General features: G+C 35.4%; 6 protein-coding genes, 1 long non-coding RNA gene and 3 pseudogenes across 8 annotated transcripts; 9 read left to right on the forward strand and 1 right to left on the reverse strand.

Moving 5' to 3' along the window:
* The first annotated feature begins 2,802 nt into the window (after nt 1-2,802).
* Nucleotides 2,803-3,883, forward strand: LOC147948859 (uncharacterized). Its single transcript, XR_015573753.1, has 2 exons — nt 2,803-3,450; nt 3,612-3,883. It is a non-coding gene; the product is annotated as an uncharacterized LOC147948859 (long non-coding RNA).
* Nucleotides 3,884-9,968: 6,085 nt separating this feature from the next.
* Nucleotides 9,969-12,135, forward strand: LOC104752469 (putative polyol transporter 1). The gene is made up of 3 exons (XM_010474617.2): nt 9,969-10,195; nt 10,303-10,649; nt 10,831-12,135. The coding sequence occupies exons 2-3, from the start codon at nt 10,503-10,505 to the stop codon at nt 11,890-11,892; spliced, it is 1,209 nt and encodes a 402-aa protein (XP_010472919.2). The 5' UTR covers nt 9,969-10,195; nt 10,303-10,502; the 3' UTR covers nt 11,893-12,135.
* A 431-nt stretch (nt 12,136-12,566) lies between these two features.
* Nucleotides 12,567-15,820, forward strand: LOC104725509 (disease resistance protein RPS6-like; annotated as a pseudogene).
* Nucleotides 15,821-16,709: 889 nt separating this feature from the next.
* Nucleotides 16,710-17,285, forward strand: LOC104752476 (putative F-box protein At1g70390). Its single transcript, XM_010474628.1, has one exon. It carries the CDS (start codon nt 16,710-16,712, stop codon nt 17,283-17,285), a length of 576 nt encoding a protein of 191 aa, XP_010472930.1.
* A 3,684-nt stretch (nt 17,286-20,969) lies between these two features.
* Nucleotides 20,970-21,616, forward strand: LOC104725523 (ubiquitin domain-containing protein 7SL RNA1-like; annotated as a pseudogene).
* A 15,530-nt stretch (nt 21,617-37,146) lies between these two features.
* Nucleotides 37,147-38,879, forward strand: LOC104752483 (putative polyol transporter 2). Its single transcript, XM_010474640.2, has 3 exons — nt 37,147-37,273; nt 37,382-37,728; nt 37,818-38,879. The coding sequence occupies exons 1-3, from the start codon at nt 37,147-37,149 to the stop codon at nt 38,877-38,879; spliced, it is 1,536 nt and encodes a 511-aa protein (XP_010472942.2).
* A 1,754-nt stretch (nt 38,880-40,633) lies between these two features.
* On the forward strand, nt 40,634-47,756 carry LOC104725534 (disease resistance protein RPS6-like; annotated as a pseudogene). Its single transcript, XR_015580617.1, has 7 exons — nt 40,634-41,204; nt 41,292-41,790; nt 42,069-42,072; nt 44,838-45,447; nt 45,546-45,851; nt 45,939-46,346; nt 46,490-47,756. The product of XR_015580617.1 is annotated as a disease resistance protein RPS6-like (transcript).
* A 447-nt stretch (nt 47,757-48,203) lies between these two features.
* Nucleotides 48,204-50,458, forward strand: LOC104725544 (GDSL esterase/lipase At4g10955-like). Its single transcript, XM_010444215.3, has 2 exons — nt 48,204-48,703; nt 49,219-50,458. The coding sequence occupies exons 1-2, from the start codon at nt 48,510-48,512 to the stop codon at nt 50,246-50,248; spliced, it is 1,224 nt and encodes a 407-aa protein (XP_010442517.2). The 5' UTR covers nt 48,204-48,509; the 3' UTR covers nt 50,249-50,458.
* A 440-nt stretch (nt 50,459-50,898) lies between these two features.
* On the reverse strand, nt 50,899-52,925 carry LOC104725556 (uncharacterized). The gene has a single exon (XM_087485815.1). The coding sequence runs from the start codon at nt 52,812-52,814 to the stop codon at nt 51,138-51,140; it is 1,677 nt and encodes a 558-aa protein (XP_087341941.1). The 5' UTR covers nt 52,815-52,925; the 3' UTR covers nt 50,899-51,137.
* A 5,615-nt stretch (nt 52,926-58,540) lies between these two features.
* LOC147948860 (uncharacterized) lies at nt 58,541-58,960 on the forward strand. Its single transcript, XM_087468929.1, has one exon. The coding sequence runs from the start codon at nt 58,541-58,543 to the stop codon at nt 58,958-58,960; it is 420 nt and encodes a 139-aa protein (XP_087325055.1).
* Nucleotides 58,961-72,089: the final 13,129 nt, after the last annotated feature.

Raw genomic sequence — 72,089 nt, forward strand, 5'->3', positions numbered from 1 at the left:
TAACTCCTATCCAATAATTGTACATTAATTCATTCCTCCTACTAACTTATTATCTTTCAAGAGAAATTATTTTTGGTTAAATTTTAATATTTTTTATTTATTATGGTTGGCTAAACTTATATTCATATTTTGGTTGGCTAAATTAATATATTTCTCATGTAAAATTATTGTTTATAATATATTTCTCATTTCAAAGTTTAAAGCAATATATCATATATATAAAAGTAAGGTTTTGGTCTTTCCTTATTGGTTGATTTTCATTTAATGTTTTCTAATTTTTATTTTTATTTTTTTATTTGCTTTCTAATTGCTTTAAAAAATATTTAAGATCCAATAAACACAATACATTTAACTCACACATTAAAATAAAATTATAACTGAAAATAAAATAAATTATGCATTAATCATATTCTACCACTCAATTTTATTCAAACGCAGTAAATTACTATTGTAACTCCATAGTTCTAAATGTAACTTCCATCATTTGTTATCATATAAATAAGCATTCTCTCAATCTATCATTCTCTCATATTGACATTCTTTTACTATCTCACTTTCACATTCTCTCATTCTCTTCTACAATACCTCAAATCATTTTCGTTTTTTTTTGTTATTTTTGATTTCTTATTTTTGTTGTATGGGTTGTAAAAAAAAAATGAAATATCATTGTTAATGCTAAATTTTAATTTTAGAGACTACATGATATATATTTTACATTGTTCTTATTTTAAAAGATTTATCTCCTTTATCTAATTTGGATTATTATCTTATAAGTAATCATTATCTCTTCCTCTCCCACCAATATCAAATGTTGTTATATCTCATATGTGTTGTAAGAGTTTGATTATATATTTTAATTTAGAAAGTATTATATATATATAGATATTACATTGTTCTATTTTTTAAAGATTCATCTCCATTATCTAATTTGGATTACCATCTTATAGTAAACATTCTCTCCTCCTCTCCTACCAATATCAAATGTTGTTATATCTCATATGTGTTGTAACTTGTAAGAGTTTGATTCTATATTTTAATGTAGAAAGTATTATATATATTTAACATTGTTTTCAAATTTTCTTTTATTTATATAAAAAAATATTTCTTTTATATTTCTTGCCTTTCTAATCTATTCATATTTATTTTTTAAATTTGCATAGTTAAATTTAAATTCACATATGTTGGTTTTAACAAAACAATCAACTTTATTTGAGAATTAGATGTTCCTATTCATTTTTAAACGATCAATGTGTAACATATAAGCATTTTGTCTTGCAATCATAAGTTCCATTTCCATTGCTTAACTTCATGGTTAAACTATAATATATGTTGTCCTATTTGTAGGAATAACAACATACTTATTTAATTTATTTAAAAGAGCAGATGATTAAACGAAATAAACATTTCTCCAAATTTTATAATTCAATAAGTGAGTGTACTTATTACTTTGAAAAACTTTTACATTGAAGTTCATAAAATCATATAAGAAAACTAAAATACTATATCACTTCAAATTTGGAAGGAAACACTTAGTATTCCTTTTTAAAAAAGTCAAGACACATATAAAAATTTATTAATATTTAACTCACTTTAAAGACATTAAAGGTCATTTAACTCAAAAATAACTTCTATCCAATAATTTCATACATTCCTCCCACAAATAAAAATATATATATATATATATATATATATATATATATATATATATATGTTCAAGATTGTATTTAAATATTACATAATTTTTTAGTTAGCTAAATTTATAGTCACATATATACAATATATATACATAAGAATTTATATTACTTATTAACACCATAATTCGACCCATTATTTGCTTAACTCAATATTGGTTTCAAGCCAACTAAAGAAAAACAGAAACGATCTTATTGATATTAGACCAAAACATGGGCATACAAACATAATCACTTACACGGAAGATATTTTAAAAAAATAACTTATTATTGCAACATCAACGTATGAAGAGTTTACATAAGCAGTTAATTAGAAAAACTATAATACAAAAAATGTATTGGAAACAATATCTGTCAATGATAAGATTGGATCCTCAAAAGCAAGAAACAACATCTTCATAATTCATAAAAAATAAATGCCACAATTATACACATTTGAACGAAATGGTATAAACATATAGTGTATAAATAAAAGTGACGGCAAAGCCCGTATATGCCTAATTAAAACAAAATAATACAAAAGAGAATACGATAAAGACCAAAAAAAACAAGAAAGTGCCAAAAATAACACCACAACCCACGCGTTGCGTGGGGAAGCACCTAGTTTCTATAAATATTACTGTACATATGTTTAAATTACTTTGTTTGGACTATTTTCCGTTATTTGCAAGTTTATAACTCAAAGTGTGTTTGTCCCAAAAAGACAATGTTTATGTCTGTTTTTCTAAATTTTTACAATTATAATTTCTTATAATTATTTTTTTTACATTGTATAAACAAAAAGAATACTTAACATATGATAAAATATCTAATCATAAAATTTATATATGTCGCAATGAAATGAGTTATTTAAAACCCAAATTTTATATAATAAGATATTAATAAATTTCTGACGTTTGCGTATAAGTATAATAAAAGATATAAAACTTATGGCCTACGTTGTTTTAAATGTGGAATAATGGTGACCATAGCAAAATCGAAATTTTATTAGATTATTTATAGACCTCTCTGATTCATAGCGGGAACGTTTGGTTGGTAAGGCTCCGTTAGACTTGGTCAAGGAGACTTGACCTATGTGTGTTTATAGTTTTTGGTTGTTGTAAAGTAAAGCACGTAATTGACTTCAACTAAAAAATATATCCAACAAGTTTGTTCATCTTAAAACTGGTTGAGTATCAGGGATCTGTAGGTCAATTGGTGGCAACTTGTCATGTGGGAAGGTTGTTAAAGGGTGAGGATTGGGACCAGAGTTCGAAGAACGTTTGGCATACCAATAATCTACTGGTGGATTGGGATATCCACATTGATGGATTAGGATCGATGCGCTTACTATCCCTTTCGTTCTAATGATGTGTTGGTGGAATTCAAGGACAAACTAGCAATTGCCCATGATGAAAATCGAGAGGGTGCTCTTACTGTCTGGACTCTGGAGGACGCAACAACTTGGTCTAAACAATCTTTTCATATTCCCCCATTTAGAGAAGGCTTTGGCTATGAGGAGGAGTTCAGGTTCATTGGTACAGCTAGAAAGGGGGAGCTCATATTCGCACCTCAATATGGCGCGTTCCTACATGACGATGTCTGGACCGTCAAGCAGTATGTCGTGTACTATGATCCCATCACAAATACGGTGGAAAAGTGTCGAATCAACAGAGAGTACTTTAGGGATTTTCCAGGGCAAATTGAACCCTTCCTTGACCACATCGAAAATCCAGCACTTAGCAAAATTGGTCTGCTTCAGTTCTGAATTACTTCTCAGGTATTGTGGAGATTTACTGTTAGCTTTCAATGTTTATCAATTATTATTATTATCCAATTAGTAGAATATGCAATTTGTTTTCAGATAATCTGGTCTAACTATGTTTCTCTTGGTCTGTTACCGGTGCATTTAACCTCTTGGCTACTGGGTCCGTTTTGAAGATGGCTAAGGAGAGAGGCGGTCCTCTTTTCTCGTAGACAATCCTCTTCTCTCGTAGTGGTTATGAAGGTGCAGAAGACGAAGACATATGATTCTTTTTTTACTTTCTTTTAAGAAACTCAGGACTTTAGGGATTGTAAGGACATTGTTAGGGGTTGGTTTGTATGTTGATCCCGGATTAGAACTGTCAAAAAGAAGAACCAAAGTTAATAGTAGTAAACAATCCAAATGTAACAAGGAGAAAAGTCGTAAATAATAGATGAGCTTACTCTTATCAGTTCTAGTCCTTTAGTCTGTAGCAAATTGCTCATCATGTTCAGCTTGTATGGCTGACAATGCTTTAGACTAAAACTATTAAAAAATTAATTGGTGATGACACGGAACAGTGCAGACATGGAAAGACATTACAAAAAGAGTAAGCATCACATTCTCTCGTATTCGACCTGAAACATATCATAACCATTCACGACCCACAGGTCCATACAACGACGGTGTAATGACAATGTGGCAACCCTACCAAATGACACCAACTCCATTCCTCAATGGCTATGATCACTCAGTTGACATGGTGCAAAAACTTGAGTCCTACGTCCTCCAATGGTCATGATGGCACCACCACCGGTTCAACCTGTTGAACTTTTGCTCTTATTTTACACTAGGAGCCATTGCTCTTGAGTCTCTTTTGTTCCTGTTTCTTTTTTTTTTTTTTCCTTTTCTAAATTCAATTTAGGTTAACTCAGGGTTTATAGATAGAAGAATTAAGTTTGTTACATCCCCAGAGGCATGTGTTTTCTATTTTTTGTACGATTTTTATTATCAGTATATTCTTGAAATCTTACATTCCATTGCCATTTAAAAGAAAAAAGATATTATAGTAAAAATTGTAAGTTCATATAATCATATTTGTAATACTGAACCAGAACCCAAATTTTGTATTGTTTATTTTGCAAAACTGAAAAATATTAAAGATTGTATAAATCTCTTTCAAAAATAGTAAATCGAGAAAAAGAGAGCAAAATATAATAACAATCAAGAAGAATCCATGGAAATAGCTCATTAGTTAACGCATTATGTGGAAAATTTCGCTGCATGATTGTAACTTTGACATTGCTTTGACATATAGTAACTTTGACATTGCTTTTTTACAAGTTTGCTACATGATTGTTTTAAAAAAATTTGGTCACTATTAATATCTCACCTTCAGAAAATATTCTGAAACACTTTTTATCTTTTGTTACAATAATAATTAGTAGCAAACTAAAAAAATATATATTATAAAATATTTTTTCGTTATACTTTGTGAGAATAGTTAGTAACTAAATACTACAAATTTTGTTACGATACATAATACTGAGTATATTTGTTACACATATATGGTTACTTATTCGTAGCTAATTACCCCAAAAATAATTACTAACTAATTTAGTTACAATCAACAATAGTGGATATATTTGCTATAAAAATGTTGTTACTTATTTGTAGCTACCACAAGAATAGTTAGTAACTAATAATTACAAATTTAGTTACGATAAAAAATAGTAAGTATATTTTTCACAAAAATATGGTTACTAATTAATAGCAAATTACCACAAACTTTATTAGGATCTAAAGTTGTCACTATTTCTCACAAATGGCTACTTTTTTGCTACAAGTTTTTTTAATTTAAATTTTGTCACTAATGCGTAACTAATCATCACAAATATTTGCTACAAATTATGTTTGTCACATATATTGAAGCTATATCATCCATATTTTGTAATCATCCATATTTTGTAGTGGATATATTTTAGTTGAAGTCAATTACGTGCTTAACTTTACAACAACCAAAAACTATAAACACACACAAGGTATAAATAGATTTAGAGAAAATTATTATAAGTAAAATTATTATCTTAGAACCAATATCTGTTTGTATCAAACATAATATATAACTAAAATTTTTTATTTATTTATTTAAAGCTGCATTTTTTGTATAAAAATATGTTTTACCCGTGAAATCTTTGAATGTGTAAGAGGTTTTATGGTAGAGAAAGTATTGATAAAATATTACTTTTTATTGTAATGTCTTTGTGTGGTTTAAAAATCAAATTCATATCTTCCTTTGTTTTCTCTTGCAATCACAACAATTTTACATGTTTCTTATGTAACCATAACAACATATATTAAATTACTCTGTAGTTTAATTATTTAATTTTATTATATGTTAGTAACAATCGGATTCTAAACTAAATTTTCTGAAGATAATCTAATTTATTGATTTAATATTTTTGATTAGGCTATTTAAATTATTTGAGTTAGTCGGTTTGTTAATATTTTCTATAAATGACGGATTATTACCAAAAAAAATATTATGAAAAATTAATGAAATTCCAAAATCAATGTATTCGTGTAAGAATACATTTTACTCGTGAAATATGTGAACATGGTAAAAAAAATATTTATAAAATGTTAAAATTTATGGCAATATATATTTTTGTGTGTTTTAAAAATCAAATTAATATTTATGATTTATCGAGTAACTATAACAATTTTGCATAATCTACTAATCATTTATTTTAAATATATTATATATTTTTTTTTGTTACTAAGTTTATTTATAATGATAAGGGTTATTGTCTCATTCCTTTTTAATAGCACATAGATTAATATACAATTAGAACGTATATTCCTATTCGGTTATCAATATTTCCATTTTTAATGAATAATCACACTAAATGTTGAGATTAATTAGTTTACATACTTAGATATATAAATAATCACACATCATGATATCCCCTAATTTGTTTTCATTTTTATATTTATTTATGAATATATATAAATCTATATTTATTGGGAATTAAGTTTCTTTTAATGAGTTGGAGATAGTTCAGAGGTAATATACTTCTTTTTATAATCAATTATAATAACTTTTAAAAGCTTTTTATGAAATCAGTGGAGTTCTTTGGTTTTGGGAATTGTGAAATCAGTGGAAAGGTTATAGCTCGAGAATTCTATAAATGGAAAGTTTCCATAATTAGAAGGTTGCTATAAATGGAAAGTTTCCATAAATGGAATGTTGCTATAAATGGAAAGTTTCCATAAATAGAATGTCATTTTAAAAGGAAAGTTTCTAAAAATGGGAATTTTATGAATAGTTAAAGCTTGCATATTAATGGAAAGAGTTGAGGTAGATCTAGTCGGGAGATACTCGATGACATCGGACTTGTTTGCTCAGGATTGTGTGGGCCCAACTCATGTGATACTGATAGCTCGATGGACTTTGTGGCCAGAGAGTGGGAGTGGTATGTTTGCTTCGGATGACGATCCGAGAGCGCGCTTTAGGGTGACGACCCAAGAGCGGGATTTTGAGACTCCCTGGATACCGTAGCTGTGAGCCGCGGCTCGGCAGTGAGCCGGTATGTCTCGAGGGTTGCGACCCGAGAGCGGGGGGAGTGGGCGTGTGAGACTCCCTCGATACCGTAGCTGTAGGCTATGGCCTGGCAGTGAGCCGGTATGACTCGAAGGTTGCGACCTGAGAGCGGGGGGAGTGTGAGTGACTTCCTGGATGCCGTAGCTTAAGGTGGTTAGCCTGATAGCGAGCCGGCATTATTCGTTGGTTGCGACCACGGACGGGGGAAGCACTGATTTGTGAGCAAATAGTGTCTTTGATGTGATTATATTGGCTAGAGGGAGACTTCATGGTTCAGTCGGAGGTGTGTGGGCTGTTGCGACAGTTGCACGGGAAACCTTGGCTGACGGTGTTTAGTCTGGTCGGAGGATGTGCGGGCCGTGTTGACGGTGGCACGGAGGTCCTTGACGGATGGATGGTGTTGCGGGATTCGAGGACGAATCCTTATTGGTGGGGGAGAATTGTAACATCCGCGAACCAAATATTGTAGTTTTGGTGTGGGTGTCGATCGACACCCTTGGTGTATCGATCGACACCATGATTTTCGGTTTGGTCGGGTTTGTTTTAATTGCTATTTGGTTCGGTTTGGTTCAATTAGAATCCCTAAACCGTATTTATAAGTGACTAAACGACGAATTAAGGGTTTTGGAAGTTTCAATTGTCGCCGTTAAGTGAGAAAAGGAGAGCAAACGTTTATGTGAGTTTCTAGGCTTTTTCTTGGTGTTTTGGAGAGATCTATGGCTGTAGAAGGGATAGTTGTAGCTGGGAACGAAGGAGAAGCTCCTGGGGGTGTTGTTTCCATCGATTTCTCAACCCCAATCTTCTGTATTTGAGGTGAGTGCTTGACCATGGTTGATCTAAGCATGAGATCTCTTTTGTTTTGGCTGTTTTTTGTCTATTTGTGGTGTTTTGCTTGCTTGGGTGTGTTGGTTTCGAGTTCCCATAGGTTTGTGTGTCATTTGGGTGAGTTTGGGGACGAAATCGGGATGATTGGAATCGGGATTCGACGTTCGTGTTCGTGCAGTTCGCGTCTGCAGGTATGGCATCGATCGACACCGTTCGAGCATCGGTCGACACTGTTGGTGTCAGCATCGGTCGACACCGTTCAAGCATTGGTCGACACCATGGCTCCTAGCATCAATCGACACCGGCTTAGCATCGGTCGACACCAGTCTCATCCGAGACTTGTTTTCCTGGTTTGATGTATTGCTTGTGTTTTGTTTGCTTGCTTAAACATGAGGGTCTCATATGCTTTTGTGTATAACCTAGTAGATGGAAGGATGGCCTCACTAAGTATTTATGATAATACTTACGCATCTCAACTGTTGTTTGTGGTGTGCAGGTATGTGACGTGGAATCGCGATGAGGAGGAGGATGATCTAGGGTCTCGTTTGTGTTTTATTGGATATGTTGTTGGAACCTTGGTTAGTGTCATGTTAAGTTGCTGGATAGAATGGTTAGAAATGTTATTGTATTGATTTTGTATTATTGATATGTTTCCGCTGTGCATGTTATTGGATGTTGGTTTATTATTGGTTGGTTTGTGTGTGTGGGTTGGTTTGTTTAATTAAGTAGTATGAGATGCTTACTTATATATTGTATTTAATTATTAAAAAAAAAAGTCGGGTTGTTTCAACTTCAAAAGGATTTCTCTATATAAAAAATATAATATTCTATTTTCTATCTAGCTTCTACTACAAAGATGAAACAATTATAACTAAATCAAGCAATATAAATTAAAATAAGGGTAATATAAAAAAGAGACTTAAAAGTAAAATTAATCTTTGGAAATTGTACTTTAAAGTATTGCTTGCAATCTAGATGATTTTAAAGAGAATAATTTTGTTTTTCTCATTAAATGCTTAAGGTTATGTGTTAGCTTATATGAACAACTTAAATTAATATTTGAATATCATATTTAATTTTTGTTTTATTATTATGATTTCTTTACCTCAAATCTTCAAAGAAACTAATGAAAATTATTATCAAAGTTAAATAATAAAAAAACAAAGAAAATCAAGTGATATGTATGTGTGATTATATTTAAATTAGTTATATATTATGAATTTGTATGATGTTTTTAAATGTAAATTTACTAACGACATTTAAATTTAGATTTTTTGTTTATTAATTAACATAATTTAATATATATATATATATACATATATAACAATCCGCGCATGCGTGAGATATAACCTAGTATAATATATAATATGGATGATTGGCCGTTAGTACACTTTCATAGAATGTTAAAGTACATTTACATTTCATTGAACTGTGAGTTTGAATAAGAAAAAAATGGTTTTGCGTTGATATGTTTTTTGAATTAATAAGGGAAATTATATGGATAGTTGTGTTTTTTCTGCTATTCTTGTTGTTTGGATCTTTGAAGTCCAACCAGTATCACCAAACACTCCACTTCTTGCAAATAAATACACGCTTAACTGACTAATTATGAGTTTTTGCATTCATCATAGTTAAAACCTCCACTGCTTGCATTCTAGTACTATAACTATTAATCATTTTACTTAAACAAATTTTGAGTTGTTCTATGCAGTAGGCCCATGGAGAGAACAAAATTTTTTTTTTACGGTGAACCATATGTTTTTTTTTCTTGCCTTTAAAATTAGAATTATAACAATTTGTGAATGTATATTTACTTAGGTTTCTAAATTTAGATAAGGTAATAACCAAAAAACAAAAAGAAAAAGTGAGACGACAAATCTTAAAATCTTGAATGATTTGTTCCAACTATAAATTGCAAATTTTGGGACAAATCTAGTAGATGAGAGTACAACCATGTGTATCTTGATATCTGATTTCTATCATTGGAATTTCAAGTAAATAGTTTCTGTAACTGATTAAATTAACTGGATGCTTGTTTGTTATTTATTAAAACATGTGATCTTAGTTGGCTTCAACTGTGAGCATCCCACATCTATTTAAATTCTCATCTTCCAACAGATTTCGTAACTCACAATAAACTTAGTTTGTTTTTTTCCTGCTAAAAACACTCTCTTCTCCTTACCAATTTCTTTTTCACTGTAAGTTTTACAATCACGGTGGACACAATGAGTTCCTCAGGAGAAGAACGAGGTGTCATTGTTGCGGAGCCCGAGCCGCCAAGAGGGAATAGAAGCCGATTTGCTTTTGCTTGTGCAATCTTAGCATCAATGACGTCTATCATCCTTGGTTACGGTTCGTATACGTTACGAATTATTATCATTCACTAACGGCCATATCAAGGTTGGTTGGTTTGATTTTACGGTTAAGATAATTATCCTTACATTGTATGGATGTTACAGATATAGGAGTGATGAGTGGAGCTGCAATTTTCATAAAAGACGATTTGAAACTCTCGGACGTACAACTTGAGATTCTTATGGGGATTCTAAATATCTACTCTCTAATCGGTTCAGGCGCGGCTGGTAGAACTTCAGATTGGATTGGAAGACGATATACCATAGTGTTGGCATGATCTTTCTTCTTTTGTGGTGCTCTTCTCATGGGTTTTGCCACAAACTATCCTTTCATTATGGTTGGTCGTTTCATAGCTGGTATCGGTGTCGGTTATGCTATGATGATTGCACCTGTTTACACCGCTGAAGTCGCTCCTGCCTCCTCACGTGGTTTCCTTAGCTCTTTCCCTGAGGTACAATAGATTCGACCTTTCTTATTATCTGAAATATACATTTAAAAGAATTGTGCATGGAAGTTGATAGTAACTTTTTTTTATGCACTGAAATATATATATATATATATATATATATATATATATATATTATATAAATGAATTGTGCATGGAGGTTGATAATAACGTTTTTTTAATGCAGATATTTATCAACATTGGTATACTTTTAGGGTATGTGTCCAACTACTTCTTCTCTAAGCTTCCCGAGCATCTCGGCTGGAGGTTCATGTTAGGGGTTGGAGCGGTTCCCTCGGTATTCCTAGCAATTGGAGTGTTGGCAATGCCGGAGTCTCCACGGTGGCTAGTCCTCCAAGGTCGCATTGGAGATGCTTTTAAAGTTCTTGACAAAACCTCAAACACTAAAGAAGAAGCCATCTCTAGGCTCAATGACATCAAACGTGCGGCTGGAATCCCTGATGATATGACAGACGATGTTATAGTCGTGCCGAACAACAAGACTGCCGGTAAAGGCGTGTGGAAAGACCTTCTTGTCCGACCAACCCCGTCCGTTCGACACATCCTCATAGCATGCCTTGGCATCCACTTCGCCCAGCAAGCCTCTGGAATCGATGCGGTCGTACTTTACTCTCCAACCATTTTCTCAAAGGCTGGACTGAGATCCAAGAATGATCAGCTCTTGGCTACGGTGGCTGTCGGAGTTGTCAAGACCCTCTTCATTGTGGTAGGGACTTGTGTGGTTGATCGGTTTGGACGTCGTGCCTTGTTGCTTACGAGTATGGGCGGAATGTTTATTTCCTTGACAGCACTTGGAACTAGTCTCACAGTAATCGGCAGGAACCCCGGACAAACTATCAAGTGGGCTATAGGGCTTAGTGTTTCGACGGTGATGTCTTTTGTAGCAACATTCTCAATAGGTGCAGGCCCCGTGACGTGGGTTTACTGCTCAGAGATATTCCCTGTGAGGTTAAGAGCTCAAGGTGCAAGTTTGGGAGTGATGTTGAATAGACTTATGAGTGGTATTATCGGAATGACATTCTTGTCTCTTGCTAAGGGTCTCACCATCGGTGGTGCGTTCCTTCTCTTCGCGGGAGTTGCAGCCGCTGCATGGGTCTTCTTCTTCACTTTCCTTCCGGAGACACGAGGTGTGGCTTTAGAAGAAATGGAGAGTCTCTTCGGGAGCTACAGCGCAAACAAAAAGAACAATGTTATGAGGACGGGTAAAGAAGTTGTTGATGAACAATGAAATGAGACAAAATTTGTTTCCATTTCATTGTTTGTCAATGGAACCTCAAAAGATTCTCGTAACCGAGTCTTCATGGGGTAAGTGCAACCACTAAGAAGATTAATAGACAATTTGACTTGCCATGTTTAATCGATCATTTTGTATATAGCTTTAATAAGTTTTTTTTTTTTTTTTTTTGCGAAAGAAGAGTAAGAAACTCTTCATCTGTAATTTCTATAAATATTACTGTACATATGTTTAAATTACTTTGTTTGGACTAAAAGTGTGTTTCCGTTATTTGCAAGTTTATAACTCAAAGTGTGTTTGTCTTTTTATAATAATCTTTTAAAAATTTTAAAATAGTTAATACAAAATTAATGTTTACGTCTGTTTTTCTAAATTTTTCCAATTATAATTTCTTATAATTATCTTTTCTACATTGTATAAACAAAAAGAATACTTAACATATGGCAAAATTATAATCATAAAAGTGTCGCAATGAAATGAATTATTTAAAACCCAAGTTTAATATAATAAGATATTAATAAATCTCTGACGTTTGTGCATAAGTCACCTAGTGTACAATAAGATATAAAACTTATGGCCTACGTTGTTTTAAATTTGCTACGGTGACCATAGCAAAATCAAAATTTTATAGACCTCTCTGATTCATAGCGGGAAGGTTTGGTTGGTAAGGCTCCGTTAGACTTGGTCAAGGAGACTTGACCTATCTCCTCGTGTGTTTATAGTTTTTGGTTGTTGTAAAGTAAAGCACGTAATTGACTTCAACTAAAAAATATATCCAACAAGTTTCTTCATCCTAAAACTGGTTGAGTACCATAGTTAGCTATTGTATGAGTTAAATCTTTTTCTTTGCACAAATGGCTTCCTCATCCTCTCGTAATTGGGTATACGATGTCTTCCCAAGCTTTAGCGGGGAAGATCCGCATAACTTTCCTCAGCCATTTTCTCACGGAACTAGATCAGAAGTTGATCAAGACTTTCAAAGACAATAAGATAGAGAGAAGCCACTCGATTGCCCCTGAGCTTGTAAGGGCGATAAGGACTTCCAAGATTGTCTTCTCGGAAAACTACACCTCTTCTAGTTGGTGTCTCAACGAATTGGTGGAGATCGTGAAATGCAAGGAAGAGTCTGGTCAACTAGTTATACCAATTTTCTACGGTTTAGATCCATCTCATGTCAGGAAACAAACTGGAAAATTTGGAGAGGCTTTTGCAAAGACTTGTCAAATCAAAACAAAAGGAGTGCAAAAACAATGGCAGCAAGCGTTGGTCCTTGTTGCGAATCTACTCAGATATCATTCTCATAACTTGTAAGACTTTTATATTAGTGCTATATAATATATATTTTGAATACATGTGAAAATTGACTAGTTTATTCTTTCATGTTAGCAATAATGAAGTAACAATGATTGAAGTAATCGCTAATGATCTTTTGGGAAAACTGAAACTGACTCCATCGAAGGATTTTAAGGACTTTGATGGTATCGAATATCATATAGCGGAGATGAGTTTATTGTTACAATTGGAAGCCGATAAAGCGAGGATGGTTGGGATATGGGGTCCAACGGGAATTGGCAAGACTACAATTGCAAGAGTTCTATTTAGTCGACTTTCTCGTCACTTCCAAGGTAGGATTTTCATAGACAGAGGTTTCATATCTAAGAGTATGAAAAATTTTAGTGGAGCTAACCCTGATGACTATAATATGAAGTTGAGTTTGCAAAGAAGGTTTTTGTCTGAAATTTTAGGCACTAGACACATAAAAATAGATCATTTAGGTGCTATTGAAGATAGACTAAAAGAGCAAAAAGTTATCTTTATTGATGATGTGGATGATCAAGTGGTTCTAGATACATTAGTTGGTGAAATTAAGTGGTTTGGATGTGGAAAAAGAATTGTTGTAATTACAAAAGATAAGTATCTTCTAAGGGCTCATAAATTCTTTCATATTTATGAGGTATGTCTCCCATCTCAAGAACTCTCTCTTGAAATGTTTTGTTGATCTGCTTTTAAGCAAAAATATCCACCAGATGGTTTCATGGAGGTTGCTTCTAAAATTTTGCTATGCATGCCGGTAACCTTCCTTTGGGTCTTAATGTTTTGGGTTTGTATTTACGGGGTATAGACAAAGAGGAGTGGGTGGAAATGTTGCCCAACCTTTCGTAGTAGGCTGAACGGGAAAATTGAGAAAACACTAAGAGTTAGCTACGACGGCTTAAATAACGAAAAAGATGAAAAGATATTTTGTCATATTGTATGCCTCTTTGATGGTGCAAAACTTAATGATATCAAGAAGATGTTAGCAGATAGTGACTTGGATGTTACTGTAAGGGCATTACGGCTAAAAACCCTTGTTGATAAGTCCCTCGTACATGTAAACCATGATACTGTGAAGATGCACACTTTACTACAAGAAATGGGAAAAGAAATTGTTCGTGCACAGTCCAATGAGCCTGGAGAACGAGAATTCCTTGTTGATCCGAAGGATATATACAAAGTACTTCAAAATAAAACTGGAAGTTTTTTTTAAGCATGTTATCTGATCATAAAGATGAATTGTATGTATTTATTAAACTAATTTTTTTAAATGGGGTGATATAACAATTTCAGGGTACTGAAAAGGTTTTGGGTATATCATTGGATATTGATGAGACTGATGAATTGCATATACATGAGAGTGCGTTCAAAGGGATGCATAATCTATGTTTCATAACAATTTACATTAAAAAATGGGACTATAAGAACGAAGTAAGATGGCACTTATCGGAAGGCTTCGACTATTCCCCCCTCCCCGCCCCCCCTAAACTTAGACTATTGAGGTTGGACGGATACCCAATGAGATGTTTGCCTTCTAACTTCCGTCCTGAACACCTCATTAAGCTTACAATGCGAATGAGCAAGCTCGAGAAGCTTTGGGAAGGAGTTCATGTAAGTTTTTTAAGAGCAATCAATATTAAATCACTGTTTGGCCTTATAAATGATAATCTTTTCAATTAATGTGAAAGTTTTTTTTATATTTCAGTCTCAAAGATATGAATTTGAAAGAACTGCCAGATCAGATCTTTCTATGGCCACTAATCTCGAGGCACTTTATCTTGGGTATTGCTCGAGTTTGGTAGAACTTCCTTCCTCTATTCAGTATCTAAGAAAACTGAAGACTCTAGACATTTTGTGCAAATCTAAAGACTTTACCCACCGGAATGAACCTTGAATCTCTCGATCGGCTTAATCTCATGGGATACTCTTCGGTTGAGGAGTTTTCACTGTAAGGGCATCTCAAAGCTCTATATGTGGAAAACAACAACAGAAGACTTACCCTCAAACTTACATCTAAAAAGTCTCACTGAACTTAATATGTGTGGGTTGAAGAGTCAACAATTATGGAAAAGACTGCAGGTATGTAAATGACCTAATGTTTTCATACTAACTTTTTGAAGAAGTTGGTCGTGTTAAATTTCTTAAAAAGAATTCTAATATAGCTTGGATCTCTAAATGTTTCTTTTTTTGTTTGGTTCAGCCGCTTACACCCCTCATGACGATGCGCACCTCTACTTCTTTGACGAGGCTATGGCTCTCCGATATCTCAAGTTTGATGAAACTTCCTTCATCTATTCAAAATCTTAGTAATCTCAAAGAGTTGAGTATTACAAAGTGCATAAATCTTGAGACTCTTCCAAATGGAATCAACCTTGAATCACTCGATATCCTCAAGTTTAGCGAATGCTTAAGACTGACAAGTTTTCCCAATATCTCAACCAACATCTCAATGCTTGATCTAGAAGGAACATCAATAGAAGAGGTTCCATGGTGGATCGAGAACTTCTATAAACTCAAATATCTTATATTGGCATACTGCAACAAGCTAAAATATGTTTCCCTAAGGATTTTTAACTTGACACTTCTTGACACAGCATGGTGGTATTAATGGAAAATATGAGTATAATTAAGGTATGAAAAACCTTTTTCCCCTGAAAAAAGAGTACTAAAAGAAGTACAAAATGAGAAATTACAAAAATTAGTTTAATCACTTTAATTGCGATTCAGTTATTGTTTGAAAAAAAAAGAATTTTAGAAATCAATAAGAGTAATTTGGTATTGATGAAAAATCGAACTAAATTACAATTAGAGGATCCAAGATCCTATTTATTTTCACTTGTATATTAGATTTATAACAACTAAATAATAAATACAGTATATTGTTTTAGATACATGTTTAGTAAGTTAAGATACACATGAATGATGATTATGTTTATAGATTGTAATTGTACAGTAAAATACTTTAAATTAGATAGTGTCGTACGCGATTATTTTAAAAAGCTTGATTTTTTTTTCTTAAATTATTTTTCGTTCTTTTGAATTATTTAAAAAGTTTGATTTTTATTTCTCATTATTTACCAAATGATTAATTATCTCGCCGTGTATATTAAAAGGGAAATAAGAAGTGGTGGACACATGGAGGGTGAAGATTATAAACTGGTTCAACGGTTGAGATCATATGGAAGAGCGTACTAGGAAAATTGTTTTGTTTGATTCTCTCTCTTCTTCTTCTTCTTTGTTCATCCAATAAGAAGAATCTTTCTCTATCTCTGGATCTCTTTGGAAACTATACTGAAATCTTATTGAATCACATCGCTACCCCTCAACATCTCACATGTACGAAATGAGCACACATGGTCTAATAGAAAATCTATTAAAAAGAGATTTTATATATATATATAATAGCTAAGTATAACTGCATCAAAGAAGCTCAAGTTCTAACACTCATTCCTGAAAGTATTAGAGCTTGGTGAACACTGAATGGTCTGGTTCCCCATATGGCTTCACCCAATGGACTCAGTCTTGGAGGAAATATCTACTATGTAGCACACCACAAATACTACATAACAGCCTTCCTAATTTGCTTCAATCTGCTAACTGAGCAATTCAACATCATCAGCTTACCTGAAGAAATCGCTGAGGACAACTGTTTTCACTATCCCTTTCGTTCTAATGATGTATTGGTGGCATTCAAGGACAAACTAGCAATTGCCCGTGATGAAAATCGAGAGGGTGCTATTACTGTCTGGACACTGGAGGACGCAACAACTTGGTCTAAACAAGGTTTTCATATTCCCCCGTTTAGAGAAGGCTTTGGCTATGAGGAGGAGTTCAGGTTCATTGGTACAGCTAGAAAGGGGGAGCTCATATTCGCACCTCAATATGGCGCGTTCCTACATGACGATGTGTGGACCATCAAGCAGTATGTTGTGTACTACGATCCCATCACAAATACGACGGAAATGGGTCGAATCAACGAAGAGTACTTTAGGGATTTTCCAGGGCAAATTAAACCCTTTCTTGACCACATAGAAAATCCAGCACTTAGTAAAATTGGTCTGCTTCAGTTCTAAATTACTTCTCAGGTATTGTAGTGATCCTCGGCATGGGGTGAAATTTGAAATGAAAACCCATGACCCAAGGACCTAGCAAAGTCTTGGAATGGAGCCAAGGAAGGAGAGAAGAAGAATTGCCGAAGAAGTGTCCGAGGAATTTCCGATGGACCGAGGAATTCCGGACGTTAGCCGAGAGTACTGAGGCGTATCGCATATTGCCGAGGCATCGTCGAGACGTATCGCAGAGTGTCAAAACGTACCGCATTTTGCCGAAGCGTGCCGCAGAGTGCCGAGACTTACCGCAGAGTAGTCCGAGGCTTGCTGCAGAAATCCAACGGAGACCAAGCCGCGACGCGTACCGTCGACAGACCACGGTAGCGCCAACCGAGCCGACAAGATTCTGGATTTTAAGGAGCTTTTTCTCTTCCATTTGGCCCAATCAAAATTCATGCAAGAAAGTGGGAGACAAGAATCTCTAGCACTTTATGTGTTGGGCCAATCGCATCTCATGCAAGGTAAAAGAGGAAACATCATCATTTGGTCCTTTCTAAAAATAGCCAATGATGATTCATGCAAGGAGATGGAGGGGGACAAAGAAGATTCTTGGGTGTGATGTTAGCTTTGTCACCAAGTTTTCTCAAGGGAAGAAAGAGGAAGTCGACCAAGTGCACTACATGCATTGGTTGTTCCAGCCGCCCAAAACTCTCTATATAAGGAGCTCTCTCCCCTTTCTCATTTCACACAATCAAAGAAGAAAAGAGAGAAAGAAAGAAAAGAGAGAAAGGGTGAGGAAGAGAGAAGAGAGAAGGGAGAGGAAGAGAGGAAGAAGAAGGGATTACAAGTCAAGACTATCGACCATCACCGAGTGTTGCATCGAGAAGGAACTCGATCGCAACAAGAGAAAGCATCCGAGTTGCTGCCGCGAGAGGAACGTGATCAAGAAAACCCGCCACTCCTTACAAGAGATTGCCGGTTATCTGTGAGTTCAAACGCATTATACCGAGCTAGATGGATCCCGATGACCTCCATCTAGTAGACGGTTTTGCTTGGAGTTTTATTTGCATTTTTACTTGATTATCTTTGTGATATTTCTTGTTAAATGCATGTGGTGTGAGGTTACACTCGTTGCTAGTTCGAAATGATCTAGTAATGGAGTCGGTAACATGGTGAGCGCTTCTCTCGGTACTAGATCGAAAGGATCTAGTATTGGAGATGGAAGCTAGTTGAGATACTTTTAAAGAAAATTATGAGCTTTAAAACCATAAAAACGCAAGTATATAATTGTTGAAGTGTTAATAAGGGTAGTCCGCAAGAAATTCTGGCTAGCGTAGTTAAGACTTGGGTATGGCTATCCTCAGACTATTTCCGTACAGCATGCAGACGCGACATGTAACCCATGTTCGTGGGCTGTAGGGTCTGGGACGAAGAGCTCGGAAGTTACTGGGTTCGCTACCCTGGCCGACGCTGTCTACAAGACGATGTAGCTAAGTGAAGTCCGGTTGCATGCCTTTGTGGCTGCAATGCGGTTGTTCAAGAGTTGTTGAGGAGGGGAAGCATACCGGGCCCTAAGGAATTAAAACTTGTTTAAAACACTTTTGTTTTTATTCAAGTTTATTGTTTGTTGCATGTTGCATTTGAGTGTTGCATGTGCATGTTGTGTGTTGATTGATTGATTTGCTTAGCTCATTAGCTTCAGCATGCTATCTCTGATAGATGATTGTTGATTGTTGCTTGCATGTTTGATTGCTTAATTGCTTGTTGCTTGCATGCATGCTTGATTGTTGTTTGGTGTTGGGAGTTGGGATTTATTATGATTTTGCAGGAATCCTGAGCTCACTAAGTAATCTTTATGATTACTTACGGAACTGTGTTTGCCTTGCAGGAAACCTTAGAGGGAACTAGAGGGCGTGGTAAACGAGTAGGACCCCGGAGTAGTTTGTGTGTCTATTGTAAAATAAAGTATGTATTTTGTAATCGACCTTTGGCTCTAAGCTTTGAACTTTTAAACCTTATGGTTTTATTTAGTAATAACTTTTAAGTATTTAATATATTCGGATTTCTTATTCGTATGAGACATAACTGATATAGACCTTGTCCGGATCGGTTCAACGCTTGGGGTGTCTCAAGGGTTGCAAAGTCTAACAGACGTCCCATGCGGTACGGAAACGCCACCGATGGACTGGCTAAAAGTCCTTATCTGTTCTTGAACTTTGGCCGGATCGTTGGTGAACGTCTCCCAAGTAGCGCACGGGGCCGTTCCGTGGCCTGTCCGCCCATAGAATGGTTCGGAGCGTTACAGGTATTGTGGAGATTTACTGTTAGCTTTCAATGTATATCAATTATTATTATTATCCACTTAGTCGAATATGCAATTTGCTTTCAGAAAATCTGGTCTAACTATGTTTCTCTTGGTCTGTTATTGGTGCATTTAACCTCTTGGCTACTGGGTCCGTTTTGAAGATGGCTAAGGAGAGAGACGGTCCTCTTTTCTCGTAGACAATCCTCTTCTCTCGTAGTGGTTATGAAGGTGCAGAAGACGAAGACATATGATTCTTTTTTTACTTTCTTTTAAGAAACTCAGGACTTTAGGGATTGTAAGGACATTGTTAGGGGTTGGTTTGTATGTTGATCCCGGATTAGAACTGTCAAAAAGAAGAACCAAAGTTAATAATAGTAAACAATCCAAATGTAACAAGGAGAAAAGTTGTAAATAATAGATGATCTTACTCTTATCAGTTCTAGTCCTTTAGTCTGTAGCAAATTGCTCATCATGTTCAGCTTGTATGGCTGACAATGCTTTAGACTAAAACTATTAAAAAATTAATTGGTGATGACACGGAACAGTGCAGACATGGAAAGACATTACAAAAAGAGTAAGCATCACATTCTCTCATATTCGACCTGAAACATATCATAACCATTCACGACCCACAAGTCCTTACAACGACGGTGTAATGAAAATGTGGCAACCCTACCAACTGACACCAACTCCATTCCTCAATGGCTATGATCACTCAGTTGACATGGTGCAAAAACTTGGAGTCCTACGTCCTCCAATGGTCATGATGGCACCACCACCGGTTCAACCTGTTGAACTTTTGCTCTTATATTACACTAGGAGCCATTGCTCTTGAGTCTCTTTTGTTCCTGTTTCTTTTTTTTTTCCTTTTCCAAATTCAATTTAGGTTAACTCAGGTTTTATAGATAGAAGAATTAAGTTTGTTACATCCCAGAGGCATGTGTTTTCTATTTTTTTGTACGATTTTTATTATCAGTATATTCTTGAAATCTTACATTCCATTGCCATTTAAAAGAAAAAAGAGATTTAACATGGTTTCCTCCTGCCCCAGGAGATTAATCTTTTGGCCTAAGAAACCTTTAGGATCACTCCTGAGTTATCAAAAAAAAAAAAAGATTATAGTAAAAATTGTAAGTTCATATAATCATATTTGTAATACTGAACCAGAACCCAAATTTTGTAGTGTTTATTTTGCAAAACTGAAAAACATTAAAGATTGTATAAATCTCTTCCAAAAATAGTAAATCGAGAAAAAGAGAGCAAAATATAATAACAATCAAGAAGAATCCATGGAAATAGCTCATTAGTTAACGCATTATGTGGAAAATTTCGCTGCAAAAAGTCCCAAGTTGACATCTCTATTCACTCTTTCTCTATCCACTCTTCATCAGTCTCGATTGATTCACATATATATGGATGTGTACGTCGAGACTCAAAGAGGCTCACCATTCTCCATTGAAGTCGATTCAGTGTTAGAGATCAAAGAGAAGATCGAGAAGTATCAACTTAACCCTGTCTCGAAACAGACCCTTTTCTTCCAAGGCAAGGTTCTTCAAGATGATCTCGATATCGAACAATGCCAGATCCTCAACAACTCACGTCTCCAACTCTTCCTCTTTTCTCCTGGCAACAACGACCAAATAAGAAATCAGAACCGCAACAATCAAGTGTTTCAAACCGAGCAAGAGATCTCCACCATCAAAGTCAACAGAACAGATCATTAACGGTCATCATCAAGATTCGACAATGCTAATGTAATGTCGGGGGAGTAACAACAACAACAATCCCCTGAAGAAGCTGAGAGTAATGGTGCTGCCTAAATGCGGGACTAGGAAGATTTCGGTGGAGGTGAACGCTGGTGATAACGTTGGAGAGCTGAGGAAAGAGCTGGCTAAGATTTAACAAGGTTTCAGTTACATCTGCCTCAAGATGACTATTCTTTATATACCAACAGAATGTAATGGATGATGACCGGTCTTTCCGGTGGCACCATGTTGATCACGGAGATACAATTGAGGTTTTCAACGGAAGTGTTTCCGGTGGCTCTTAATACCTTTAATTTTTTGGATTAAGATTTTTTTTTTTTGGCTAAAAGTATGCCTAATTTTCCCATACACTTTAGAAAAAAAAAAAAAAAAAACCTATGGTACATAATTGTTCAAAGCTAATAAACAAACTTGTTCAAGACCAATCTCCAAGTAAGCTAAATCTTAATCCAGGGGACACAAAAGCATCATAACTTCTTTTAACTGATCATGATACCAACTTAACTCTCCCCAATGTCTTTATTGAAATTTCTTGCTTAACACAAATTATACACTTCAAAAGATCTGAGCTAATCAAAATATATAATCAATCAACCAATAGGCAAGGGGGCTTCCACACGTTTAGTTATGTTTTAGATAATTCTTTTTATATATATTTAAATGTTGTTATTAAGAATGATCAGGGACTCAGGGTCTTCAAATGGAGCAACAAACGGGCCGGAACTAATAATTTAATTCTGTTCTCTTCTTTTTGTTGTCAGCAGATCTAATATTTGTATTCAAAACTCTGCGTTGTCAACCCATATCAACAATGCTTAATCTAACCGTTGGATCAAATCAGTAAGGATAGAAATCAACGTTCAAGATTCTTCGACTAGAGGCTTTTTACGAATAAACACTTAGGCCATCTTTATAGGCATAACTATGGGGGTGTTCTTAGCCCAAAAAAATAGAAAAATAATGAATAGTGGCTTAGAACACTTTTTTAGTTCTTGATGTAGAACTGATCTTGGCTCAGTTCTAAGTTGACGTGGCAAGCTGTGAATGGATATAATTTTTTGCAAACAATTTTTCACAAATTAAAAGAGGATCTGATTAAGAATATATGTAATAAATTTGGAAATGAAACTATATATTAATTAAATAAGATGTTTTTGTGCTTTAATTAAATAATATTTTTTTTATCTTTAATGTTTTTGTTGTTTCATAAAAATTTAGTATTGTATTTTGAATTTTAGTAAAAGTTTTATAAGTTTGCAATTTAAATGTTATTTTATAAGTTTTTATAATTGTAATATGTTTAAGAATATTATATTATTAAATCTTATGATCTTAAACATGTTCTCCCAATAACTAACTTTTTAACAAAATATCTTAACTACTGATCTTACATTATTTTCATAATATTTTTACTCTAAGAACACCTAAAATAGTTCCCCCTATAAAGATGCCCTCAGGTCATAAATTAATCATCACTTACTGATCTCTCAGTACCTTCTCTTCTTCACCAGTCTCCACTGATCTTGAAACACCAATGATACGATTATGAAGTTTTTTTTTTTTTGGTATCACGGGATACAGTGTTAAGGATAAAAGAGAAGTTAGAGGAGTCTCAAGGAGGTTAACGCAAATGATAAAGTTAAAAACTGAGGAAAGAGCTGGTTAGGATGCAAAAGAGGGGTGGGTTAGAACTGCCCCACCAAGGGTATTTCTTTGTTTACAAACAGAAACAATTGAACGAAGCTAGGTCATTCTTCTGGTACGGTGTTGCTGCGGGCGATATAAATTATAGATGGTATCGACAACATCCGAGATTTGTTTGGACACAAGGTAACCACAAGCTTCTAATTTTTTCAAGTTACTAGTGTTTCCTTTTCTTATTAGTACTTGGTTTTGATATTTTAGTTCATCTCTTTAATTATCAGTTGTATATATCAAGTAATTTTTATCCTCAACCTTTTCAATATTTTATTTATGAAATATGTACAGTATAACTTGATTAGTGGCAGTGTTTAACTTGACTTTTTCTGAAATATATATATACTAGAATTTGTACCCGCGCATGCGCGGGATTTTAATTAAAAATATTTCTTATCAATATAAATTGTTGAGCTCAAATATAATTATTCTAACTTTTGAATATAATTTTATATAAATACTAAACGTACTTTACTCAGTGATATACAACACATATATTTTTGAAGATAATATTTCTTTGTTATATCTATTTGCGATTTTACGTGAGATTTTAGTTAAAATTTTTATCAATAAGAATCATTGAATATGAATATAATTTGAAGATTAAAAGATAAATCTGTATAAATGTTGTATTTATTTTACTAATCTATATATAACATATATTGTCTAGTGTCGCAATAATATTTTTGACAATCTTCTGACCTTTTATTTTTAAAAGAGTTCATTCCATATTCATATCCCATGAAAACATAATTTTAAAAGTTGTAACGTCAGTGTCGATCTTTAACCTAATTATAGAGATCATTTAAACATATCGATATCCTACATTAAATGTGAATATACAAAGTTTCATGAACATTTTTAGTGTTATGTCGCTACAATGAGGTTGTCCAAATGCATCATCTGCCATAATAGAATTTCCGACTAAGTCAAGAATGTTTAAATGATGAAACGTTTAAACCCCACAATAAATATCTATTCACTAATCCAAGTTATATATTTTTCTAAAATCTCATCTGTTATTCGCAGATGTTAATTTTTTTGATGCAACCTCAGCTTCATCTTTTAAAAAAAATATAGTGTACTTTAAATATGTTGTTTTTGCCAATATTTTGGGTTAAAAGTATTTGATAATATATATATATATGTTATATTTTGTTATATATGTTTTATATCATGTTATAAAATTGTAGCTCTAGTTGATAATATACTTTATGAGATATGCTACACAAATCACATACCACTTTTTGTAACGACTTACATATCATTTTTTTCTATATTTTCTGACCATTGGTTTTGTTTTTAGATAGATTATTTTTTCAAAATTCTTTTTCATAGTTTTTCCAAAAAAAAAATATGGCCCTTACAATGTCTTTGTTTTAGATCAAAACTTTTAAGTTAAGTTAAGTAATTAATCTTTAATTTCTTATAAGTAAAATTTAATAAGAAATCTTTATGGTATATGTTTCTTAGAAACTAATGTTTCACTTTAATTTTATTTTCATGTTTAGATTTTTCTAAATATAATTACATAACTTGTTTTTTTTACTCTACCATGCATTAAAATCTTACTTACATTCTAAAACTCATTAACCCATTCTAAATTTTGAAATATAATCATTTTTTGGTTATAATTTTAATAATAACATTATTACTAAAACAAATTTGTAGTATTATTTTACTATTTTTAAATTATTTATTTACTTAATTCATTTTTAGATAATAATTATTTTTATTATTTACTTAAACATTATATTATTGTTTATACTATTTTACAATTTAATTAATTTTAGTTATTTCGTTTTTTATTTATTTTTCACTATTATTAATTATAAGTAGTAAATATGCAATGAATGAATATTAAAATTGATATTTTTTTATGAAAAAAAAATTGATTAGGTGGATGCTGATGTGGAAGAAGGAGGAGTGAGCAAAGTTAACTTTATATATATAGATATATATATATATATATATATATATATATATATATATATATATTAAGTAGTGCTGGGCACGGGACGGGTACCCTTGAATTTTCTTCGACCCTTTACTCGTCCCGACCCTAACGGATAGCAGAAAAAATTTACTCATACTCGACCTTTAAATAACGGGTACCCGGAGAAACGGGTACCCGGTAAAAAATAGTTGACCCTTTACTCGTCCCGACCCTTTATTATTACCCGGAAAACGAATACCCGATAAAAAAATGTTAATAATCGCAATAATAATTTTATCTTTTGAAATCAAAAAAATGAAAAAATCATAAATTTATGCAATATATAGTTCCAAAATTATAAAATTACGAATTTTGAAAATAAAAATAATATATTAATTCAGTTAGGCTAAGTTGAACTTAGGTTTTAACTCTAACTCTATAAATTAATAATAAATAATAATAATAATAATACAAAATATTAACGGGTCTTTACGGGTCGGGTAGCAAAACGGGTAAAGGGCCAAGTAACGGGACGGGTATTGAAAACTAAACTAATACCCTATACTCGTCCCTTACTCACGGGTAATATAAATATAATACCCTTTACTCGACCCTAAAGCTGCGGGTACCCTTTTTTTTGGGACGGGTACGAGCCGAGTAACGGGTCGAGTACGGGTAACGGGTATTAGTGCCCAGGCCTAATATTAAGAATTAAAAAAATGTAACCAAGAAAATAAAACATGTAAGGAAGATGTGTTACATATTTTTAGCCATTGTGAAAGAAAAAAATGACATAAAAACGGAAAGAGAGTTAAGATTTAATGAAATACTATATGATTATGCATGGGGATGGGATCAAAGGCATAGACGATAGATCGATCTTAGAATATTTGGATCATTATAAAATCTTAAAACGCTCTTCTCGTCATGAAAACAGTTCCGTTGAAACTCTCAATTGTACCGTTGTGATCAAGAATGATCATCATCCAGAAGAAATAGCCATCTTGAAGGAGATTTCCAATATACACGTACGATTAATTAGTAGCTCCTAATTCTATGCGAGAATATCAGATGACTATTAGATGTACTTTCTATATTCCTAAAATTTTAAACAAAGTAGTACCATAGTTACAGATTATTTTGCCTATTGCCATTGATATTGCAAGAGGGTTATATTTCTTTTTCTTCAAAAAAAAAAAGAAGTAAAAGATGCATCCTCCTTTGATGCCACATAGGACACCCAATGTGTTTGGAATAATGGTGACCATAGCAAAATGAAAAAAAAAAAAAAAAAAAAAAAAAAAAAGAGTTGAGAAAGTTTCAAAATTTTATTAGATTATTTATAGATCGGGAGAAACCCAAAAAATACGCCATTGTTGTAAATTAGGGAGTTTAGGGAGTAAATCTCTTAGGTTATTATTGATAGGAATTGAGGTTACAACAAGTATATATAGTGTTACAAGTCCTAAGGTAAAACTGACATACTAATGCTATCGCCGATGGGCTTCGACTAACGGGCCGAAGGCTCTCGACCAAGTGTGGTCGAGAGGCTGCGCACGGACGGACTGATAATGGGCCGGTTGGATAGAGTCCACCAAGTGTTTTACAACACTCCCCCTTGGACGATACAACCGTGCCTATGCGAGGAAGGGATCGATGCAATATGCTTAGGGGATGCTGCCTCATTAAAACCTTACCAGGAAAACCCATTGGGACAAAACCTTAGTGAAGGAAAAAGAGTACAGCACACATTGCTCCCCCTGTTCCAAGCATCACTCCAAGTCCTTAAGCCTCCGCATTCCAATCTGGTGCGTGAGCTTCCTGAAAGTTGTTGTCGGTAATGCCTTGGTGAAGAGATCGGCTGAGTTGTCACATGACTGAACTTGCACCACTTGAACTTCTCCGGCCTTTTGTAGTTCATGTGTGTAGAAGAACTTCGGCAGGATGTGTTTTGTCCGATCTCCCTTGATGTAACCTTCTTTGAGTTGTGCGATGCAGGCTGTATTGTCTTCATAGATGACCATTGCTGATTTGTCTATGTCCATGCCACTGTCTGTCCGAATGTGCTGAGTCATTGACCGCAACCAAACACACTCACGGCTGGCTTCATGCATGGCTAGGATCTCCGCGTGATTTGAGGATGTGGCTACTAGAGTCTGCTTCATAGAACGCCAAGAGATCGCTGTACCACCGTGTGTAAACACATAACCTGTTTGTGATTTACCATTGTGTGGGTCGGACAGATAACCTGCATCAGCAAAACCAACTAAACCTTCTTTGTTATGGTTAGTGTAAAATAAACCAAAGTCTGTCGTTCCTTGTAGGTAACGCAGAATATGTTTTATACCATTCCAGTGCCTTATGGTCGGACAAGAACTGTATCTTGCCAGAAGGTTTACTGCGAAGCATATTTCAGGTCTAGTGTGGCTAGCCAAGAACATTAATGCTCCTATAGCACTGAGGTAAGGCACTTCAGGACCAAGAATTTCTTCATTGTCCTTCTTAGGAGCAAATGGATCTTTATCCACTTCTACACTTCTCACAACCATTGGGCTATTAAATCTCTTAAGTACCTTTTCTGTGTATGCCTTTTGATGCACAAGGATCCCATTGTTTATGTACTCAAGCTGTAATCCCAAACAGAATTTTTTCATCTCAAACTCTCTTTTGAGATATCCTACTGTTTGGGCGATTTCCCCAGAGGTTCCAAGGATGTTTAAATCATCCACATATACTGCTATTATCACAAATCCCTTATTCGCGAATTTCTTTATGAATATACAAGGACTGATCGGGTCATTCCTATAACCTTCTTTGGCTAAATATTCACTTAGCCGGTTATACCACATTCGACCACTCTGTCTCAGTCCATAAAGCGATTTGTCTAGCCTTATGCAGTATTGGTCTCTAGAACTCTTCTTATCTTTGAGTTCTATACCCTCTGGTAATCTCATATAAATTTTATTATCCAGTGGACCGTATAGATATGCAGTTACAACATCCATTAACCGCAAATCTAAACTTTCTCTTATGGCCAGACTTATTAGATATCTAAAAGTCGTTGCATCCATCACAGGGGAGTATGTCTCCTCATAATCTATGCCAGGTCTTTGAGAGAATCCTTGTGCTACGAGCCTTGCCTTGTATCTGACAATCTCGTTTCTCTCATTTCTCTTTCTTACAAAGACCCATTTGTGTCCAACTGGTTTAATTTCTGGTGTTATCCTTAAGGTCGGACCAAACACACTTCTCTTCTTTAAAGAGTTTAGCTCCACATCAATGGCTTCTTTCCATTTAAGCCAATCTTTGCTTTGTGTACACTCTAGTATAGATGTGGGCTCATGATCCTCATTTATTTCAAGTGCTACCTTGTATGCAAATATATCATCAATGTCGACATCTTTTCGGTTCCATTGTATTCCAGATATTATAGAGTTTATCGAGATCTCATTGTTGTCAACTCCTTCAGGCTCTTGAGGTTCAGCGTCCTGAGCCTCATTTGGTGCCGTAGGAGTTGCTGTGACAACGTCTGGCTTTTCTAGAATTCCCTTAGCCTCGGTCTGTTTTGTACTCTTTGTTTTCCGAGGATTCTTATCTTTGGAACCTAATGGTCTACCCCGTTTCAAACGTGGCATAGACTCTGTAGCAACTTGATTATTCTGTTCCTTGTGAACATCAATACGTACTGGTGCATTGCAAGCTGGTATGTACGATTTTGTTACTCTTTTCGGGTCAGCAAAGGAATCTGGCAATTGATTAGCTAGCTGTTGAAGATGTATAATCTTCTGAACTTCTGCATCACATGCTATAGTTCGATGATCTTGCCATTCTAAGGATGTTTGATTCCATGTCAATTATTTGCTCAGCTTGCTGGTCTCCCCACCTAGCATAGGGAATTCGGACTCAATAAATTGACAGTCCGCGTATCTGGCCTTGAACAGGTCTCCTGTCAGTGGCTCGAGATACCTTATTATGGTGGGAGACTCATACCCCACATATATTCCCATTCTCCTCAGTGGTCCCATCTTTGTTCTCTGTGGTGGAGCAATTGGTATATAAACGGCACAACCAAATGTCTTAAGATGGGATAAGTCTGGCTCTTGACCCGATAGGAGTTGGGATGGGGAATATTTGTGTTCACTAGATGGCCTGATGCGTATGAGTTCTGCTGCGTGTAAGACCGCGTGTCCCCAAGCCGACACAGGAAGCTTCGATCGCATTAACAATGGTCGAGCTATCAATTGTATTCGTTTAATGAAGGATTCAGCTAATCCGTTTTGTGTATGTACATGTGCCACAGGATGTTCCACACTCACCCCCATGGACATACAGTAATCATTAAACGCTTGGGATGTAAATTCACCAGCATTATCTAGACGTATAGTCTTAAGTGGAAAGTCTGGAAAATGTGCTCTTAATCGAATGATTTGAGCTAAGAGCTTAGCAAATGCTAAGTTTCTCGTGGATAACAAGCATACGTGGGACCATCTGGTTGATGCATCTATCATCACCATGAAATATCGAAATGTCCCACTAGGTGGGTGTATCGGCCCACATATGTCACCTTGTATCCTTTCCAGAAAATGTAAAGTCTCTCTTGTGACTTTTACTGGTGAAGGTCTTACAATAAGTTTCCCTTGTGCACATGCCACACATGTGAGATTCTTAGGAAGAACTTTTCTTTCTTTAAGGTTGTGCCCTTTTGAACTCTTTATCAATTTACGCATCATGTTAGTTCCCGGATGGCCAAGCCGGTCATGCCATAAAGTGAAACTTTCTTTGTATATTTTGTGCTTAGCCAAGTTGGCTTCTATCATGTTAATCTTAGCATGGTATAGACCAGAGGCTAAGGCAGGTATAGTCTCTAGGATCTTCTTTTGTCCTTTCACATTTTCTGTAATGTAGAGGAACTCTTTAGATCCTTCACCCTTGGTTTCAATATGATAACCATTTGACCTTATGTCTTTAAAGCTCAATAAGCTTTTCTTAGAGCTGGGTGAGTATAAAGCATCACATAACTCAATATGAGTTCCGTTAGGCAACAATATGTGTGCTTGGCCGTAGCCTTCTATAAGATTTGCTATACCCGCAATTGTATTAACATTTGCACTTTTCATTATAAGATTTATGAAATATCTCTTATCTTTTAGTATGGTGTGGCTGGAGCCACTATCCACTACTAATTCACTCATGTCCTCGGCCATGTCTATAAATAGGACAAGAATTTCGGATTTTAATAGAGTAGTTTATAAAATAAAATCCATTGAATTTAATTCAAAGCAATTATCCATTACATTAAAAGGAAATTAAATCATAAAGCATAGAAAATAAACCAAAATAAATTTGAAATTCATTCAACATCTTTGAGGCAGTCGGAGGTCTCATGCTTGGCCTTTGATTCTACCTTGTAGCTCCTTGATATCTATCAAGGAGATGAGTAGGTGTTCGGCAATACTTAGCCCAATGATTAAACATACCACATCTCTCGCAAGCCGGTCTTGCTATGTACCGTGGCTTAAAGGGCCTATGGGCCTTACCACCACGGCCATGGCCTCTTGTGCCATAAGCATTGAAACAGCTGCTATGGTAGTGTCCGCGACCAACATATCTTCTGCCACCACGACCATATTGGCCATAGTGTCTTTTTCTGTAGATATGGTTGGTCTCATCGGGTTCTTTGGGTAAATCAGCCTTGGGTGCCTCTGGTAATGAGGCTGTTTTCATTTTCAGCCTGTTACCCTGCTCAGCCAGCAGTAGACATGGGATGAGAGCTCCATAGGTCCGAAAACCTCTTTCACGGTACAAACGTTGAAGTATCATATTGTCGGCGTGAAAGGTAGAGATGGTCTTCTCTAGGAGTTCATCCTCAGTTACCTCAGTACCACACAACCTTAGGATAGAGACAATCCTAAAAAGCTCTGAGTTATACTCACCCACGGTTTTGAAATCGTGGATCCTAAGGTTTTCCCATTCCAATCGAATCTTTGGGAGGAGTACCATTTTCTGGTATCCAAATCTGCTTTTCAGCGCTGTCCAAAGTTCGAGTGGTTCTTCTATCATGAGGTACTGGTTTTTAAGGCTTTCCTCAAGGTGATGTCGGATATGGCGAGTGGCCTTATACCTTGCCATATCGGAACACTCGTTATCCGGCTGGATACACCTATGTAAGTCCTTGGACTTCAAAAGGATCTCGGTGTCCAACTTCCATTGTAGGTAGTTCTCACCCGAAGCTCTTAAAGCAGGATGGACCAATTCTTTAACTTGTGCCATCTGCATAAATATAGACAACCGACAGTTAGCATGCGGTATTTGAGACCGAACCATGCAACAAATAATTTTCAGGTCATGCGGTATTTGAGACCGAACCATGCCTTAGGTCATGCGGTATTTGAGACCGAATCATGCCTTGCCTCTTATAGTTTTTCGGTTTAAATTCATGCATGCAAGACAACAAAACTAAATAGCTATATGCATGCAACAATTTCCTTATTCCTAGATAGGATTTCCTTATCTTATAATTTCCTATTTGATTTAGGATTAAATATTTTTGATTTTAAGGAATTTGGATAATTACTATTTTAATTAGGAACTTATCCTAACTAATATTTTAATTTCCGATTTAAAGTTTTAATTTATAGAAACTTAACAAAAGTTTTTATTCAATCGGATTAATTTAGGATAATTACTATAATTTTAATTTGGAAATTATCCTAGAACAACTCTAAAATTTTCGAGTTTATGAATTTAGGATCTAGGGGATTTTTTTCTTGAATTTCTCAAGAACAGTTTAAACAATCCTAAAATATAATTCATGCAATCGATTTTATAACAACCTAAGCATGGTCCGATTTTAATTGTTATGCATGAATGATCCAAGTTTTAATTTCCTAGAACAATCTGTAATAATCTGATCCTTATGAATCTAAAACAGTTCTAGGTTCTTATGCAACAATCAAGCAATCAATCAACAATTTTAAAGCTTGATATAATTTGGTGCAATTTAACAAACAATCTAACAATCCTATGTGAATAGATTTTAAAGTTTATAGGATTATAGATCTTAAGTTTGTTTGTTAGTTTACTTGGATATTTTAGGGTTCAATAGTTTTTAGTTCCAGATTCAATTATGTGGTTTTAAGAAGTTTAAATTTTGTTTACCTTAACACCACAAGGATACTGACTGGAATTGATCTGGGAGCTAAAGAACTCAGATATCTCTTGACCACGAACCACGAACAGCTTCCCTACGAACAGCTCCTTGCTTCCCGCGAACAGCTTCTCGCACTCACCCCCGATCGACGAACCGCGAACAGCAAACCTCGACCAAGCTGTCGAGAGAACTTTGATCACAAGCTAAGGGTTGCTTGTGAACAAGAGGATCTTCGAACATGAAGGATTTGATCTCGGATGGAAGTAAGAACAGGAAGTCGGTTTAGGGTTTTAGGGTAAGGGAGAATAGGCGGCTGCTTTAGGGTTTTGGGAGAGAGGCTATCGTGCTGATAACGTGTTGTAAATTAGGGAGTTTAGGGAGTAAATCTCTTAGGTTATTATTGATAGGAATTGAGGTTACAACAAGTATATATAGTGTTACAAGTCCTAAGGTAAAACCGACATACTAATGCTATCGCCGATGGGCTTCGACTAACGGGCCGAAGGCTCTCGACCAAGTGTGGTCGAGAGGCTGCGCACGGACGGACTGATAATGGGCCGGTTGGATAGAGTCCACCAAGTGTTTTACAACAGCCATCTAATTTTTTTGCACGTTTAATACATGTAGTTATTAAATTGGACAAATAATACCTGGTTTAATTTCTGTTGCCTTAAAAAAAACATCGTTTTATTTATAATGGTAGATCCATACTTACGACTTAACAGTCGTTAATATTAATGACGGAATTGTTAACTTAGGTTAAAAGATAACTCCACATGATTAATTAGTCGTAAATAAAGACACTGTTACCCTTTTATTTTTTCCCCAAATCAATTTGGGATCTAAGAACCCTAAAAGATTTTTCTTCTCAAACATCTTCAAATCTCAAATTCTGTTAGTTGCGATGATTGTTGCCGTCTGAGTAGTTGTGGTTCTGGTTGATTGTGTGGTGTGTTTCTTGCAACTACACATTCTCTATCGATTCTTGAAAATAGAATTTTGTTATGAAACAAAATCTAACCGGCCAGATCGGAATGAATGGCCAATCTTTATCACCGGCGGGAACAAAAAAAAGGTGAACACGTCGGAAAAATAAAAGACAGCGCGTAATATATATATTAGTCTACGATTTGTTGGTGTACCAATCTCATCTGTTCTATGGATGATTTAATCTCATCGGTTAAGGTAGATCATCCAAATATATAAGTAGTAGTGCCCACAGCAGATAAATAAAACCTCTTCTCTTCTTCTTTTAAGACTAATGTTCTCTCGAGTCTCGACCACATCACGTTTGATTTGAGCATCAAACAAAATTCTATTTTCAAGAATCGACAGAGATTGTGTAGTTGTGATTCTTGCAACGAATACACCACAGTAGCACACAATCAACCAGAATCACATAAATCGCTTTTAGGGTTCTTAGATCCCAAATCGATTTGGGAAAAAATAAAAGGGCAATAGTGTCTTTATTCTGACTAATTAACCATGTGGGGTTATATTTTAATCCAGATTAACAATTCCATCACTAATATTAACTAACGACTGTTAAGTCGTAAGTATGGATCTAACATTATAAATAAAATGATGGTTTTTTAAGGCAACAGAAATTAAACCAAGTATTTTTTTGTCCAATTTAATAACTAAAAGTATTAAACGTCCAAAAAAAATGTAGATGGTGTTTTTTTTGGGTTTTTTCCCTTTATAGATCTCTCTGATTCATAGCGGGAAGGTTTGGTTGGTAAGGCTCCGTTTGACTTGGGGGAAAAATTAGACTTGACCTATGTGTGTTTATAGTTTTTGGTTGTTGTAAAGTAAAGCACGTAATTGACTTCACTACAAAATATGGATGATATAGCTTCAATATATGTGACAAACATAATTTGTAGCAAATATTTGTGATGATTAGTTACGCATTAGTGACAAAAGTTAAATTAAAATAACTTGCAGCAAAAATGTAGCCATTTGTGAGAAATAGTGACAACTTTAGATCCTAATAAAGTTTGTGGTAATTTGCTACTAATTAGTAACCATATTTTTGTGAAAAATATACTTACTATTTTTTTATCGTAACTAAATTTGTAATTATTAGTTACTAACTATTCTTGTGGTAGCTACATATAAGTAACAACATTTTTATAGCAAATATATCCACTATTGTGGATTGTAACTAAATTAGTTAGTAATTATTTTTGGGGTAATTAGCTACGAATAAGGAACAATATATGTGTAACAAATATACTCAGTATTATGTATCGTAACAAAATTTGTAGTATTTAGTTACTAACTATTCTCACAAAGTATAACGAAAATATATTTTTATAATATATATTTTTTTAGTTTGCTACTAATTATTATTGTAACAAAAGATAAAAAGTGTTTCAGAATATTTTCTGAAGGTGAGATATTAATAGTGACCAAATTTTTTTAAAACAATCATGTAGCAAACTTGTAAAAAGCAATGTCAAATCTAGTGAAACTAAATATTTAACATTGCTTATTAAGTGATGGAAGAATTAATTTTTAGCATCGTTTAGTTTTGGTTAGTATCATTTAATTTTAGCATCGCTTAAGAAATTATGTCAAATAGTATCATTTAATTTTAGCATCGTTTAAGAAATGATGTCAAATGTTTTCTTAGTATCACAAAACAGAAACGATGTTAAATACGTAGTTAAGGTCAATTCTCAAAAATGACGTTAACTTTGCGTCGCTTCCATCACCAACTAAAGCCCAGAAAGTTTATTAAGCTATTTAAGCAATTAAAATGATAGGATATTCAGATATTGTTACTTAGCCGTGAGTCTTTAAGTACTTCGTTTGTAGAAACTTTTCTCTCTCGAGTTTTCGCCCTAGCCGTAGAAAAAATATAATTAGCAACTACCCTATAAGCGCAATATTTTTAGCACAAATATAATTGTAGCAAATTTGTTACGAGTTTCTACAACGTGCAATTAGCAACTACCCTATAGACGCAATTTTTTTTTTTGAAACAAATTTGTAGCAAACATAAATTTGTGACGAAAATATGTAAATAGCTACAAAATTTTTTTGTAACTATACAAACCAAAATTTGTAGTGATCCAACAAGTTTCTTCATCCTAAAACTGGTTGAGTACCATAGTTAGCTATTGTATGAGTTAAATCATTTTCTTTGCACAAATGGCTTCCTCATCCTCTCGTAATCATTTTTTTTCCCCTTCATACACTAGCATTTTATGTTTCCTTTTTTAACTAAATTTGTTTCGCTTATAAATCTCCTATATATTAATAGGAAAGCATTTTGTTGAAAATGATGATGTATCGTCACCAGAGCGATTTAAAGTTTTAATTGCAGTTAAGCATCTCAAGATAAACATATTTACAAAAACAAGCCTTTCGATTTATTAAATTTGCCATTAAACTATATAAAGAAATGTTTCTTTCATTATTATTTACATAAATATGCCATTAGAATATATATAAATTAATGTTTTTTATCAGTTTTAAAAAATGAAAGACTTAATCAACTATTAAAAGCAGAAAATATAGTTAATTATTTAATTCTCATTTTCATAACATATTTAATTATTAAAAGTAAATTACATTTCACAAACTATTTAAAAACTTATTCATCTATTTAAATTTTCATGCAAAACTTATTCTCCGACTTAAAAAAATCTGATGACTATTCAAATATATTTTAAAAATTAATTATCCCAATAACCTTAAAAATAAATAAAATTTTGTAAACAATTTTAAATTTATTCACCAATTTAAATTTTTGAAAAACAAAATATGTCTTCTATTTAAAAATTCCAATGACTATTCAAATATACGAAAAATTTTATCAAAAAATAACTTCTACAATAATCATAATAATAGAATATTAACTTTTTAATAATTTAATAATAAATGATGATTCAACGATCTTAACATAGTATTCATGAATCTTTTGAAAACCCCAAACACTCATTTTTCCCTATAAATTTTCACCACTATTACACTTTTTATTTATAATTTACCATTTTTATACATTTTCTAATGGTTTTTTAAACTTAGGATTAGTTTTAATTGATTTGTCTTAAAACATTGTATTATCTATTTAGTGGCATATCAATGTAGATAATAACGTGAAATATAAAATATATGAATTTGATTTTTAAAAACACAAAAAGACAGATTACCATAACTGATAACATTTTATCAAAACTTTTCCATCATATTTAAATTGTTTTCCACATTTCATTGGTGACACATATTTTTACACAAATTAATTAAATGCAAATTTAAATAAAACAAAAAATTATGAGTAAAATTATTGTTCTGACAATTTATATCCCAAATAATAATTTTACTTATAATAATTTATTTGAATCAATTTATCCTTCACATAGTGCGGGTTGTTAACTAGTACTATGTGTATTTTGTTTTTCTTAGAGTGATCATAGAAACTAAAGAGAGAATCGACAAAAAGGAAGAGAAGGAAACTTTTAGTACCTCTAAAAAGTTGATTATAGTAAAAACATATGCAGTAGGTCCTTGGAGAGAACAAAAATTTTTTTTACGGTGAACCATATGTTTTTTTTTCGTGCCTTTAAAATTAGAATTATAACAATTTGTGAATGTATACTTACTTATGTTTCTAAATTTAGATAAGGTAATAACCAAAAACAAAAACAAAAACAAAAAAGTGAGACGGCAAATCTTAAAATCTTGAATGATTTGTTCCAACTATAAATTGCAAATTTTGGGACAAATCTAGTAGAATAGAGTACAACCATGTGTATCTTGATATCCGATTTCTATCATTGGAATTTCAAGTAAATAGTTTCTGTAACTGATTAAATTAACTGGATGCTTGTTTGTTACTTTCTAAAGCATGTGATCTTAGTTGGTTTCAACTGTGAGTATCCCACATCTATTTAAATTCTCATGTTCCAATAGATTTCGTAACTCACAATAAACTTAGTTTGTTTTTTTCCTGCTAAAAACACTCTCTTCTCCTTACCAATTTCTTTTTCACTGTAAGTTTTACAATCACGGTGGACACAATGAGTTCCTCAGGAGAAGAACGAGGTGTCGTTGTTGCGGAGCCCGAGCCGCCAAGAGGGAATAGAAGCCGATTTGCTTTTGCTTGTGCAATCTTAGCATCAATGACGTCTATCATCCTTGGTTACGGTTCGTATACGTTATGAATTATTATCATTCACTAACGGCCCATATCAAGGTTGGTTGGTTTGATTTTACGGTAAAGATAATTATCCTTACATTTTATGGATGTTGCAGATATAGGAGTGATGAGTGGAGCTGCAATTTTCATAAAAGACGATTTGAAACTGTCGGACATACAACTTGAGATTCTTATGGGGATTCTAAATATCTACTCTCTAATCGGTTCAGGCGCGGCTGGTAGAACTTCAGATTGGATTGGAAGACGATATACCATAGTGTTGGCAGGATCTTTCTTCTTTTGTGGTGCTCTTCTCATGGGTTTTGCCACAAACTATCCTTTCATTATGGTGGGTCGTTTCATAGCTGGTATCGGTGTCGGTTATGCTATGATGATTGCACCTGTTTACACCGCTGAAGTCGCTCCTGCCTCCTCACGTGGTTTCCTTAGCTCTTTCCCTGAGGTACAATAGATTCGACCTTTCTTATTATCTGAAATATACATTTAAAAGAATTGTGCATGGAAGTTGATAGTAACTTTTTTTTAATGCAGATATTTATCAACATTGGTATACTTTTAGGGTATGTGTCCAACTACTTCTTCTCTAAGCTTCCCGAGCATCTCGGCTGGAGGTTCATGTTAGGGGTTGGAGCGGTTCCCTCGGTATTCCTAGCAATTGGAGTGTTGGCAATGCCGGAGTCTCCACGGTGGCTAGTCCTCCAAGGTCGCATTGGAGATGCTTTTAAAGTTCTTGACAAAACCTCAAACACTAAAGAAGAAGCCATCTCTAGGCTCAATGACATCAAACGTGCGGCTGGAATCCCTGATGATATGACAGACGATGTTATAGTCGTGCCGAACAACAAGACTGCCGGTAAAGGCGTGTGGAAAGACCTTCTTGTCCGACCAACCCCGTCCGTTCGACACATCCTCATAGCATGCCTTGGCATCCACTTCGCCCAGCAAGCCTCTGGAATCGATGCGGTCGTACTTTACTCTCCAACCATTTTCTCAAAGGCTGGACTGAGATCCAAGAATGATCAGCTCTTGGCTACGGTGGCTGTCGGAGTTGTCAAGACCCTCTTCATTGTGGTAGGGACTTGTGTGGTTGATCGGTTTGGACGTCGTGCCTTGTTGCTTACGAGTATGGGCGGAATGTTTATTTCCTTGACAGCACTTGGAACTAGTCTCACAGTAATCGGCAGGAACCCCGGACAAACTATCAAGTGGGCTATAGGGCTTAGTGTTTCGACGGTGATGTCTTTTGTGGCAACATTCTCAATAGGTGCAGGCCCCGTGACGTGGGTTTACTGCTCAGAGATATTCCCTGTGAGGTTAAGAGCTCAAGGTGCAAGTTTGGGAGTGATGTTGAATAGACTTATGAGTGGTATTATCGGAATGACATTCTTGTCTCTTGCTAAGGGTCTCACCATCGGTGGTGCGTTCCTTCTCTTCGCGGGAGTTGCAGCCGCTGCATGGGTCTTCTTCTTCACTTTCCTTCCGGAGACACGAGGTGTGGCTTTAGAAGAAATGGAGAGTCTCTTCGGGAACTACAGCGCAAACAAAAAGAACAATGTTATGAGCACGGGTAAAGAAGTTGTTGATGAACAATGAGAGTGAGACAAAATTTGTTTCCATTTCATTGTTTGTTAATGGAACGTAAAAAGATTCTCGTAACCGAATCTTCATGGGGTAAGTGCAACCACTAAGAAGATTAATAGACAATTTGACTTGCCATGTTTAATCGATCGTTTTGTATATAGCTAAATAAGTTTTTTTTTTTTTTGCGAAAGAAGAGTAAAAAACTCTTCATCTGTAATTTCTATAAATATTACTGTACATATGTTTAAATTACTTTGTTTGGACTATTAATTAAGGTGCGTTTCGGTTATTTGCAAGTTTATTACTCAAAGTGTGTTTGTCCCAAAAAGACAATGTTTATGTCTGTTTTTCTAAATTTTTACAATTATAATTTCTTATAATTATCTTTTTTACATTGTATAAACAAAAAGAATACTTAACATATGGCAAAATATCTAATCATAAATTTTACATGTGTCGCAATAAAATGAGCTATTTAAAACCCAAATTTATATAATAAAATATTAATAAATCTCTGAAGTTTTCTGACCGCCTCCTTTAACACAAAGCTTTCGTTAAGCATTTGACCGACGCGTGGTGGCTCATATAGCACCAGCCTCGGTCACCTCCTTTAAAGTTCATGCTAAGTTTCTAGCTTTGTCTTTGTATTATGCGGTTGAGGAAGCGTGGAGATTTTGGCGATGTGAATCTGAAGATTTTGAGATCGAGAGCTAGTGAGATATTGTCCTTGTTTCCAGATTCTTTGGATCTGTGGGTTGTTGGTGAGCTCGGGTCGCCATTGCTGTTCGCTATTCACGGAGTGGAGACTCAGATCTATTCGCTGGTTCCTCCTACGACGGCTCTTATTCTCTCCTTCGTCGACAAATCTATGCATCATTGGATCTCTGACTCTCCTTTATCTTGGTATTTCGTTTGCCTCTCCTCTCTCCCTTCTTGTGTCCCCTGTTTGCTCTGATCATATTGTAATCGTTTAAGATCTGGTATCGCTAGAGCTCAGGTTTAGTAGCCTCCCTTGTTTGGGCTGTAGTCTCCCTCGTTTGGGCTAAGTTTCTCTTCCTCAATTATTTCTCTTTGTTAGTTTGGGGTTGAGCTTTGGTTATGTTTGGATTAGTTCATCTAGTATTAAGCTTCGTTTAAGCTTAATTACTTGGTCGTTGTGGCGTTGAAAGGTTCAAGTGGGTCTCGATTATCTTACGGTTACATCCCGGAAGACCCTTGACAAAACACTTATAGAGAAAGATATATCTTATGCGGAGAAAACAACTTCTATTTTCTTGTTATGGCCATTTGTGTTGAAGCCCGTTATCATTTGTTGGTATGCGGGAAGTCCTTATGGTTTTTTTAAGAGCTAAATCAGTCTCGAAACAAGATGTTTTTGGTTTAAATAATGTATCTGTAAAATCCTTTCCTCTTCTAGTTGTAGGTTATGGATAGATCTTTATGTCTCTGTAATTTCATTCTCGTCTTTTATTTTGTGATTTGTAGTCTTTCCGAACTTATGTTATCAATCAATATAATCCTTTTAGTGAAAAAAAAAATAATAATCTCTGACGTTTGCGCATAAGTCACCTATGTATAATAAGATATAAAACTTATGGCCTACGTTGTTTTAAATTTGGAATAATGGTGACCATAGCAAAATCAAAATTTTATTAGATTATTTATAGACCTCTCTGATTCATAGCGGGAAGGTTTGGTTGGTAAGACTCCGTTAGACTTGGTCAATGAGACTTGACCTATGTGTGTTTATAGTTTTTGGTTGTTGTAAAGTAAAGCACGTAATTGACTTCAACTAAAAAATATATCCAACAAGTTTCTTCATCCTAAAACTGGTTGAGTACCATAGTTAGCTATTGTATGAGTTAAATCTTTTTCTTTGCACAAATGGCTTCCTCATCCTCTCGTAATTGGGTATACGATGTCTTCCCAAGCTTTAGCGGGGAAGATCCGCATAACTTTCCTCAGCCATTTTCTCACGGAACTAGATCAGAAGTTGATCAAGACTTTCAAAGACAATAAGATAGAGAGAAGCCACTCGATTGCCCCTGAGCTTGTAAGGGCGATAAGGACTTCCAAGATTGTCTTCTCGGAAAACTACACCTCTTCTAGTTGGTGTCTCGACGAATTGGTGGAGATCGTGAAATGCAAGGAAGAGTCTGGTCAACTAGTTATACCAATTTTCTACGGTTTAGATCCATCTCATGTCAGGAAACAAACTGGAAAATTTGGAGAGGCTTTTGCAAAGACTTGTCAAATCAAAACAAAAGGAGTGCAAAAACAATGGCAGGAAGCGTTGGTCCTTGTTGCTAATCTACTCGGATATCATTCTCATAACTTGTAAGACTTTTATATTAGTGCTATATAATATATATTTTGAATACATGTTTCCACGTGAAAATTGACTAGTTTATTCTTTCATGTTAGCAATAATGAAGCAACAATGATTGAAGTAATCGCTAATGATATTTTGGGAAAACTGAAACTGACTCCATCCAAGGATTTTAAGGACTTTGCTGGTATCGAATATCATATAGCGGAGATGAGTTTATTGTTACAATTGGAATCCGGGGAGGCAAGGATGGTTGGGATATGGGGTCCAACGGGAATTGGCAAGACTACAATTGCAAGAGCTTTATTTAGTCGACTTTCTCGTCACTTCCAAGGTAGGATTTTCATAGACAGAGGTTTCATATCTAAGACTATGAAGAATTTTAGTGGAGCTAACCCTGATGACTATAATATGAAGTTGAGTTTGCAAGGAAGGTTTTTGTCTGAAATTTTAGGCACTAGACACATCCAAATATATCATTTAGGTGCTATTGAAGATAGACTAAAAGAGCAAAAAGTTCTTATCTTTATTGATGATGTGGATAAGTGGTTCTAGATACTTTAGTTGGTGACATTGAGTGGTTTGGATGTGGAAGTTGTTGGATCATTCCAACTTGAAGAACAAGCTATCTCCTAGGAAGTTGCCTTAAGAGATAGAATAGGAAAAGGAAAAGTTCCTAAAGTCTTAAGTTGTAATATGCTAATCCTAATAGGTTTAAGAAAAGATGAAACATATAAATATATGAGTCTATGGAGAGGTGTTCCATGAGACTAGAGAGACTTGAGAGATTTAGTTTTTGAGAAATTTTCTAAATCAATAAGAGAGGTGTTCTTATATTCTTCAAGTCTTTGATCTTATATTTGGTATCAGAGCAAGGTGTGCTTCTGACCTAAAACCGGTGGAGAAGAACTACGACAAGGCATGGAGGCTGAAGCAAATCCACCATTACGAACTAAGGACCTTGGAGCACCATCGATCCAATGTCCGTTACTCACACCGACTAATTACACAGTTTGGTCGATGAGGATGAAGATCATACTTCGAGTCAGCGAGGTATGGGATGTTATTGAACCTGGATCCAAAGATGAAAAGAAGAACGATATTGCGACTGCACTTCTGTTTCAGTCTGTTCCAGAGTCACTTATCTTGCAAATAGGAGAGCAAGATTCAGCCAAATCTCTTTGGGGAGCCATCCGATCAAGTCATCAAGGAGCGGAGCGTGTTAAGGAGGCTAGACTTCAAACTCTGTTAGCTGAACTAGAACGTTAGAAGATGAATGATTCAGATACCGTAGATGATTTTGCAGGCAAGATCTCAGGCCTTGCATCGCAGTCAGCATCATTGGGAGAGACCATTGATGAATCGAAACTTGTAAAGAAGTTTCTCACAGGATTGCCTAGAGCAAAGTTTATCCATATGGTAGCTTCTCTAGAACAAGTCCTTGACTTAAACACCACGACGTTTGTGGATATTGTGGGAAGACTAAAAGCTTATGAGGAGCGAATTGGTGAAGTGAGTCCGATCGAAGATCAAGGGAAGTTGATGTTCACTAATACCTCTAACAATCGCGGAGGATATGGAGGTTTTAGAGGAGGATCAAGACGTAGAGGCAGCTACGGTAGAGGCAGAGGTGGTTTCGGTAGAGGCAGAGGTCGAGGGAGATTCAATGGCCAAAACCAAGGAGGAGAAACCACAGAAGACAACCAAAACAAACCGAAGAAAGACTTGTCTAAAGTGATATGTTGGAGATGCGACAAACCTGGACATTATGCGACGACTTGCACTAACAAGCCGGTACAGAATCATAATCAAGAGTCGAGCCTGAATGAGACACAAGAAGCAGATGGACTTTATATGCATGAAGTTGTGTTCCTTAACGAAGACAAGGTGATTCCGGAAAATTACGATATCAACAAAGGCAATGCAAGTGTATGGTATCTAGATAATGGAGCGAGTAATCACATGTCAGGGAACAGAGAATTCTTTTGCAGTTTGGACGAAAGAATTAAGGGGAAAGTAAGGTTTGGTGATGGCTCATATGTTGACATTGTTGGGAAAGGAACTATTAATTTTGTTTGCAAGACAGGCGAGATAAGAGCCCTAAAAGAAATCTACTACATACCCGAACTGAAGCACAACATATTGAGTTTAGGACAAGCTACAGAAGGAGGGTGTGAGGTGAATATGAAAAAGGATTTTCTGACACTTCTAGACCCATGTGGAAGGCTGCTTGTGAGAGTTATCAGGTCACCAAACCGTTTGTACAAGACTCCAATGGAGATTAGCTTACCGATGTGTCTGCAGATCGATAGTAATGAGGCTACATGGCGTTGGCATGCTCGGCTGGGGCATGTAAATTTCGCAGTCATGAAGAACATGGTATCAGAGCCCAAGGTTAAAATTCTGGTGGACCTAGAAAAGTGGATACGGATATGCCTCTTGTTAACCCGAGTAATGGGGGCCCAAGAAGGGGTTTATTATCGATCCAAGTGGGATCGGTTCGAGATGGAGTTATCATCTCGAGGAGGCGAGTTAATATCCCACATGTGGTCCTTGGTTTGAAGGGGAGATTGTTGGGATACAATCCAAGTCCCACATCTGAAGTTTGAAGGGACTATCATTAATATATAAAGGGTTAGGGTCAATCTTCTAATTGCCAATTGGTTTTTAGTTAGAAGCCCAAGATAAGTCCAAATTTAACATGGTATCAGAAGCACAAGACCGGATTTGTCCTTTGCAGTTGGGGTGCTTAATCGCTATATGCAGAGTCCGAGATTGTCACCTGGGCAAGCAATCAAGCATGTTCTAAGGTATTTGAAAGGAACTATGAGCTACGGGTTGTTCTTTAAGAGGGATGGATCAAGGAAGGTCACATGGTACAGTGACAGTAGTCACAACATTGACATTGACGATGGGAGGAGCACCACGGGTCATGTCTTTTACTATGGTTCATCGCCTATCACTTGGACAACACAGAAACAGCCGACTGTTGCGTTGTCATCATGCGAGGCAGAGTTCATGGCTGCTACAGAGGCTGCAAAACAAGCAATATGGCTTAAGGAGTTGTTGAGTGAGATACTAAGCGTGAAAGGAGAGAAGATCCTGCTTAGAATCGATAATGAATCAGCCATAGCTCTAACCAAGAACCCAGTCTTTCACGGGAAAACAAAACACATGCTCGCCAAATATCATTTCATTCGGGAGTGTGTAGAGAATGATCAAATCGAAGTTGATCATGTGCCAGGAGAAGAACAGAAGGCCAACATTCTTACAAAGCCTCTAGGACAGGTTAAGTTCAAGGAAATGAGGAGTTTACTTGGAGTTGAAGAGATCAAGCTTCCCAAAGTTCATGTTGGAATTAAGGGGGAGAATGTTGGATAATTCCAACTTGAAGAACAAGCTATCTCCTAGGAAGTTGCCTTAAGAGATAGAATAGGAAAAGGAAAAGTTCCTAAAGTCTTAAGTTGTAATATGTTAATCCTAATAGGTTTAGTAAAAGATGAAACATATAAATATATGAGTCTATGGAGAGGTGTTCCATGAGACTAGAGAGACTTGAGAGATTTAGTTTTTGAGAAGTTTTCTAAATCAATAAGAGAGGTGTTCTTATATTCTTCAAGTCTTTAATCTTATAGAAGTAGAATTGTTGTAATTACAAAAGATAAGCATCTTCTAAGGGCCCATGATATCTTTCATATTTATGAGGTATGTCTCCCATCTCAAGAACTCTCTCTTGAAATGTTTTGTCGATCTGCTTTTAAGCAAAAATCTCCACCAGATGGTCTCAAGGAGGTTGCTTCTAAAATTGCTATGCATGCCGGTAACCTTCCTTTGGGTCTTAATGTTTTGGGTTTGTATTTACGGGGTATAGACAAAAAGGACTGGAAAAGTATGTTTCCAAGCCTTCGTAGTAGGCTGAACGGAAAAATTGAGAAAACACTAAGAATCAGCTACGACGGGTTAAATAACGAAAAAGATGAAAAGATATTTCGTTATATTGTATGCCTCTTTGATGGTGTAAAACTTAATGATATCAAGCAGATGTTAGCAGATAGTGACTTGGATGTTACTGTAGGGTTAAAAACCCTTGTTGATAAGTCCCTCGTACATGTAAACCATGATACTGTGAAGATGCACACTTTACTTCAAGAAATGGGAAAAGAAATTGTTCGTACACAGTCCAATGAGCCTGGAGAACGAGAATTCCTTGTTGATCCGAAGGATATATACAAAGTACTTCAAAATAAAACTGTAAGTTTTTTTTGCATGTTATCTGATAAAGATGAATTGTAGGTATTATTTATTAAGCTATTTTTTTTGTTTTTAATGAGGTGATATAACAATTTCAGGGTACAGAAAAGGTTTTGGGCATATCATTGGACATTGATGACACTGATAAATTGCATATACATGAGAGTGCGTTCAAAGATATGCATAATCTATGTTTCATAACAATTTACATTAAAAAATGGGACTATAAGAACGAAGTAAGATGGCATTTATCGGAAGGCTTCGACTATTTCCCCCCGAAACTTAGACTATTGAGGTTGGACGGATACCCAATGAGGTGTTTGCCTTCTAACTTCCGTCCTGAACACCTTGTTAAGCTTACAATGCGAAGGAGCAAGCTCGAGAAGCTTTGGGAAGGAGTTCATGTAAGTTTTTTTAAGAGCAATCAATATTGTTTGACCTTATAAATGATAATCTTTTCAACTAATGTGAAAGTCTTTTTTATATTTCAGTCACTCACAGGACTCAAAGATATGAATTTGGGCATATCTAGAAATTTGAAAGAACTTCCAGATCTTTCTATGGCCACTAATCTCGAGGAACTTTATCTTGGGTATTGCTCGAGTTTGGTAGAACTTCCTTCCTCTATTCAATATCTAAGAAAACTGAAGACTCTAGACATGTCATTTTGTGCAAATCTAAAGACTTTACCCACCGGAATGAACCTCGAATCTCTCGATCGGCTTAATCTCATGGGATGCTCACGGTTGAGGAGTTTTCCTAACATATCAACCAGCATCTCAAAGCTCTATATGTGGGAAACAACAATAGAAGACTTACCCTCAAACTTACATCTAAAAAAACTCACTGAACTTAATATGTCTGGGTTGAAGAGTCAAAAGTTATGGAAAAGAGTTCAGGTATGTACATGACCTAATGTTTTCTTTAACCTTTCATCATACTAACTTTTTGAAGAAGTTGGTGTTGTTAAATTTCTTAAAGTTGTGAAAAAAATTCTAGTATAGAGTGGATCTCTAAATGTTTTTTGTTTTGTTTCGTTCAGCCGCTTACACCCCTCATGACCATGCTAGCCTCTACTTCTTTGACGAGGCTATGGCTCTCCGATATCTCAAGTTTGGTGGAGCTTCCTTCATCTATTCAAAATCTTAGTAATCTCAAAGAGTTGAGTATTACAAAGTGCATAAATCTTGAAACCCTTCCCACAGGAATCAACCTTGAATCACTCGATATACTAAAATTTAGTGAATGCTCAAGACTGAGAAGTTTTCCCAATATCTCAACCAACATCTCAACGCTTGATCTAGAAGGAACATCAATAGAAGAGGTTCCATGGTGGATCGAGAACTTCCATAAGCTCAAATATCTTATACTGGCATATTGCAACAAGCTAAAATATGTTTCCCTAAGGATCTTTAACTTGACACTTCTTGACACAGCTAAGTTTCTAGACTACGGAGCATTTATTGAAGATAGCTTCAACTTTAATATAGTCCAAGTCCGGCGACAAAGGTTGACGACACTTCTTTCGTTCTAGATAATTGTTTCTCAATTGTCAAGCTCAATTTCATCAACTACTTCAATTTGGATCAAGAAGCTCTGATCGGACAAGAATCAGTTTTCAAACAGATGATCTTGATAGGTGAAGAAGTGCCTTCATATTTCATCCACCGTACAACTGGAACCTCTTTAACCATCCCTCTACTTCACATCTCATCCTCTCAACCATCATTCAGATTCAGGGCTTGCGTAGTGATCGATTGCGGTCCATCTGATCTCAGTATTATTATTGGTCGTTACTCATTCTTCATCCAGGTACGTTGTCGGTTCATAGACACACTTGGGAACCACTTGGCTTCCGGTGATTTGCCATTGTCCATTACAACAACGAAGTTGGGTAGTCATCTTGTTACATTTGAGTGTTGTTTCCCTCTAAACGAAGAAGGCAATGCTCCCTTAGCTGATGTTGATCACGTGGATATACAGTTTCATCTCATTGATTATAACTACTCTCAGCTCAAATTAAAAGGATGTGGTATACGACTCCCGGAGGACAGTGTTGTTGAAGCTGAATATAGTAACGAGTGTGGAGTGTCTGGAGACATCAATGTAGAGACAGAGAGAAGCAATAAGGGAAAACAGAGGCAAAACAATAAAAAGAAGAGAAAAAAGAAGAAGAAGAAGAAGAAGAAAGGTTCTTGGTAAGCATAAGACTTGAGTTGATACAAAATTACATATCATATCATTCTGTATTATACTCACAAAAATGTTACTAGTGGGAACTAAGATTTGATCCGTCATAAAAAATTGGGATTTTTATGTGCAAAGTGCAAACTAAGATTAGCAGATTCTAATTGAAACCATAACTTATAAAAACTATTAAGTATTAAGGAAAAACGTGCTAATCAAGTTGTACATATATATTTAGATTTCCTTTTAGTTCGATATTGCCATATCGTAGATTATGTATCTTGTATAAATAACAGACCTTTAGGTCACATAATAAAACGACACAAATCATTCATTCACCTCTTGTCAAAAACTGTAAAGACAAACAAAGTTAAGGAGAGCGTAAGGAATACTAAAAGGTGAAAAGAAGCTTAAACACTCTACTCTCTCATACGCGGCTTGCACTCTGGCATCAACTCTACAGCGTGGAGCGCCGTGGACTAATTTATCTGCTTCCCTATTATACCCCTGAAGCTAGACCCTTAAACACCTAAACTATAAAGGGTAAAGGTGGTATTTTATGGTAAGCCGACAACAAAAAGGAGATGACCGTTTGATAGATCCGCAAATCTCAGCCGTTTTCAAATCATTTATTCGGTAATTAATCACAAAAATCTTTAAAAACTTAAACTTTTTCTTTTTGCTGTTGTTGTTGTTTCCACTTCAAACGCTTGAATCCGATTCGCATGCCGATCGAATTCTAAAAAACCTCCACTTGCAGTTTTATTCCCAAACAAAAAAAAACCCACTAAGAGAGAGTGCTCTGATTCTTCTTCTTTAGTTGCGTTGAAGAACCCTAAAAACAGTAAAAAGGTGTTCTTTTTTTGGGGGTTTTGATGGCGAATCGTGTAGCGATGGAAGAAGACGTTACTGAATCTGTAACGTTGATGGTGGATTCAGTTGCTTCTTCGCCGATGACTCCAAAGACGGTGGTGATGAAGCAAGATGATGATCATCCTTACGCGTTTCATGTTTCCGGACCCAGGAACGTAGCTTCTCCTAACTGGAGAGATCTCATCAACTCTAGTTGGTAAATAATAACTTTGATTCCTCTGTTCTGTTTATTTTCTTTTTGAGAACGAGCATTGCAGGAAAACCCTGTTTTTATGCTTTAGATCTGAAGAGATCCAAAAAAAATGAATTTTTTTTTGTTAGTTTAGTCAGTTGTCTTAATTACAGAGATCTTATCCTTTTATTATTGTGTGATCTCCAACATTTTCATGTTATTTCTGTGAGGTTTTTTAATAAATAGTTTCTAAGTTTGGCTATGTTTATACTCTGCTTCAACCCTTATGATGATCTATTTGCTCTGGTGATTGCATCTGAATTCATCCTTGGTTACGAACCATTTTAAAACCAAGGAACAAGCTAATTTTTTTGCATTGGTTTGTGTTTAGCTGACTAGTATATGTTGTCTGAAGCTAATCATGTAATGTTAGAGGTTCTAGTCTTTTTTTTTTTTCTCTAAACCAATTTTTGTTTTGCAAGTATGAAATGCAAAGTTTTAACCTTTTGGTTTTAATTTGATCTTATGGCTATGTGTAGGAAGGATCCTAACTACAAGAGGACAGTAATGGCATGCTTTATTCAAGCAGCTTACTTGCTTGAACTCGACAGACAAGAGAATCGAAACGAGCAAAACGCTCTCGCCCCTAAATGGTGGATTCCATTCAAGTACAAGTTATCACATACTCTGATCGACCAGAGAGATGGTTCCATATTTGGTGCTGTTCTTGAATGGGACAGAGCAGCTGCAATGGCAGATTATGTTGTCATCAGACCAAGCGGGGCACCGAAAGCAGTATTGGCGCTGCGAGGAACGATACTCAAGAGTCTTACAATGAGACGTGACATTGAAGATGATCTCCGGTTTTTAGCTTGGGAGAGTCTTAAAGGTTCTGTGAGGTTTAACGTCGCTCTGGAGGCGTTGCAGTCAGTAGCAAAGAGATATGGAAGCAGTAATGTGTGTATAGTGGGTCATTCTTTAGGAGCTGGTTTTGCATTACAAGTTGGTAAAGCCTTGGCTAAAGAAGGGCTATTTGTGGATGCTCATTTGTTCAATCCACCTTCTATATCTCTAGCTATGAGCTTACGAAATATTGGTGAAAAAGCTGGTGTTGCTTGGAAAAGACTCATGTCAATGCTTCCTCCTAAAAACGAGCCTCTGATACCAAATGGGAACCAAGGACAGGTTTCTCCTGGCAATGTTTCTTCAGGGTTCAGGAACTGGGTACCGAGTTTCTACGGGCAGAATCAGAAATCTACTGTGGATTTAAGGAAATGGGTGCCTCATTTATATGTGAATGATAGTGACTATATCTGCTGCCACTACACTGACCAAGATGGAGTAACAGAGAAGAGGGAAGTGAACAACAACAAGGAGAACAATGGTCCTATTGTAAACTCTAATTTTCAGGCAGCAGCGAAGCTTTTTGTGATGTCGAAAGGGAAACAGAAGTTTCACGAGGCGCACGGGCTAGAACAATGGTGGTCGGATAATCTAGAGCTTCAATCAGCTATTCACAGCAGCAGGTTGATCAGTCAGCAACTCAAGTCATTATATAGTATCAAGTAAACATCACAATTCTTTTACCAGTTTTTTTCCATTCACCGTGATGGTAACAGATCCATCTCCATTGTTCAATAAACACATTTTCCCTATCTTTATGTCTAAGAACACTTTGAGGAAATGTAACAACATAAATGTAAGAAAGGTCATTTGTAACTGATCTGAAACATTTTGTAGAGGAAAACGAAATTGAAGATATAACTCCTTTTTGCAGAATCTGGAATCCATAAAGAGTGCTGTGTTGTGTCCCCACCATTGAAGCTTTATTAAGAGTAATTCATAATACAAAACAGTCGTTAGAGAGGAACCAACAGAAACAGATCCATGTGCAGATTTCAGTTTGGTGGTTTTACTAATTGAATTGTGCCAAATAACTTAACGGCTGTGACAATCATATGGGGCCACAAATAAACAAGTTGATAATTTTCGTGAAGATATTTGAGAAAAAAGGTATAAACAAAACAACTGCCATGTGCTTTCGACCAACATTATCAGACAGGACATACCATCACAATCCAACTCATATTATGCAACAAAAACAGTTTCAAATTGCAGACACTGAAGGGTCACAACACTGTTTCTAGATTAAGATAAAACCAATCAAGTACTTGAGAAAGGATCGAGTTTTAGAAGTTTTTAGAGGGCATGAAAAAAAGTTGAAGGATCAAATCAAACTCTGATATGATTAGCTCACAAAGAAAATTAAAATAAGAGGATTACAAACTCTACAAAGATATTATTATTGTTTGTCTACAGACTAATCAGCAATTACTCTCCCTACATCAATCAGCCAAGCCTTATGAACAATCAAATCATCAAACAACATATAGAGAAAACGAGGAAAAAAAATCCAGAATCGCCGATAAATACAGGTTAACATCGTATCCGCAGTCTCCTATGGCCTTGTAAAGACGCCCCAAATCTTACTCCGGGCAAGATTCTCGGCCAATTTCTTAGCTCCTTCAACATCCATCTCCACAAGCTTTTGTAAATGCAAGCAAGCACCAGCAGCAACAACTTGTTTCCTGCATTTCTTAGAAGTTACAAGCAGTTCCAATGCAGCAACTGTGTATCGCTGATCCAATTTCTTAATCTTGGGGTCCAAAAGCTGAACAAGACTAACTATACCCTTCTCACTCTTCTTAAAAGTCTTTCTGTTGTTCGTGCACACCAATAAAGTTGATAGAGCTTTGGAAGCTGCTTCTTTCTCTTCAATGGCTTTACCATCTAACATATCAATCAGTGGACCAATGCATCCGCTTTCACCAATTTCTTTTCGGCTTTTTGAGCTAAAACCTAGCGAAGAAACAGCCTCAGCAGCTGCGATTCTCACACCGAGAACTCCACAACTCAACACTGGAACCAAACGAGGGATAAACCCTTCAGAGATAACAACTTCTCTCACAATAGGACACAAAGCTAAATTCTTTAAAAGCACAACTCCAACCTCAAGACTCTTAACATTAGAAACAGAATCCCAGAAACTCTTTAAACATTGAATCCCTCCTTCTCTTACAACAGATATCATCAAATCCTCATCCCCACTCGTTAAATTAGCCAAACATCCTACAGCATTCTCTTGAGCTAGAGAAGTACCAGAAGAAACCATTGAAATAAGAACAAAAATCGCGTTTTCCTCCACAAAATTCTCTTTGGTCTCTACAAACGAAGCTAGATTCCTCAACACACCAGCAGCAAAAGCCTGAGAGCCAGGACTCCCACCTTGACATATCTCCAACAGAGACGAGATCCCACCTCTACAACCAATCGCTCTAGCGTTCTCCTTAGACAAACTCAAAGCTTGTAAAGCAATACAAGCTTTCTCTTTAGCAAAACCACTTCCTGATTCCAGAACACGAAGGAGATGATTCAATAGAGATAAGCCTTCAGCTATTAACACATGTTTACTACTCTCAACCATAGAGATTCTAGAAATTACAGATACAGTCTTCTCCTTCATCCCTAAAGAACACGAATCAAGTAACCTAACCAAAACAGGAACAACTCCTTGAGCTACACAGATCATCACGTTCTTATCATCTTCGTGAAGTAACTCAAGCAACGAATCAATCGCTGAGTTCTTCGATTCAACTCCACCGATCTGTAATCTGATAACTAGATTCCTCGCTTCTAATCTAACAGCTTCCTTCTTCGACGAAATCGAAAACCCCGAGACGACGACGACGGCTCCGTTATCTTGAAGCAGTCCGCTCTTAATCAGAACCTCAGCATCTTTCACATGTCGATCGAGTCTCGCCATGACCGAGTCAACCTCACTCTGCGTCTTGAGCTTACCTTCAGCCAAATCTGATCCTTCGCACCTCGCCGCGATAGAAACAGCGTCGTTTAGCGTCTCGCGAACCGAAACAAGAAGATCTTGAACGAGCTTGTTGGAAGAAGAGCCGGCGAAATCGGAGAAATCGGAGAGCTGAGTTTTGAGATCGGCGAGTTTGGCGCGAATTGAAGACCATTTACACTTGAAGCTAATAAGCTTAGGGATTGAGTCGAGTAGAGAGTTGATAACCTCGGTTAAACTCCGGTCACCACCTTCGTCGGAGTTAGGTACCGTCATCGGAATTAGGGTTTGACTGAGTGAGTAGAGAGAGAGAAAAGAGGGAAGAGAGAGAGAGAGAGAGAGAGAGTAAGAGAGGTGTGAATTAATGGGAACAGTGGGAATGCTGCTTGTGCTTTTGTGCCAGTTGGGAAATTGCGAAATACAGGGAGGGAAATGAGAGTTCACGCGCTTTTGAAAGCGCGTCAGGTTCACTGTTTTAGTAATAAGAATTAGCTTCGTCAAACCCAATGATCAGAATCTTCATGGCATGTTACGTGGACAAACCAATATCAATATTTATTTTTTAATTAGAAAAAGTTATTACTTTTTAAGTTGGACTTTTTTTGGGAGCTAATATTTGGACTTTTACTTACTGATATATTGTATAGAATAAGGTTGATTTTGATGTACGACTCTTTTTTCTTTTCTTTTGGGAATATAGTGTTTGTATATTGTCGAATTTATATGAAAGTATTTTGCAATGACAACTAATTTGCTCTTTTTTTTTGTTTTTACAACTAATTTGCTTAGCAACTAAGAGTCTTTTAGACTATTTTTTTAGCCAAGTGGAGTTAATTTAATGGAAAATTGCAATTGGGTTTTGACCATGGGTTAGATTTTACTATTATGTTTATATATGTGTTTTCCGGTATTTTAAAAGGATTTTATAAAACTTGCTTAATCTATAAAGTTAACTTTGCTCACTTTTGGTGCTGCCACATCAGCCACTCCCTCAATTTAATAAGCGCAATTTTTTGATACAACCCACTAAACTATTCCTATTCTTTTGTTTCATATTTCTTTAAAAGCCCAGTTTCATATTTCTTTAAAAGCTCAATCCATTAATAATACATGTTTTATATGATGTAGAAATAAACCTTTTCCATGAAGCTCCACTCCGCCGTCCGCCGGTGTGCGACCTGAAGCGTCTCTCCCTTTCTTTATTCTTTCATCTCGGAACACCTAAAGGATATCTCTGAAATTAATTTTTTAGCTTAAGAAAAAACAGTAAGGTTCACCAATATAATTATCATCCTCTAAGAATACAAACGATTGGGGGAAAAAATAGTCCACCACCATGGCAACAAAAACAGAACATACAAGATCAACATATTGAAGAAAATTCTCACAAACAATCTCAAAAACAGGTCTAAAAGTATTAGGACCACTAGGACATAGACATATGCAAAGAGGTCTTTAGCTTCAGGGACACCTAAATCATAAAAATTGTCGGCTTCGAAAAACAGGACTACTTAAAATTGAAAAGAAAAAACAACTCAAACGAAAAAAAAAAAAAAAAAAGACAAACACTTATAGAGGATCAGGGAAACACAACTAAAATTCAATTGACATTAGTCGCCAGAAATTGACAAAACCATCACCAAATAGAAGAAAATGTAAGAGATACATACACCGTTAGTTGAAGGAAAAGATGCTGAAATTCGAGTTCCAGATTTTGTTCACATTAGACTTAAACTGAATGACTTACTAAACCGGCCACAAAAATATACACCCCAAAATATTTTTTTAAAAAGCATAATAGAAGCAAAAATTAAATTTTGCTACACACCATTCACATCCAATCGAAAACCACACTATGGGGCCAACCGAAACAAAACTTAAAACTTAGATCTCAAAAACAATGGATAAATTAAATAGGAAATGAAAGGAAGAAAACAATTTATAAAAAAAAAAACAGATTTGCACACCAATTAACACTTAATTGGAACAAAAACATCAGGGGAGAACCAATTATCCCCTACAGATGCGAAGCAAAGAGAAAAACACCCAAATACACCCAAAAAAAAAAATTGTGCATCGATGAAAAGGATGAATGAAGAAGGATTACAAGCATCAAAGAAATAGTTTCAAAACTCTTACTGTCCTGTAGATAGAAAAAATGAAAAAAACCCAATGGCTTACAGAAAATAAAGACCCAATAGGCCAACACAATTTTAAGGCTTACAGAAAATAAGACCAAACGGCAGAAACACAAAAAGAAATAAAAAACAATGAAAACAGAATTGTAATTAACTGAGATTTGTAAACATTTTTAATCAAAACCACTAACCTATCACTACAAACACAAAATTATTGACAAAAAACTACTCGCACAGGTTACTAATTAAATAATAAAATAATTAAAAGATTACCTACAACCACATATAATAATACCAAATAACAATCCAACGACAAAATGAAAAATAATTTTAATTAAGCACAAGTAACGAGTAAAGCGAGACAACAACTATTACTATACAAATTAACTTCTAATTCTATATTTTTTTAAAACAAAAAAAGATCATGATGATTTAAATTTATTAAGTATAAAAAAATTGACTACATTGTACTAGCTGAAAAAAACGTACAGAAAAAAAAAATAACAAAAGAGCAAAAGAAAACATACAAACAACATAAGCAGACGGAAAAAAGTAAAAATAACGCCCTCATCTAACTTCCGCGCGTAGCGCGGATCAAATGCTAGTATAATTATAATGTTATGATATTTTGAGGATTAATGTTTATTATCATTAGACATCACTTGATTACCATGTTATCTTTTAAACTAAGGAGAAGAAATCTCACCTTTCGAGTCAAAGAAGTCAAAGTAGTGCAGAGCATCATTATTAAATTAGAAAGAAGTTTATGCGAGCAGTTCCAAGTTCTAACCCATTTATCTATTTTTTTAAAAAGTAAAGTAATTTCATTTGAAGAGAGTTTTTTCTCCAACCTTACTTCATTTTAGAATTAAAAGTAAAATTCTCCAATTTTAGTGTGAATTAGAAATAGAAATCCCCAACTATAGAGAAAAACAGAGATTTATATTTTGAAGATGAAAATCAAAATAGGTTGGAAGAAATTTAATTTTAAACTTTTTTTTAGGTAAAAATATGGCAATGAGTTAGAATTGATCTTACATTTATGCGAAAACTAACTAATGATGAACTGTTTATTGTTTTTGATAAAATATGGAAATGATCATCACATCAATTCTAATTCTTGTGCAAAAAAATAATTAATTGACATAGAATTAATCCATCAAATGATTCGGAACTGAGTTCCAAATTTTTCTAAAGTGAAATCTATAAATATAAATATCCTACTGAAAACATCACAAAGGCGAATCGAAAATATTGTTTTTAGATATATTTTATTTCAATACATATTGCAAAACACTTAAAACTATATGAAACGCTAACTTTTTTTTTGTCATCTGATATTATTAATAAACTTGAAAAGATACATTTTGGAATACAACTAAGCCGGTGGAAGACAAAGATATCCCCGAAGCCTAAAGCCCAAACGAGGGAAGGTAAGCCAGCGGACGAAAGAAAAGTCCCCGGAGTCAAATTTGGAGAAGAACTAGAAATCCCCAAACACTAAGCCTATGCAATAGAACCAACTAAATTACAAAACAAAAAATTTTAAAGCCAAAGTGAAAGAGAACGAAACCAACTACTAAGAACACAGGCATTCTACAAATAATCACCAAGATAAACACTAGGTTTAAACAAACAAAAACAATCTTTTCTTCTGAAGTTTCTACGAAGAAGATATATCAATGCTGCCACACGGCCAACCCATCAATAACAATTGCTTCCTCCTATCACAATGAGAGATGATCTCTCGAATAAAGTATCAAGACTTCATAACCTGACAAGTAAAGGTTCGAAAAAGAACTTCATTAAACACTTCCAGATGCGGCAAAGACGATTGTTGCATCAAATAGTGCCTAGATAGAAGCCATATAGAAGCAATCCGACATCCTCCAGATTTGGAAATGCAACACAGAAACAAGGAGCAAAACATAACCACCTCGATGAGCTTCAAATTCAGGAATAAAAACGACACTCATCTACAGAGGTTATCATCACCAGCAACTTCCACCCAAGAGCAGAAAGAGTGGTGTTTCTTGTATATGAAACGACACTCATATATGAAACGCTAACTAAGAGTGGTGTTTATTGTATTTCAAAAGCTAAAATCAAAAATTTCCCTATGATTACTTTTGGATTGATTTATGAACAAAACATTTTGCTGGATTTTTGAATAATATTTTTAAGAGATACATGATTCTAAGCTGCTAAATGACATGCAAATTTTTTTATGCATGGTTAAATATTATAAGAAAAAATTCTTAATAATGAAAACTGTAAAGTCAAAAAAGCTAAATTAAAGGTAAAGGTTGGTATGAGTTAACCAATGACTAAACCCAGCTTAGATTTAAAAATGATGTAATCCAACTTGGGGTATTTTATAATACGAAAAATATGAAGTCAATCTTAAGTCTTGGGTCTTAACTAACTTTTCAATGTGTGGGTGACTTGAGAATCAGTCACTACAAATGGTATGATACTTAAGGGTTCTATTTTGGTGTGCCATACACTTTTTGGTATTTTAAACCTATGTAAGGTGATATATGATCATGTTATGTTCTGATCTTCTCAATTTTAGTTGATCAATACTATGGAGTTCTTGTTTTGGTGGGATTTTTATTTTAGTATTACTCTTATTGAGACGTTAAAATGTCATTACTCAAACACATTATCAATTTATCATGATAAAAAATGCTCAACTGAGCCGAAACATAACAACAAGCACAAATTATAACTAGTACTATTATTATACCAACTGAACGAACAATCTAAGTTTATTACACAGCTACTTCAAACTTCCGTAACTAAATATCATGCAGAGCCGGCGCTGAGTATTTATGGGCCGCAAGTTAAAATACCTTAATAACAAAGTCACGGGAAGTACTAGTTTATTGTTTTGTCTTTGTCTAACGGCCACAAGCACCTGCTTGTCCTGCTTGTACTCATGGCCGGCTCTGATATCATGGCATTGACAACATTGAAATTGAAACCTTCCAAAGACAAAGCAATAAACTAGTACTCCCCATGACTTTGTTATTAAGGTTTTCTTCTTTTCTCCATGTTTATTTCGTAAATCAGAATCCATCGTCGTTGAATCAGTTAGTATCTTTCCATTCAGGATTTTCTCAATAAATGTTTTAAGAGAATCTGTAAGTACTTTGATTTCTATTTTGTTGTGAATTGTGATGAAAAAACATATTTTCGGTTTTTTACTAGTATTACTACCAGTACTACGTACGAAAAAGAAAATGATTCACTTAATTGTTGTTATAAATCTGTATTGCTTAAACTTACCATCCAAAGTTCAACTAGTAAAAATTGGAGACAAAAAAGTCAACTGTCTGTACACCTTAGGAAGCTCACAGGCACTATCCCCAAGGCAGCCTTACCAACTTTCTACGATGACTTTTTCCACCATACCTACCCCTTTTCCCACCGTCTAAAAGCACCAGCCACCGTAGCTACTTTTCCGATGACCTACTTTCTTCCTAGTCACAGCGCCATTTCACCCTGTTTTACTTTCTCTTGCTAGTAGGCTCAGTTATCTACGACGGTATGGAGGCTGCACTATCCCTTTACCCTAGATCCATCTTAGATTTGGGTATTATTGGCGATAGCTGCTTCCACGCCTCCAAGCTCTAGCGGTATACCTATCTTCGGCGAGCTGTACTTCCTCTTACTACACTCTTGTAGTTCCCCTGCCTTCATTTGGAATCTTGTTTTTTCCCCTTACTGCGCGTTTGCAGATCCTACTTCCATCTCCACAACGTCATCCTTCCATACCACATCGTCTACGGTTCGTGTTTACACTTCTACCACTCTTTCACTCCCTCACTCTGTAAGTCTTATCCCCAACTCAAGCCCAGAATGGCGCACCGTTTCTCTAGTTCCGACAAAGGTAAATGGGTTGCTGGATCGTTGAAGGTTCCACGTCGTTCTCCAGTAAGGATACCTGACAGAGACACTACTGCCCTAGCCGAAGAAAACAGGTTCACACTTAGAGGATGGGTAACTAACCCAAAAATCCAAAAAGCAAAAGCCATAGTGGAATACTTGCCCCAACTCTGGAATCTTTCAGGACAAGTACAAGGCCGTGAGCTGGGTCCAGAGATGTTTCAGTTCCGTTTCGAGTCGAAGGATGACGTAGATCTTGTCCTAAATGCAGCTCTGTACCATTTTAAGAAATGGATGTTAATCCTTCAACCGTGGGAACCAAGCATCTCTGATTTCTTCCCTTCCAAAATCTTCTTCTGGATCACCATCCACAAGCTTCCTGCTCTACTATAGGATAGCCAGACTGTCCGCACAATTGGCAAAGAAATAGGCCCCGTCATTGGTCAAGATGCCCCTAACAGCAGACTTAGAGTGGAGGTAAATGGTCTACTACCTTTGGAAAAAGAAGTTCCTCTTCGTCTCCCTTCAGGTGAAATAACCAAGGTAGAATTGGAATATGAAAAACTCGAGCGTCATTGCTTCCATTGTCTCTCGTTGAACCATGAGAAAAGAGATTGCCCCAAAACCAAACTCCCGAGCAACAAAACAAACCCTATCAGGATCATTTGGGAATCAACCAGCGGAACACTCAGGCTAAACTGGATTCAGCAAGACACAATCAGCTCCAGAAACAGGAGTACAAAAGAAGAGACCAAACTATTCCACTCAGCCGCCAAGAGGAAGCCAGTCGAATCATAGCCCATGACATCCTCAATGCACCACCACCCCGTCAACGGTCAGTAGACAGAGCTCCGCCCCACTCTAAAGGACGGAGATCTGCGTCTAAAAGTCCACCCAGACACCACTACCGTGGACGCTCACCCCATAGCTCCCGATCACAATCCCTCAGAGTCTCTCATTACCCTTCAGACCGACGAGGGGACAGACACCGTGAGGATCAACGGAACTCACCAACTCATCACAGTTCCCTCCGCCATGGCAGCCACAGAGAAACACCGCGCAGAAACAGCTATGAGGATTTACAACCAGTCCCAAACTTGCATCAGGCCTCGATCCTGAACACCCCCCCTCCCTTGCTGCCTAGAGAACTCCCTTCCCCTCACAATCTGGCCAATATTCATTCTCCAGCGACGGCCGGAACTACCCAATCCCAACACCGACCTGCTTTGGAATGTCTGTCACAGGCGATTATTGGAGCAACTAGCCATAGGGGAGAAGGCGCAAGCACTGGATCAAGCCGCCTACATGACATAGAGATCCAATATGCTGATACAGTGGACAATGATAATCCCTTTGGAGTCTATCCCCAAAAAAGTTTATTCTCACCAGTGGAACAAAGATCTGGAAATGACCTCCGTCGGAGTGATCCCATGTATCCACTCGAACAAATTGCTGACCAACCCGAACAAATCTCTAGAAGAATCCACACCTCCCTGCGCCTAGGCAATGTGAGCCCATCTAAGTCGACTGACCAAACCGGGAGGAAACCAAATCCATCGGGGCCCCAAACCTCAAAGGCCCAAGCTAGAAAACAAGGCCCATCCAAGAAACCTGCTGCCCCAAGGAAACGGAATATCTCAAAAGAGACAACATCCACCTCCTCTACCCACCAAAAAAGACGAGTAGCCTCAAAACCTCCTCTCCATCGAACAAGAGGAACTGCCAGCCCACAAACTGGAACCAACAGGCGAAGAAGAGCACCAAACAGAGGCACCAATCCACCAAGGAAAAGGTTATGCTCTGAACCCGAACAGTTAACCACTGTGGAGCCTAACATAGTTGAAAATTAAGTCTCATGTCAAACACCAGGGATAAGTAATGCTCCGGCAATAGTTCTGATCCCAAATGGAAACTCAGGAAGGGTGGATTTTTGGTATCCCCCCGATCCTCATGACGAGCTGGAACTGTCAAGGAGTGGGGAACTCCTTCACAGTTCGTCGACTCTGGGAAATCCGTCTCTCCCTTTTCCCGGATGTAATGTTCCTCATGGAGACCAAGAACCAAGATGACTATGTCTCGAAGGTCTTCAACTGGATGGGATACGCAAATTTTTTTACACTCCCCCTGTTGGTCTAAGTGGAGTATTAGCGTTGTTTTGGAAAGGAGATATAAATTTGGAAGTTCTTACTTCCAATACAAACTTTATAGATACCAAAATTACTCACAAGCAACGCTCCTTCTTCTTGACGTTTGTCTATGGTCCACCACAACGAGACAACAGAACAGAATTCTGGGAAGCTTTGTCAGCCCTTGGCGAATCAAGAGACTCTGCTTGGACTTTGTCCAGCGACTTTAACGACATCCTTGATAACTCGGAAAAGGTGGGAGGTCCACCGAGGCAAGAGGGATCCTTTTTCCTATTTTGACGATTTGTTTCACAAATGGGATTATGGGATGTCAAGCACTCAGGAAACCCTCTTTCTTGGCGAGGTATGCGGTATGATCACTTTGTGCGTCAAAGGCTGGACAGAGTACTAGCCAATGCAGCTTGGTCAGAGCTTTTCCCATCAGGATGGTGTTCCTATCTGCGCTATGAAGGTTCAGACCATCCTCCATTCATCACCTTTTTCGACACCTCGCGAAAGAAAAGAAAGGGTCTTTGCCGTTTTGATAGACGTCTGAGAAGTAACCCTGAAATCAGAAGTTTAGTGGAAGAGGCCTGGAGCAACCCTCAACTCCCTACGGTCTTAGATAAAACTAATGCTTGCAGACATCTTATTGTGCAATGGACAAAGTCACAACAAGCAAACAATGCTCTCCAAATCAAGGAATATCAAGATGCACTGGAGGTAGCTCTCTCTGCTGAAGTCCCAGACCCGGACACCATTGCAGATCTCACAGCCAAACTGGAAAAAGCATACAAAGCAGAAGAGTTATTCTGGAGACAACGCTCACGAATCCTCTGGCTGCAAAGCGGTGATAGAAATACGGGCTACTTCCATGCTACTACCAAAGGAAGAAGAGCCCGCAACAGACTTACTGTTATTGAAGACGAATCGGGAACTTTTTTCCATGAAGAGGATCAAATCGCATCAACCATAGCCAGCTATTTCAACTCAATCTTCACTGCTAATCCACTAAACGATCTAACGGTGTTGGAAGAAGTCAATGATAACTCTCTAATTTACATGTTTTTAGCATCTTTTTTTGTCCATATTTTGCATTGTTCATACCTCTAACTTAGCATTTTTAGGTCATTTACTGTAGGAATTCACTTTTAGACCATTTAGGGTGTTGCATTTTTGCATTAGCATGTTTTGGATGAAAACATGTGCCAAAGAGCCTAAAATGGGGGAAAAACAAGGACAAACCCGAGCATGTACCCGAAGGAGCCATCAAGCTGGAAGAACAAGTTCGAACCCCAACACGATCGAGAAGGATCCAAGAGCAAGAAGAACACCCGAAGATCTACCTGAGGTGTAACCTGACCTCATCCTCGTGTACCCCATCGAGTAGACCATCGGGCAGGTCTGGGAAACTAGGTCAAAGGGGTTTCCATATATAAACCTCTCCTCTCCTATCTCGCAAACGAGCACGCCGCAGACCTTCAAACCAGAGAGCGAGAGATTCTGTGAGAGAACTGAGCGACTCAAACACTTTTCCTTTTGTTTTTACATTTTAATTCATAACTTTTTATCATTTATTTAGATTTCTATCCTGTATTCTTTCTACTCTACTCTACCGTTTATTATAATGCAATTTTCATTCTTATTTGTTGTTTTGTTTCTTGTTATTATGTCCGAGTAGTGTAGTAAAGTTTCTAGGGATGGGATAGATGATGTTGTGTTCTTGATCGGTTAGGATGCCTTAGTTTGATTGTATGTGATTGATAGATTTCCTTCTAGGTTGGTATTCTTAATGCTGTCAACAGACCGAGAGGTTGAGATTAGATCTAAGGTGTTTTACCACCGAGAGGTGTAGATGAGATGCTTGAATCAACCAATGCTAGAGGTTTACTCACTTAGCCTAAGAGATTAGATGAGTAAGGGGTTTACTGACAATAATGAATCAGATTTTAATGCCTGTTTGGTCATGTTTCTCCAACGAGAGTTGGGTAGGGAAGTGATTCAAGGTTGATTGTTTCTAGTGTGAGAGTGTGGTAACAAGATTTAGAGATTCATTGTCTATGAAATATTTGCTTGAGGCATGTAAGGCATCTGTATTGGTCAAGAATGCTTAGGATTCGATTACCCCATCCTTAGAAGCTTTCGTATTTTAATTGCTTGCACTTTCTTTCATCACTCGATCACTTACCCGATCAGGTACACGATAACCTACATCGAGTATCACCTCGAGTTGTTCATATTTCATTTGCTTACACGATCACCCAACCCGATCCTATACTCGAATGCTTGCATCGAGTGCTTAGGTCGTGAGGTTACTTGTTCATATTCTTTTCTTTTATTTGTTTAGGTTTGTTAGAATAAAACCCTATTTGCTTGGCTTGACTTGTACTATTCTAATCATATCCTTCCTGCTAGCAATTAACAACCATTTAGATTGATAACTCTTTGTACTACAACTGCATAGGGAATTGATACCCTGGGTGAAAACCTGTCTATCAGTCAATCTCCCATGTGTCTCTCCTGAGACGAATGCAGCCCTTACCAGAGCTCCCACTGTTGAGGAAATCAAAGTTGTAACCTTTGCAATTCATCCAGACAAGGCACCGGGCCCAGATGGATTCTCTGCAGGCTTCTATCGCTCATACTGGGACATTATGGGAACTGATATTTGCAAAGAAGTCACACATTTCTTTACATCCGGAGTGATGCCAAAACGCTTGAACGAAACACATGTATGCCTCATCCCAAAAGGACAAGGAACAGGTCTGAGAAAGGTATCTGACTACCGACCAATCGCCCTCAGTAACGTTACTTACAAGATTATTGCCAAAATCCTGACTTCACGACTGCAACCGTTCCTCCCCCAACTTGTCTTAGAGCATCAGTCCGCCTTTGTTCCAGGCAGATCTATCTCTGACAATGTGCTAATAACACACGAAATCCTTCACTTCCTCCGGACCTCCAAGGCAAGAGTTCGATGCTCAATGGCGGTTAAAACCGACATGAGTAAAGCATACGACAGAATCGAGTGGAGTTTCCTGAGAGCTGTACTAGCCAAGATGGAGTTTAGTGAAATGTGGATAATATTGGTGATGGAATGTGTGACCTCAGTCTCATATACATTCCTTATTAATGGTTCCCCACAAGGAAAAGTCCTTCCCACTAGAGGACTCCGACAGGGCGATCCGCTCTCTCCCTACCTATTCATCCTGTGCACAGAAGTCTTATCCGGTCTTTGCCAAGAGGGACAGAGAAACGGATCTCTCAAAGGCATCAAGGTAGCACGCAGAATTCCCCCGATTAACCATCTCCTCTTCGCCGACGACACTATGTTCTTTTGTCGCGCCAACGAGAAAGACTGCACAGCCCTGTCAAGAATAATTCATCAATACGAAGCTGCATCAGGACAATGCATCAATTACAACAAATCCTCGATTACCTTCTCATCCAAAACGCCAAGCAACCTTAATGTGAAAGTTAAACAAACCCTCAACATTCCCAAAGAAGGAGGGGTTGGAAAATACTTAGGCCTACCTGAACACTTTAGGAGAAGGAAAAGCGACATCTTTACTTCAATCGTGGACCGTATTCGTCAGAAAGCTCTCGGCTGGCAAAACCGCTACTTATCTGGGGCAGGGAAAGAAGTCCTCCTCAAGTCAGTCTTATCTGCTACCCCCACGTATGCGATGTCAAATTTCAAACTCCCAAAATCCTTGTGTAAAAGAATCCAGTCTGGCCTCACTCGTTTTTTGTGGGATAATAACCCTGAAAAAAGAAAAATGGCATGGACATCTTGGGACAAGCTTTCTCTTCCAAAGACTGCAGGGGGCCTCAGCTTCAGGGAAATTGAAAACTTCAATGATGCCATGCTAGGAAAGATAAGCTGGCGGCTACTGTCAAACCCTCACTCCCTTCTGGGTAGGGTACTGCTTGGAAAGTATTGTGCCGATGACTCTTTCCTGCATTGCAAAATGCCCTCAAACCCCTCTCATGGGTGGCGAGGCATTATGGCCGGAAGAGAGGTACTAACTCTTGGAATGTAGAACAGATTCGTTTACACCTACCTCACCTTGAGGATATCATTCGCCAAATCAGACCGAATGTCAATATGCCAGACTCTCTAGTTTGGCTCCTAGACAAGTCAGGGGTCTATTCCTCAAAATCAGGATACAACCTACTAAAACAGAACGTCAAGAATTCATCGTCGTTGAATCAGTTAGTTATCTTTCCATTCAGGATTTTCTCAATAAATGTTTTAAGAGAATCTCTAAGTACTTTGATTTCTATTTTGTTGTGAATTGTGATGAAAAAACATACTTTCGGTTTTTACTATTATTACTACTCGTACTACGTACGGAAAAGAAAATGATTCACTTAATTGATGTTATAAATCTGTATTGCTTTGTGAATTTGACCCCAAAAAAAAAAAAGAATCTGTATTACATATGACACAATATAAGAGTCACCCCAAACAAATATTAGAGAGTAAATTTTTGAAGCTTTATTAAACTTAGCTTAACACAAAATTTCAAAGAACCAACATATGCAAAATGCTAAGATTTTTTTTTTGTTTGTTGCTTTTAACAGAAAAGGAAAGCAATATAGAGAGCAAAATTGAGAAATGGTCAGTTCACTTAAAAATCATTTTCAACACAATCTGATACTAAATGTAAAGAAGAATATCAGTCTCATGTTAGAAGCTTCTTTCTTGTAGGAGAAAGAGAAGTTGAAGAAATGTTTTGGATGAAACAAAATACAAAGAAAACAGAGAGACATACAGATGGAAACAAATGAGAACTGTAAGGACAATCCAACGCTGATTTGACATGGTTCTGCTTCCAGACTTATTTAGAAGATAATATGTGTAATATCTCAAGTGACATAACTGGAGACTTGATTTTTGAATATAAACCTACAAATCCACATGTATATTCATAATTTTGAACACAAAAACTATTGTGGAACGGTTTAATTTGCCGATAAAACCTATTTCACACATCAGTAAGATTTTTCATTTTTTTCCTCTCTCTTTTCTGCACGATCATTTGTGAAAAAATTGATTTTTAAAAACAAATTAAAAAGATTTCTGATATAACTTAATCTTATTGGACATGTGACTTGTGCTTTATAGGATAAAGAATATTAAAATAACGATGAGAAGAAAGTGGAGATCATGGAACAGTTTTATTTGCCGATAAAACCTATTTCACACATCAGTAAGATTTTTTCTTTTTTTCCTCTCTATTCTCTGCACGATCATTTGTAAAAAAAATTGATTTTTAAAAATAAAAGAAAAAGATTTATGATATGGCTTAATCTTATTGGACAGATGACTTGTGCTTTATAGGATAAAAGATATTAAAAAATGGTGAGAAGAAAGTGGAGATCGTGGAACAGTTTTATTTGCCGATAAAACCTATTTTACATATCAGTAAGATTTTTTCCTTTTTTTCCTCTCTCTTCTCTGCACGATCATTTGTAAAAAAAAATAGATTTAAAAAAAAAAAAATTCTGATATAGCTTAATCTTATTACACAGGTGATTTGTGTTTTATGGGATAAAGGATATTAAAAAAATGATGAGAAGAAAGTAGAGATCGTTGAACAGTTTAATTTGCCGATAAAACCTATTTCACACATCATTAAGATTTTTCCTTTTTTTCCTCTCTCTTTTCTGCACGATCATTTGTAAAAAAAATTGATTTTTAAAAACAAAATAAAATAATTTCTGATATGGCTTAATCTAATTGGACATGTGACTTGTGTTTTATAAGATAAAAGATATTAAAAAAATGATGAGAAGAAAGTGGAGATTCTGGAACAGTTTAATTTGCCGATAAAACCTATTTCACACATCAGTAAGATTTTATCTTTTTTTCCTCTCTCTTCTCTAAACGATCATTTGTAAAAAAAATGATTTTTAAAAACAAAATAAAAAAATTCTGATATGGCTTAATCTTATTGGACATGTGACTAGTGCTTTATAGGATAAAGGATATTAAAAAAAATGATAAGAAGAAAATGGAGATTGTGGAACAATTTAATTTGCCGATAAAAACTATTTCACACATTAGTAAGATTTTTCCTTTTTTCCTCTCTCTTCTCTGCACGATCATTTGTAAAAAAAAATTATTTTTAAAAACAAAATAAAAAAATTTCTCATATGGCTTAATCTTATTGGACAGGTGACTTGTTCTTTATAGGATAAAGGATATTAAAAAAAATGATGAGAAGAAAGTGGAGATCGTGAAACAGTTTTATTTGCTGATAAAACCTATTTCTCTGCACGATCATTTGTAAAACAAATTGATTTTTAAAAACAAAATAAAAAGATTTTTGATATGGCTTAATCTTATTGGACAGGTGACTTGTGCTTTATAGATTAAAAAAATGATGAGAAGAAAGTGGAGATAGTGGAACAGTTTTATTTACCGATAAAACCTATTTCACACATCAATAAGATTTTTCCTTTTTTTCCTCTCTCTTCTCTACACGATCATTTGTAAAAAAATTGATTTTTAAAAACAAAATAAAAAGATTTCTGATATGATTTAATCTTATTCGACAGGTGACTTGTGCTTTATAGGATAAAAGATATTAAAAAATGATGAGAAGAAAGTGGAGATCGTGTAAAAGTTTTATTTTCCGATAAAACCTGTTTTACACATGAGTAAGATATTTCCTTTTTTTCCTCTCTTCTCTGCACGATCATTTGTAAAACAAAATTGATTTTTAAAAACAATATAAAAAAATATCTGATATAGCTTAATCTTATTGGATATGTGACTTGTGCTTTATATGATAAAGAATATTAAAAGAAATGATGAGAAGAAAGTGGAGATCGTGGAACAGTTTAATTTGCCGATAAAACTTATTTCACACATCAGTATCATTTTTCCTTTTTTTCCACTCTCTTCTCTGCACGAACATTTGTAAAGAAAATTGATTTTTAAAAACAAAATAATTTTTTTTATATGGCTTAATCTTATTGGACAGGGGACTTGTGCTTTATAGGATAAAGGATATTAAAAAAATGATGAGAAGAAAGTGGAGATCGTGGAACAGTTTAATTTGCCGATAAAACCTATTTCACACATTAGTAAGATTTTTTCTTTTTTTCCTCTCTCTTCTCTGCACGATCTTTTGTAAAAAAAATTGATTTTTAAAAACAAAATAAAAAAATTTCTGATATGGATTAATCTTATTGGACATGTGACTTGTGCTTTATAGGATACAGGATATGCCGATTGTCAACCATGTCCATGTGACTTTCCTTCACCATCCCATGTAAAAAAACTCATGTACAACACATTCTCGGATTTTCGATTATAAAATACATCATCATAGATCTCCCATAGGTGCAAATAAATCCCAGCTCCGAATCAAACCCTAAACTTTGGACTCTGTTCCATTGAGCATATCGATGGGTAAGAAATGAAAAGAAAAGTAGATATGGAAATATTGATGTTGAAATTGGGAGTATATTTACATTTTTAATATAAATTCTCCAAATTAAAAATTAGGCCAAATCACCATAGTGTAATTGGGTTACTCTCTTCTCGTTAAAAATTAGTGGGGGTTATTGGTTTAAGATTTGAATAGAGTATTAAAGATTTTAAATGTTATGTTGAATATATTGTTATTAGATCAAAATTTTGTTAAACTCTGTTAAAGTTTAGTGTTATTAGTTTGTGATTTGTAAAATGTCATTTAAAATCTTAACTAATTTGGGTTATTGGATTCAGACTTTTATAAAGTCATTAAAAGTTTTGTGTTATTCAATTAAAACAAAAGAATCTAGGATTGTTAATGAATTCAATTATTATGTTATTGGTTCATGATTTTAGACACTTTCTTTACAAAATAAAGTCATGGAAAGTATCACAAAAATATAAGGATTGTTTGGAGTACTTTACAAGATTTTAGAAAACTAACCAACAAAACTATTTAGCAATCTTTAACAATCTTTCACTTATTCACTTTTAATGATTTTGTTGAACTCTTCAAAAATCTTTATAAATTAGAATCCAAGTCGTTTCACATGAACTCGCTTATGTGTTGGCCATCCTTTGCCACTATCACAAGGACAATGTTTCATAATGTTAGAGTCTCATTTTTGAGTTTCTTTTTTTTAACTAGCAAACGTTTTTAATAATCTAACCCAAAATCGCATTGGAAATTTCATTTTTGATAATTTGTCAACTTAACACAATACCACACTTTTCTCAAGCATTTTTTTTCCCTCCCCCTCTCTCTCTAGATGGATCTCTAGCCTTTAACATATTATTGTTTAAATTTTTTTTTCAATCTTTTTACATAATCACACTTATTCATCAGATCTGTGTTATTTTGTGTTTTTTTAACTTTTTCTGGGTTCATGATATGTAACTTTTTTTATTTTGGGTTCATGATATAATCACACTTTTTTTTTCTGGGTTCAATGTCTGTTTATTCCTCCACAAATCTTATGTCTATTGAAAACAAATATGGTTTAATTGAAGTTTTCCATGACCTGTGTAAAAGTCTCGGTGTTGTTAATTTATTAATATGGTTTTGGTGTATAACACAGGTTATAGATAAATTTTTTTTCCTTTAAACAATTTAAAAAAAAATCCATAACAATCACCAAAAATACATTATCAATGACTTTTAAATCCACCTTATATGCATTATAAAATCTACACAAATACATTAGACTTTTAAATCCACTAATGTCCAGCGTTAAAAATCCAATAAATTCCTTAATCCAATAACACACCATAAATTTTTCTTAAACTCTTAGGGTGTGAATGGTTGCAGCGGTCAGGGCGGACAAATCTGTCTGTGGACTGGACCGCTATTTATTTACCATTCATCGGTAGTGAATGGTTACCACGGACCCGCGGTTTTGTCCTTTTGTGGTTTGGTCCACAGTTTGTTTACTATTCAGCTACTGAACACAGTAAAGTGGACTAAAAAAATATTAAAAAATTAAAAAAGTAAAAGCGGACAGAAAAAGAGAAGGAACGCAGTTGGGAGCAGTCCATGCACACAAGAGGAGTGGTCCAGTCCACAGAAAAGTGGTTTGCTTTTTGACAACCAATCAAATTTTTTTCTTTTCTTTTGAATTTAATTTTTTCTTATATATGGTCTTTATAATCGGGAGAAACCAAACTTACACCATCCACTCCCATCTTTTGCTAGAGACTGAAAAATACACAAAAAATCCTCTCAACATTTTTATTGTTTGTTCAGCTTGTTACTATAAAAAAAAGTTCTAGCATTCATCAAGGTAAAGAATTATCTATTCAAATCATGTAAGTTTATCTTATATATTCACTTAGTGATTAACTGTTTTTTTTTTTTTGCTTCATTATAGTGATGTCTTCTAGGAGAAGAATACAAACACTGGATCTCAACCTTCTACAAGAATAAGGGTAAATTTCTATAAAAAAAATATTGTTTAATAATTTTTTTCAGAAAACTTAAAGCTTGTTAGCTTATTTTATGATAGATAAATACTTTATACTAGCCTATTGTGAATATTTATGTATCAATAGTTTATAAGTTTAGATTCTTTTTTTATTCAGTTTAGAATTTTAAAATATTGTCAAATAATTGATTAATGGTTCATAAAATACTATAATAAATATAACTAACACGGATTAATAAATTTTAAAATTAAACATATGACATATCTAGCTTCAATATTAAATTTAAAAAGAAATTATGTATTTTTTGAAATTTAAATGAGTAAATTATTGTATATTTTCATCTTTAATTAGTTTACAATTTCATAAATTATAATATTGATAATATAATATAAAATAATTGATGCATATCTCTTATAATATTTTAAGTTAGTGTAGCTAAAATAAAAAACTAGAGTTAAAACTTTTCAAAATATGACATATCTAATATTAAAAAAAACAATTAGAATTAATGATATATATATATATATATATGAGTTAATTATTGTATATTCTCATCTTTAATTAGTTTACAATTTCATAAATTAAAATATTGATAACATAATATTAAATAATTGATGTATATCTCTTATAATATTTTAAGTTAATGTAGCTAAAATAAAAAACTAGAGTTAAAACTTTTCAAAATGTGACATATCAAATATTAAAAAACAACAATTAGAATTATATATATATATATATATGAGTTAATTATTGTATATTCTCATCTTTAATTAGTTTACAATTTCATAAATTAAAATATTGATAACATAATATTAAATAATTGATGCATATCTCTTATAATATTTTAAGTTAATGTAGCTAAAATGAAAAACTAGAGTTAAAATTTTTCAAAATATGACATATCTAATATTAAAAAACAACAATTAGAATTAATGATATATGAAATATATATGCAGAGAGTTGAACGTCGGTGGTCTCTTGATGAAGAGAAAACACTACTTAACCTATACGATGAAGCATTAGGAATGAATCAATATAGGTTTAAAGATACTGGCCAACCGGGTAGAGCATTTATAGTTCGTAAGTTCAACGAAATCTACGGTGAAAGTTTAGTATGGGAGACAATGAAAAATAAAATTGATCAATGGAAGAAAGAGTTCAAGCTTTGGAAGCAACTACAACGTTATACTGGAATTTCAGTTGATAATATTATGGCAGAAGATGGATGGTGGAATGATTGTGAACAGGTCCTTATTTTTTCCAATAATTATTAAGATTAAAAATTTAGAAAATTGTCTTATACAAATTTTTGATTTTAGGAGTTTAGCAAACTTGCATGTCTAAACCGAAAACCACCAAAATATTGGGAAACCAAGTCTCATTGCTTTGCTGTCTTAATAATCCAATGTAGTTTATTTTTTTTTACAAGAAGAGTAGTTTATTTATGTGACAATTATGTTTGAAAAAAAAATTATGATATTTATGTCAGTTTGATGAAGCACTTATGTTTTATTAATATGTTGTTTTTTTGGATATGGTATTTGTGATAATAAAAAAAAATTTGGTAACTTATGTGATTTTAATGTTATTTCAGGCTTTCCGAATTTGTGAACTACATTCAAAAGGACTCCACAATTTATCTGATGTAGAACGGTTAGAGTTATGGACTTTGGAAAATGAGTAAATAGAAGATCTTTTAATAAATCCAACATTGGATTATTATGAACAACATTTTCACAAAGGACCATACCAAACCGGTGGAGGGTTAGGGTGGCAAAATCTTTGGAATCGTATTCAAAATGACCATGCTGCATGTCTACAATTATTAAGAATGTCATTTGCTGCCTTCACAGGACTATGCACTATTTTAAAAGAAAATTATGGATTACAACCTTCGATGAATGTAAGTGTTGAAGAGAGTACCGCTATGTTTCTACGAGTGTGCGGACACAATGAAGCTCAGCGAGATGTTGGCTTACGATTT

The sequence above is a fragment of the Camelina sativa genome, chromosome 2 (genome assembly GCF_030686135.1).
Source record: "Camelina sativa cultivar CO46 ecotype springtype chromosome 2, ASM3068613v1".
NCBI lineage: Eukaryota > Viridiplantae > Streptophyta > Magnoliopsida > Brassicales > Brassicaceae > Camelina > Camelina sativa.

What these genes read in the sequence shown, in the direction of transcription:
- LOC104752483 (XM_010474640.2), top strand. Translation starts at nt 37,147, where the DNA reads ATGAGTTCCTCAGGAGAAGAACGAGGTGTCGTTGTTGCGGAGCCCGAG. An exon ending in GTCTATCATCCTTGGTTACG is followed by an intron (nt 37,274 to 37,381) that starts GTTCGTATACGT and finishes TGGATGTTGCAG; the next exon opens with ATATAGGAGTGATGAGTGGA. An exon ending in TCCTTAGCTCTTTCCCTGAG is followed by an intron (nt 37,729 to 37,817) that starts GTACAATAGATT and finishes TTTTTAATGCAG; the next exon opens with ATATTTATCAACATTGGTAT.
- LOC104752476 (XM_010474628.1), top strand. Translation starts at nt 16,710, where the DNA reads ATGGCTTCACCCAATGGACTCAGTCTTGGAGGAAATATCTACTATGTA.
- LOC147948860 (XM_087468929.1), top strand. Translation starts at nt 58,541, where the DNA reads ATGGCGCACCGTTTCTCTAGTTCCGACAAAGGTAAATGGGTTGCTGGA.
- LOC104725544 (XM_010444215.3), top strand. Translation starts at nt 48,510, where the DNA reads ATGGCGAATCGTGTAGCGATGGAAGAAGACGTTACTGAATCTGTAACG. An exon ending in GATCTCATCAACTCTAGTTG is followed by an intron (nt 48,704 to 49,218) that starts GTAAATAATAAC and finishes GGCTATGTGTAG; the next exon opens with GAAGGATCCTAACTACAAGA.
- LOC104752469 (XM_010474617.2), top strand. Translation starts at nt 10,503, where the DNA reads ATGGGTTTTGCCACAAACTATCCTTTCATTATGGTTGGTCGTTTCATA. An exon ending in TCCTTAGCTCTTTCCCTGAG is followed by an intron (nt 10,650 to 10,830) that starts GTACAATAGATT and finishes TTTTTAATGCAG; the next exon opens with ATATTTATCAACATTGGTAT.
- LOC104725556 (XM_087485815.1), bottom strand. Translation starts at nt 52,814, where the DNA reads ATGACGGTACCTAACTCCGACGAAGGTGGTGACCGGAGTTTAACCGAG.